Consider the following 72,089-nt stretch of genomic DNA (forward strand, 5'->3'; position numbering starts at 1 on the left):
AGATTTATTTTCCTGTGAGTTTAAGTCCAATACATTAACTGATGCTGACCATTCTGATGTACTGAAAATCTCAGCCTGATCCCTCTATTATAAATGCCATCCATTCTTAACATCTAAGGTATTGTAATTAATTACTTAGAGAAAGAGGAAGATAAAATACTTTGGCTTCTGGTTGTATTCAACAAAAAAACGAAAAGTTTTGGATGGATCGTTGGCATATGTGCAGCCATACAGAAAAACTCCTGAAAATAGGCTCCAGCRTGCAATTTTAATACTTCTGTCTAGCAGCCAAGCTAAAAAGAATAAGCTAACAATAGTTATTTTTCAGTGATTTTGACATCTTACTCCCATAGTACTATTTCTTTCCAAGGAAAACTTGAACAAGTTGTTTGCTTATGGGGATGTATGTAGTCCATATCTAGTTTTACCCCTCTAGCCTCTCTCTGAGGTTTGCATCCAGGCTAAAAGAGAAAAAAGTAAAAAGACAGGATGTTATATTAATTTCAAGGCTGCAATCATAGTTAATATTGTTATTTAAAAAGATTACATCTGCTGACAAATCTTAATAGAAATCCCATTGAAGAAAATCTGAATAACTGCAGTGCTTATTAACATCGTAGGCAAATCTTYAGTGGCGTAAACAATAATCAGGAGGTTGCTTGTATACAGAAATGACTCAAGTATTAAAATAGTAATTAAGCACTGTGTGTATAGAAAGAATTTGCCACCTAGGGGGATATCATGGGATTCAGGTTGGTTGACTGTAGAATAGTTCAAGACAGTTTAAAAGCTTTTCTTTTCCACAGGAAAATAGAGCTGAAACATGCCAGGCATGAACTGTGATCGTTTTAGTAGGGAATTCAATATCCAAGCTCCAGTGAGGTTCTGAACATTCTCACTTTAATTAGGGAAATACTAACTGTAACTTGCATATTGCACCATTATTTGGATACCTTCATCCATATTTTATTTAAAAAAAAAAAATGAATTCCACTTTAGGCTTTGGTAGCTTAATTTTAAATTCTAATCATTCAATGTAACATGAATACAAATATTAAAATCTGTGTCTGTCAGTGTGTAAAGTATTAAAAAATTAAAARCAAATATTCAGGAAGCTAAAAATGTCTTTTTTGGCACATTTCTATACATTAACATTTTCACTTTCCTCAAAGGCCTAGACATACTTATCTTTCATGAACCAACCACAGAAAAGATACAAATAAGCAAACCACAGCGTACTTTTCTGAGAAGAACTGTGAACTGTGTGATGTTGGAAACCATAATAAATATTAATGATAATTTGCTGGCCAGGGTCTTATAAAAAAAAAAAAGAAAGAAAGAAAGAAAGAAAAGAAAAGAAAAAAGTGTCCTGGCGTGCGTTTCCCAAGTTAAAACTTGAGTAACCAGAAAGCGGGTCAAATCTCCTCATGCTCTTATTGTCCTGTTAATGTCTTGTCAAGATTTTGCCAGCAATGCACAGAAGAGTATAATTTAGCAGGACATGTATAATTTAAAAAGAAATGCATTTTTTATTTGTGCTGCCATTATTGATCCAAATACCAGCTCTCCTGTCTGAATATATTTGGGGTTTATAAGGTAAGTTATAGTATAGTATGTATGTGGTGGATAATTCAGAAAATGAACAAGTGCTAAATAGAGCTCACTGGAAGTAAAATATTGGCAGAGTTTTTACATACTACTTTCAGCTGAATGTAATGTCATTACTTACCACAACCACATAAAGTACGCAAGTAGAGTAGATGAACAGGATTAATCTGTCCAGACGAAAATAATATAAATATCTGAAYTGGATCTAGTTGTTGTGGAATATCTTTACAGAATATAGAGGGAAATAACTTTCCAGGGTACAAGTCATCTATCCTGAAGCAGAAGTCTATAACAAGTAGGATGCATCAAAATCTGAAATTTTCTAGGAACAAAGTCAGCTACATGCTTACTGAATGTGTCTAAGGTAAGATGAGAAAACTCATGCCCACTCATACTTGTGGAGGAAAGTTGGGCTACTATGAATATGTTACAGCCACATGCATTAGTTCCTTAGCTACAATAAAAGTCTTTTATGTCTGGCAGAATGAAGAGAAATTGGGATGCGCAGAGTAGTTTATCTGTTCCATAGGATCACTGAAGCCTGCCAGAACTGGTGACTTCAGGTTCTGTGTTAAGTCCATGTAATAAATGCAATATGTAATAAGTCCATGTAATAAATGTAAATAAATCAAATAAATATGGAATTAACTCACTCATAGGAGTATTTCCTCGCTTCTTCCAGTGGAGGAATCAATCTGTTACTAATCTTGGCAGTAGCATTTTGATCTGGAATTAGGAGGTTCATAAAATATCACTGGAAGACAAAACACAGATAAATACAAATTGGCTCTTACAATGGAATATTAGGTCAGTAAATCAACACAGAAAATTGTTACTTATCTCATWTGAGAAAAAAAAAAAAGAATTATTGGSATATAGATAAAAAATAATGCAGATTTCCCTAGACAGAAACTCTGAAGCATTGCTCTACCTTCCCAGCCTGACGTTAGTCACCAAAATACTTAGCATTTTGCTAAATACTGTGATTTTTGTTTTGAGCATTAACATGAGCATATGCTGCATGTTAATTTGTGCATGCATTTGTTGTTGTATTTATGTATCTGTGTGCACATAGGCACAAGGCCCAGTTTTACAATTCTTTCATGCAGATTTTGCTAAGAATATCCCTTAAAGGAATTTTATTCCAGCAATCCCTCACAGAAAGGAAGAAAAGCATTCGTATAACAAAAGTAAAAAGAATTCTTGCTTGTTCCATTCATGTCTCGGGGTGATAGAAGTCACTTGTAACAAGGTAATATAGTCTCTGGATTGGAAAGATGATGTAATACTGCTAAGAATAGTAGTAGACCTGTGATTTAACTTTTATGTCACACTTGTTAGTGTGGTTGTTGCAAATATTGACATACAAGAGATATTCACCCTACAATCTGGAGTTAAGTGGCCAATGTATTTTAGTTTTGCTTCATATCTCTTAGCTTATTGCATTCAAGAGGTGAAGAGGTGAATGTATTACTATTACACATTGTAAAAACTTTTTTTTTTATGAAATAACAGCATTAAGCTCTCTCTTTTGGTCAGTAAGAGACAAATTTCTAGACTGCAGCCACATAAAAGTTTTCTGTTATGATAATCAGAAATATTGTGTGCAATGCGCAGAGCATGCCGTGAGAAATATGAAATTTGCATTCTCCCTCTCTATTGCAGAGATTGGAAAGAGATAAAAATCCATCTTCATTTAGAACCTGCTTCATTCTTCTCAACATTTTATACTTCATGTGTAACTCTTGCTTTAATGCCTATCAAGCCCATTTACAGAAACATCATCCTCCGAACTAGCTGAATAACCAGAGCTAACTAACTCAGACATCAGGAAAAATCTCAAATATAGGATGATGGCACTGTTCAGAGCTCTGGCCACTTTTCCTCTGATGCAGCACCTGGAGACCCTTCATCTCGCAGACAGACAGGGAAGTCTGAGTGACCTGAGTCCTTTAAAAGAAATTCTGCCACCTAAGTAGTGAATATACCAGTTAACCRTGGGACAATGTACAAAAATCATATAGAATCTGAGGACTTCATATAAGATCTAAGTACATACTTGGATTCTTTGATAGATTGACATTCTTATAAAGAGAGAAKGTTTTTAACATACTCCTTTTTTCCCTTTTTCTTCACTGCCAATAAAAAGTATTTGCTTGTCTACCTGTATACTTACCTTCTCCAGCTTCTCCACTCAAAAACATGAACAGTTCTCCTGAAAAACACAATCAGTAAAATCAAAGAAGGGAGAAAAAAAGAAGAAAATACAAGAAAATGGAACCCAACATATTCCACACTGTTCACTTCTGTTCAAATTTCTGTATTTTCTACATCCCTGGCTTCTCTAATGGCCTTGTGAGAGGCCAACTGTCTCCAAAAGAGTCTCAACCCCATCTGCCTCCTGCAGTCTCAGCCCTCACTTAGAGAGACGAAACACTTAATTACAAAGATATTCTGCAAACCTTTCACTTTGCATGTGCAGGAACTTTAAGGAAAATACTGTAGAATCTAACAGGCAATTACAACCTCAAAATAGAGCTTTGTCTGAAACATTCTACTTAATTTAATAAAATGTAATAGCAAATAGCATTTTTTTWAAAAAAGCTTCATAAGATGATATAAAAAAAATCAATAAAAATCTATTTCCCTAGCCCAGTCACATCATTAAAAAAGCTACACTTTTTGGAGCCATATCTATGAGACTTTATTAGTTTGACYCAATTCAATTTCACAGTATTCCTTCATGAGGAATGTAGGAAAASTGACAACRTGAAAAAGAAACATTGTCATAAAGTCCAAAGGTCCAAATTTCACATTCTACCACCAAAAAATTGAACTCAGAAGATATTGTTTAGTTTCACATTATTATAAATTGTCATTGTAAAGGTTATAAAATCTAGTAACAATAGACATTAATTTACAAAAGTTGTATATTTTCATAGTTAAATTACCCTAATCATTTTATCAGGTAAAACAACTTAAATGTTTATACTATTTATATGGATAATATATTTAAACTGCATTACTTTATTTAAACTCTAATGTTTAATAACTACTTCATGATACGAGGATGTGTGGTCATATCCTACATACATAAAATAAAATACAAAAAGGAAGATATTTCTTCTATCACAGTCCCCACCATGAGAATCCATAGATGATATAAAATATATAAAATGAACTTTCAAATAGGTTTCTAAACRGAGAAATATATACAGCCCTGTAAACACACTTATTTAAATTTTTCTCCAGGTCTCATGTCAGACAGAACAAATTGGCCACCCAGTGAACTCTGGGCAGATGTGCAAAGTCCCTGAGCTCTATCTAGTGGATGGAAAGGAGTATACGGTTTCTCATGGAAGAGATGCTTAGTGCTTAATGCTTTTCATATCTGAACACAATACAAAGATCTTTCTTTTTCCAGTTTGGCATAGTTATGCTTTATATAAACAAATTGCATGTGATAGCACAACTGACTATATTATTTCAGAGCAATACTGTATTTTCCTCTGCTTGCAGAGTGCCATAGCGGCTTTATAAATAATAGTGAGGTGAGTTTTTAGGGAGAGGCAGTATCTTTTATCAGGCAACTGATAGAGTTGGAAAAAAAGAAAAAAGACAAATTTCTAGTCACACTTGTTCTTCTTTAGAGCTACTCCCAGACTTGTTCATGTTTCAAACCAAATTAAATCTTCACCTATGAAGTATTCTTTTCTTCTTTTTTTTCCGTCTTTCTTGTAGTATTAGTATGTGGTCATGAATTTTCTTTATTGCTCATTTTTCTTTATTGCTCATTGCTCAGATATTGCTCATTTCCCTTGTATACACTGCCTTGCATAAATATTATGACTATACCAGTAATACCAATATAATGAATAATCATAATTTTTCACAATACAAAATTCTGTATTTTTATGGGGTTTTATTACCTCTTTACCACATTTAAATAGATCATCATCCTTATATGTGATTTGGCATATTTTACCTGAATGATAAAATAAAACAAAATAGGAGAGGAAAATGTTTATGAAAGTCTACTAGCTGCATACACTGTTCCTTATGGAAACTTGACTATAAATCTGTCCAAGAGAGYAGTCTACTCCTGGAAAGCCTTGGGTGGCCAAAGGCTTGGCACRTGTTTTTTCCAGTCAAGGTGCATGCAGCCTCTCACAGTCTGTGAGAGGTAAGAAGAGTTTGGTGTAAATAAGAGATTCCTTAGTGTTTAAAGGGAAAGCACCCCTTTTTGATGCCTTTGGGAAAGTGAGTGGCATGAATTGTCACCTCTGCTCACAAAGGCAAGAGGTGTTCAATGAGATTTCATATGAGGTCCTTACACTCTCCGAAGTGTGTAGACTCACCAGAGTGGGAGCTGGACTATTTTGGCACTGTTGTGTCCTTTCTTTGCTCATGTTTTACACTGTACAAGGATTTGGGATCTCCTGAATGAACTAATTTAGTGTTTGCCACGTGGGCTTCTTTTAAAGGCCTTCAATAAATCAGCTTTTATGGTGAATGTAGCTGCCAGCTTGATCACTGAAGTACAAAATAAAAGCCTTGCTCTTCTGAGGACTTTTTTTCCATTCTGCACAATGTTTGGGCTTCTATTTTGGTCTGTAAATCCCTGTAGAGCTGAAACTTTGTGCAGTGCAGAGCAGAGTGGCTTTGTGCAGTGCAGAGTGGCTGAATATTTTAACTAACTTTCTTTAACTTTCCTATAGAAAGRCTTTCAATCTAGGAAGCGTTTGTGAGAGAATCCATCAAATCCTTGACATATTGCAGTTGTAGCTAAGGACTAGAACTGCAAAATTCTTGCAAGTATAACCAYAGTGAGAGCTATTCATGTCTAAATAAACCAGAGCAATCTGGGGAACAGAAAAGAGAAGTAAAAGGAAATGAAAGATCATAGGTCTAGCTGACTTTAGAAAAAAATATATTATACAGCTGTATCTAGAAATACTTTGTTGAAGTTGGATACATACAAAATCTGTACCTAAGAAACATTTCTAGATACACCCTCTAGATACACCCTAAAATCCTTTGCTTTTACATTAAGATTTACATCCACAATCATTGTAAGTATCTGTAGTACGAACTGAGGAGGAGATCTTTTAGTAATAACTTTTTCAGACCAAATGATATAGCTTGCAAAAAAACCAGACAAATTTTATGTCAGAAAATGAATCTTTATTTTTAGTATAAAAGTTCATCTACTGACAATATTATTTCTCTTCCCAGGCTTCATACTATCACAGTTACAGCACTAGTACCTATATCAAAAAAAAAACTAGGATTGGAGTACTTGAATCTGTACTTTCAACCTTATTTAACATATACATACTTTGAAGGATTKTCTGGAACAAAATAAACAAAAAGGGTTTTCACAGAACAAATTTTACATTAATTTTAGCAGACCTTTGTTAGATCAAAGATCCCAAAGCTCCCATGGAACCACAAATTTAAAACAAAATGTATATATTTTAAAACAAAAGACATAGATACTATGATTTTAATAACAAGTAATTTTATATAGAATCAATCTGAGGAATTAGCAAAGATCAGAGAGCAAGTAACTGTCAGAGAAAAGAAAAGACAGCCTTGTTTAGCACTTAGCTCTACACCACGGAAGAGTTATCATTAATTATTGGTTTTGCCTGCTGAAGAGAATAAGTGTTAAGAGAAAGTCTGGTGGACACACAGAGGGGATGCTTAGAAAAGAACTGACTACAAAAAAAGAGATGCTATTATGCTGGGTATGGGAGTATCTCTGGTTTGTTTGGTGCAAGACATGGACTATAGTAAACATAGTAGCATTGTTAATAAATAATACGCAGCCTTCTAATTTTGTTCATGCACTCCAACATCACTGATCTGTTGGGGTTTTTTTCCTAAGGCAAAAGGTGTATATATATATATATATATATATATATATATATTCACACACTTGATATATAAGTAACAATATTAAGGACTAGAATGAAAAAAGAGTATTATCATAGCTTTGCAATTCCAAGATTTACAGCCAAAAGTATACAGCATGTAGAGAAGTTGTAAAAAGAGAAGCAGAAACTCACTTTGAGAGAAACTTCCACAACTCATAAAAGATGTTTTTGTCCATGGGTGAGGTTTTACCTATAATCTGAAAACTCTAAATACGTGTAGATATCACTAATTTATTCTACAYAGACTTCAATTTAATTGAATTATAACTAGCATGGTTGCTGCAACTGTACCCTCAGGTCCTCTCGGAAATGAGGAATGAACCAGTCAAAATGTTTCTTCTTGAATGGTAAAAGAAAAGCGYGTGAAAATCTTCTACAACTCCAGAATCCTTTTGTTGACAACAGCAAGTAGCTGTGCATAATGCATAGGTACTGATTTGACATTTATTTGATTTACAGAAACCCTGCTGCTAAGYTGTTCGCAATGTATCAACCTCCTGAATGGGATTCTCAGACTAAGATGTGTATGTGTGGAAAAGTTTTATGTTCAGTRTGAAAATTTGCATCAGGAAACTCCCAGAGAAATGAAATATTTTTGGTCTCCAGCTGTAATACTTCCGATTTTTTTTTTCAGATCTTTGTGTAACTATTTGTTATTTTGATGAAGAAATCCTATTCCACTCCCACCTTTTCAAATTAAATAGTTACATAGACTGTAAACCACACCTTTCTGTCTTGAGGTGCTTCCAGGCATAGAGCCTCAAACATAGTAAAAAAGAATTGCATTTCTTAATAACACTCCCCTGTATCTCCTACAATCACTCTTCTTTCAGTTGTAACTCTTAATTTGGCGACTACTACTGTAGGCAGTCCTGCAATACAAATGAGTCATGCAGAGCCATAAAAAGTGTCTATTTTAGGTGAAATAAGTTACATGCTGAGGAGTGCTGCATTCAGCGAGACAATATGTAGGCTTTAGACAGTCCCCATATATTTAAGATATACCAGAAGATATAAGCCCTTCCTCTCATTCCTGGTCAGATCACAGCTGGGGAGATGCAATTAACTTTGCAAGTTCAGGCAGTCCCTTGAGTCCAGGAGCAACTCCTGCTAATCACTGAGAAATGCTGCCAGAGTACACAGGGATGCMACACCTGGAGGAAGATCAAGGTCCATTAAATCTGGTAAGGGATGTCAAGGACAACAAAAAGAGCTTCTTCAAATACATCAGCAAAATGAAGAGTAGGAAAAATATTGGCCTGCTCCTGAATGCGATGAGTCCCTGGCTACGAAAGATCCAGAAAAGGCAGATTTACTGAATGCCTTCTTTGTTTCAGTCTTTATTGCTAAGGCCAGCCCTAAAGAATCCAAGACTCTAGAGACCATGGAGAAAGTCTGGATAAAGTCTAGAAAAAGGAAGACTTTCCTTTGGTCAAAAAGGATTGCGTTATAGATGATTTAGGCAAATGCACAAATCCATGGTTGCCAATGGGAGGCAGTCAAGAGTGCTGTAGAAGCTGGTGGACACAATCACTAGGAAAGTCTCCATCATCTTTGAAAGTACATGAAGAACAAGAGAGATACCTGAAGTCAGAAAGAAAGCCAGTTTCACTCCAGTCTTCCAAAAGGGCAAGAAGGAGGACCCAGGTAACTATAGGCCAGCCGACCTCACCTCTATCCCTGAGAGTGTGATGGAGCAGCTCATCCTGGATGTCATCTCCAAGCACGTCTATGAATAAAAAAGTGATCCGCAGTAGTCAACATTAATTCACCAACGGAAAATCACAGTTAACCAATCTATTAGCCCTCTGTGATGGGATGAGTTACTGGGTAGATACTGGGGAGAGCAGTGGATGTTGTTCACCTTGACTTCAGCAAGGCTTTCAACACTGTTTCCCATAACATCCTCTGATCACAAGACAGATGACCTGTAGCTAGCAGTGTTGTCCCTCAGGGTCGGGACTAGATCCAGTCTTGCTTAACGTACTGATCGCTGACCTGGATGAAGGGACAAAGACCCTCAGGAAGTTTGTTGAAAGACCCTCAGCAAGCTTGTTGAGGATACAAAACTGGGAAAGGTGGTTGAGATACCAGAGAGCTGTGCTGCTATACAGAGGACCTGGAGAGGCTAAAAAGATGGAGAGTGAGGAAACTTCTGWAGTTCAAAAACGGGAAGTGCAGGGTCCTGCACCTAGTGGGAAATAACTCTAAAAAACAGCACAGGCTGGGGACAGACCTGCAGGAGAGCAGCTCTGAAGAGGAGGATTTGGAACCTCCTCCTGTGAGGAGGTCCTGTGAGCCATGAGGCCACAATGTATCCTGTTGCCAAGAAGGCCAAGTATATACTTGGTTGTATTAGGAAGGGCATTGTTAGTAGGTTGAGGGAAGTGATCTTCCCCCTCTACTCAGTCCTGGAGAGGACACATCTGGATGACTGTGTCCAGTTCTGTCCCCAGAGGACAGTCCAGTACAGGGCTACAAAGATGATTAGGGGACTGGAGCATCTCTCACATGAGGAAAGGTTGAGACTGCTGGGCTTGATTTGCTTAGAGAAGGCTGAGAGAGGATCTTACCTGTGTACACAAATATCTGAAGGTGGGATGTCAAAGGATGGTGCCAGACTCTTTTCAGAGGTGCCCAGGAAGAAGACATGGGACAACAGCCACAGGCTGAAGCACAGAAAGGTCTGTCTGAACATAAGAAATATTTTCTTTACTGTGAGGATGACAGAGCCGTGGAACAGGCTGCCCAGAGAGKTTGTGAAGTCTCCTTCTCTGGAGATATATAAAAGCTGCCTGAATGTGGTCTTGTGTAACATGCAGGTGCCCCTGCTTATGCGAAGGGGATGGGAGAGTGTGGATCAAATGATTTCCAGTGGTCGCTTCCAACTTCAGTCATTCTGTGATTCTGTGAACAGCATGCCAAAGGGCAATCAGATGAGAAGTCCTTGTCTTTATAACATACTAATAGAAGTGAGCCAGTTTATGGTAAGGAACAAACTCATCAAATAGAACAGCAAAAGTGCAACAGTGATAAGGAAAAAAAAAAGAGAAAACATTCTTTCTTTTAGGCTCAGTATAAATATGAAAGATGCTGTATTGTATTGGTTAAGTTCTTAGTTTAGTTTATGTAGCAAAATTATATCCAATTTCATCTTTTCTAAGAGAAATGATCGTCTTTGAAAGGAATGATTATGTTGGAGCTAGCAATGCAGACTAGGCTAGCAATGCAGACTAGGCTTAGACATAAGTCTTAAGAGCTGTGTCTACAAGTGGTTATCACGTCAGTTCTCCGTGGCTCCCATGCCTAGGGCACATCCTATTTTATACTATACTGAGATAACATATACTAGCTACTTCTTATCCTATTTCCTCTTCTTTGGGAAGAAAACATGGGTATCCTTGCCAGAAAGGGACCAAAGCGTATTTTAACCATGTTCCCACTCTGAGTGATCAGAGGAAAGGACTCAAGTCTTGTAAGCTCATACATACAAGCAAGAGCCATCACTCATGTACTTTCTAAGGCAGAATATGTGATTTACTCTGTCAATAATTAGAAAAATCACTCCCCATCACACCTCTGACCCACATCACTAGGCCAGTTACACTCTGTAAGACTAAAGTATATATTTGCCCAGTGCCATTTCTGGAGATCCACAGCTACTTCTCAACAGTACAGTAGCWCAAAAGAGAGTGTCTGTATCAAAAAAGGACGTGCATACCACAATCTGTCCTTCTGAATAGTGGTCCTTTGCAGCAGACTCATCTGAAGATCTCTCCTTRTGCATCAGTTAACTATGTGGAATGAAACAAATACATAGACATTCTTTGAAGATGTAATAGAGGTCTGGGTTAAATTCTCTTATCAACGTGGTGTAAATTCTAAGTAGCTCTATTCAGATGAATGGATTTACACTAATATAAATAAAAACAAGCAGAATCAAAGGCATGCCTCCAATTACTTATATGGCTTCCCACTGAAGGGAAGCATTATTTGAAAAGAGGGATTTTGAAATAGAARAGGCAGAAAAAATGTACACAGAGCAGAGAGTTTTCAGAGTAAAACTTCTAACATGTAAAATGAGAAGAGATGGCTGAGAGGGGATCTGATTAATATGTATAAATACTTGAAGGGTGAATGTAGGGAGGAAGGGACCAAGCTCTTCTCAGTGGTGGCCAGTGAYAGGACAAGGGGTAATGGGTGTAAGTTGCAACATAGGAAGTTCCATCTCCATGTGAGGAGGAACTTCTTTCCTGTGAGGGTGACAGAGCCCTGGMACAGSCTGCCCAGGGAGGTTGTGGAGTCTCCTTCTCTGGAAAMCTTCAAAACCCGCCCGGACGCCACCCTGTACCCTGTGCCCTGGATGTCCTTAGAGATCCCTACGGGGGTTGGACTAGACAATCTCCAGAGGGCCCTTCCAATCTTAACCATTCTGTGATTCTGTGAAAATGATGAGACTAGAGCCTACCATACCAGGAAGTATGTTTAACGCATGAGATGATAAACTAGATTAAAGCTCCTTAAAGCTAATTTATTTCATTGTCATTAATTACACAACAAAATGTGGTACTGATTTTCAAAAAGCCTGTTTTTCTTTTTTCACATGTGTCTTTAAAACTGTAACACCCCACAGAACAATGGCCAAGTTTTTAAATGGGTAAAAAGAAAAAAAAAAAAAGAAATCAAACACTGTAATTATTTGGACTCATTGTACTTAACAAATTTCATATAATCTCACTGGAGTTAAGATTTGCTCTCTGTAAGAATCTTACATTTCTTTTACTGAAGTCTCTGCATTTAAATTCTTAATCATAGTGTCTGTTCAAACTATTTTTTAGAATTAAATATAGTTTGTGCCTGCACTATGACAGATGCAGAAAACATTTTTTAAAAAACAGTGTTTGTACCAGACAGAACCATGATATATCTCTGCCTGAATACTGCAGAGAGGAATGGCTAGACAGTAATTCATTCAAAATCCTGAGCAAAGATAAAAAATGTAGTAAGCTATTATGCRCTCAGTTGGCAGAACAGTGCTTAAAAGAAGAAAGAACAAGAGAGTATTGTGAAAAGAGGATTTAAAAAAATAATTTTACATAAGTGTTAACAGTATAATTAATGATAATTATGATAAAAATAAATAGCCTTGGATTTGATTGGTATAAAAGACACTGAATTAGAAATTGATATTCTTGTATGGGGAAATATCCATGCTTAAGAGCCAAAGGAAAAAGACTAATCTAAGAAGATCCTATTTTTATAAAAGRCAATCGATGAGAAAAAATACAATCCTGAAATTCCTTTATTTCTTAGGAAGTGGTAATTACATTTTATGATTGTTGTAGGCTTGGTACTATACTGCTTAATCACCAATGCTTCAAATTCGCATTTCTACTCATAACATTGCAGTAGAAAAAATATTTTTATGGCTTTGTTCTAAACATACTCACTTGAATAATTTGGCATTACTAAAAAAAGCTATATAGATATTAGTAATGCTTTAAGCTTTGCAAGTCTGTAAGAGACAGTGCAAGGTTAATACTTGGACTAATTTCTTCTATTACCCAACAACCTTTACAAAAAGGATATTTTTGCTTTCAAGAACTCTGGAGATACACATGTAGCAATTGTATACAGGGAKCTGTATAGGAAACTGAATGTTATCAAATATGTGCATCTCCCTTGATAGCTGAAAATCAGACCAATAAAAACAATGAAATGCTAATCTATATTGTCATTCTATTAGCTCTTTCACTTAAGAAATAAATGTCATGGGCACTTTGGGGAAACACTTTGTTGCTGCAGGTGGCGGCTCCTGACTTGACAGGACATGTACTCCTTGAAATTTCCTGGTCAAATTTCAATTAAATTATTTGCTGTCCTTAAAACAAGATTTGACTGGACAGAAGCAAACAATAATGATTCTTCTTCTACTTATTTTGCTCCAAGTTTGTGACTGTTTGTTCTGTGTGTTGCTCTGCAGGAAGAATCTCTCTAACTTGTTGTTAATACAAATGGTGTATACAGGGAGGTAGTGCTCACAGGAACTGGTTTTGCATGTAGTGAATCAACAGCCTCAGGAAGCACCAGACTGGAATAATCTGGAATTTCATTTCTGGAATAGTTTGCCCTTGGGAGCAGCGTAATCTATGATTGCAGAAATTTTTAGAGGTAGGTTAATAAATATCTGCCACAAGTTTATGAGTGCAGCCTCTCCAGCTCTGGGGCAAATTTCAAGACCTTTTTCAATGTAATGTCCATAAGTCTACATGATTTCTTGAATGCAGCTCACCTGCTGCATCTGAAGACACAGCAGTCCTTCCTATCACAGGAGATAGGAAGTTGAACTCGCTATAGTGCACAGTTGAACTCTCTATTCTGGAAGGACTTGTAAAAAAAAAAAAAAAAAAAAAAAAAAAAAAAAAAGTGGGTGAGGAGTTAAAATGCAGGGCAGATTTTGCACAGTGATTCAACAAAACAGGCTTGTTTTGCAGCTGCCTAGCTTGGAAATGCACTAAGTGGCATCTAGATGTATCTCATATAACTAGCATGAGCTGCATGGCCTATTCTGAGAGTATTAATTGAAAGACCTGTTATCCTTCTATCCTCAGGGGCAGATGGTGGAAACACTGCATTTTGCTCATTAAGGCAGCAAGGAGGCTGGTGCAGGCTTTAAAACTATATTTTCACTTCAGACAAGCAACCCAGATCCACAAAAACTATCCACTGTTACTTGGTGTCACCTCAAGGCTTGTTGGAAATGATGCAGGGTGACATTGTCATTTTCCTGGTCATTTCACAAAGCTGCTTCTGAAGTCAACACTGAGCATTTGTTTTGATTGGTTCAATATGAAAAATGAATATACAGAGATGCCACTGGCATCCAAAATGCTGGGCTTGCTGAAGATTATCTGTAGTCTCCAAAAAATGAATGCTGTGTATCATTATATCTGGATTTCTTTTGTGTACTCTAGGTTTTTAAAATGTATTAATTCCTTTCTCTTCTGCATAAGAGAGAAATAAAACTAAATTATTTAGAGACCAGTTGATATTGTGAGTGAATTTGCCTGGGCCCAGATCCAGCTGATTGGCTCATTCTGGGAGTCAGGCTCAGAGGCACAGGATGAAAGCATCATTTCAGCTGCAGGGCAACACCTGTGGGACAGAATAGGCAGGTTTTGGCTTCTCAGTTCCAGTAGGATGCAGCTGAAGCAACAGCTGACCAGATGGGTAAGTGGTATCTGGGTGTTTCCTTTCCAATGCCTGCCTTTATCAGCTGCTTGATGTGTTAGTACAGATCATACGCAGGTCCTGTATCACCCAGTGTTTCTTTCACGGCTTAAAAATAACTCCTTTTGTAGATGAGAGACTAAGTCATCATTTATGCTCAGGAGAGCTCCAGAGAAGACAAGGATCAAAATGAGTTTCAGTGCAACTCCTATAACTGATGTTTGGTTCAACGCAATGATATCTTTGGTGCTAACACTTATTTCAAGGTCAAAATTGTTCTCTGAGCAGGAAGCTCCATCAGGATGCAGAGCTTGAAGAAGCTTCATAAGATATCTCAAAAGGACCTCCCCGTTGGAAAGGAATTGTAGGTGCACCCATCCATTCCATTTCTTTGTTGCTTGGTCACAGGTCAATTCAGCTGGATGAAGGATGAATCCTTTTGCCTGAAGCAGCCATATGTCATAGATCGCTCTTCCTCCCCTTTTCCTGATCAGCATTAGTAATTCTTTCTAGACCTGTTGGTTTTAATGCTGACTGTTCCTCTGCATTAATTTCCTCTTTCCCCTTCCCATTCCCAGTGCACTGCTCTAGCAGTGCAAACACTTTTGTAAACAAATATCCTTAAGAATATTTCCACAGACTTTTATAAATGATCTTATGAAAAGAAAATAATTTTAGTGACTATTATCTGAAACTGTTCATCAAAATAACACCTAAGTTTTAGATTTTCACATAATTACTTTCAAATTACACTACAAATATTGTTTGACAGTGTCTAGTGAATTCTTCACTGAATGGCAAATTATCCAGAACACAGAGCCGAAAGACACTTTCAATTTTTCTTCTTAGTGAATGCTTGTGCTATTAAGACAACCTAGATAGTCCTGAAATTGGTTCATACTCGACAGTGATGGGGCAATATGCAGGATAACTGTACTACAGAGGCCACCTTATTGTCCTTGGACAGTTAAAAATCTTTTTGCTAGTAAGCCCTGGTGTGTTGYAAAACTACTTTGTTTCTTAGCAGCACCACGAGCATTCTAGTAGAAGCACAGCTTTGTCCAGTCCAGCTAAAGGTGGCCACTGTCTTGTAGTTCTCAAAGTCAAATTGATTTGCCATTTTTCATAACTGTACCTGACAATGACACATGTATCACTGTAGTAATAATAATAATAGTCCAGATAAAGCAAGGTGCTTGATGGGCATTGTTGGGTCTTAGTGATTTATCATATGATACACAGGAGCTTAAAGGTGAACCTTACTGTGAATCTCCATTGATTTAGCGTATAGCACAGAGAAGCTTAGCAGGAAATTGTATTRTAAAGGTCTGCTGATTTACTGTACAATATGTAGCAGCTTATGGTTTAGCCTCATTGTGAGACTCTTGCTTCTGTATAACTCTGATGTGAAGCACTGATTTACTGGGGGATGCTGAACATTTCATTGTGTGACTCTGTTGTGAACCTCCAATGCTGTGCTCACTGAGTCCTGCTGTAGAATGGGCTCAAYTTTAAGAAACTACTAATGCTGCCATGTGACAAAGGATATCTGCAAATAATAAATGCCTAAATATATACTACAGCCTGGAGATCACATTATTTGCATTAAATCATGTTCACTACTAATCTATGTGTTAATAAGGTTATATATATAAGATTATATATAAAAAAGTTCATTTTCTCCAAGATATTCTAGTGTTCAAGCATAGACAGTATATTCTGCAAACCTAATATCTTCCAGCTTTCAAAGCTCTCCGAATTCTCCACCTTTTACATAAAAAAAATAGTGTCACATAGTTATAAAAACCAAAAAAAAAAATTTTAACCTGGTGTTTTGCCTAGGGCCAGAGTCTGAAGCATTCCAAAAAAAAAATTTAAGTATTATAAAAGTTTTTTCTTGACGCTAATGTCACTGCAACAAAATATTAAAACTAGGGCATATAACCTCTCAAGTAACATGTAAAGCTTAGTAGAGGATAAATATGTTCTTGCATTTATTATTTAAGAAAAAAAGAGGGATTGGAATTCCATCATACATGTTTTTATGCTGTCATTACTTTAATATCTACTATTTTAAGAAAAGTCTCAGATTTATCTTACTTAACATTAATTACCTTAGTAAGTATAAGGAACATCTTGAACTACTTAGGAGGACTACCAAAGATTTCAATTTTACTTTGTCTATTGCTTGCCATCAACCAGTCAAGCGTCCTAGGGGAACTAAGCTCCTAACTGAGATGTATCAATTAAGTGTCTAATATTAGGTGGGTTTAGTCTGTGCCGAAAAGATTTGAGTTCAACTCAGTATTCTGCGGGTAGAACAGTGTGATGTGTTTATGTAAGAGGCCATAATATTGTCATGTATTGAATGCAATTTTGGTAATAAGTTTGGTGTCATGAATACTGTAGTCTTCTTAGCCAAATAAAAAGGCAATGAAGAAACCAGGACATTACATTTACCAAGATGGCCTGTCGCAGCCAGTCTGATATGGTAGAAAGCACAATTTTGTGGATGTTGCTTATGACGAGAGCTTAGTGTCAGCAGAGGAATCAACAAGTACTCTGAAATAAAAGATTAAATTGAACAATTGTTGTTGTCTACCTTCAATCAAAGAAGATTGCTCTGCAGTTGCAGGCTCTTCCAAGTGTTTTTCTCTATCAGCCAAGGTTTTAGCCAGAATCTTCAGCTGAAGATTCTTCATGCAAGAGCTGACCTCCTGGCCTCTGCCCTTTGGAGTTTTTCTCTGATGATGAGCTAGAGATTGAGAACTGCATTCACACCTGCTCAGCCCTCTCCACATCTTTCCTGCCTTGAAGTCTAGCATAGACAGTCAGTGATATTGCTTGTAAACAGTTCCACTCCTCTATTATTCTTTGTACTGCTATATGCTGGGACCACCTTTTCCTGCTTTCCACAGATAGTGTATAAAAATGCTTGGAAATAGTGCAATTTCACACCAGCTGAATTGATGTTCCGCAGCCAACATTGTAGGATCAATTTTTATTTCAAGTCTTATTATTTAAGAGTATCTCGTACGTATTTGAGCTCCTCTCCTTTAAAAAAAATCAAGGCTAGTTGTGAAAAATATTAAGATGAAGTGGGCTGAGAAGACATGATATTGCAGCTTTGTGAAGAGATTTAATATGTGAAAATGCAAGCTCTGAATGCTTGTAGAATGCTCTTGTAGAGCATAATTTTGGTTGGCCTTGTGTGTACAGAGGTAGTTGGTGCTACTTGAATGAATAAATGTAGTTGGTGCTACTGATTTTATCTAGACTGTTTAGATTTAAATCTAAAAACTTTAAATTCTGAGATATAGTTAGGTTTGTGTTCAGGTATAGAAAGTCAACTGAAATAGATGTGTCAAAGTATATGGTATTTACCATGTCTTTATGGTTTTCTTACAGCAATCAGGAACAAAATGGGCTGGAATGGCAGGAATCAGTGCAGGTAAAATGTCAATCCTATMAAAGAATCCTAACTGTGACTTTCTGAAAAGGGTTTTAAGAGCTCTTAAAAATACAGGTGAGCTGTCTCTAAGAAAATACCCAGGTTCTTTACAGCAGAAAAAGATGTCTTGGAGAAAACAATCTGGTCCTTCATAAAAGACGAAAAAAATTGCTTGCTGATTTGATTTAGATTTGATATTTACAACACTGAAAACAAGTGAAGTTACCATGAGGACATAAAGCTCCAACACACTATATGAGCATCATTGAATGAGTCAAATAAGTGCTTACAGTAGCTCTGACTGGAAGACCGTTTAGAACAAAGGTTTTCTGTGAGCTAATTCTCATGAGCAAGTAGATCTTCTACAGTATTTTTAACAAGATGAAAATATGAAATAACCCCTTGTGACAGCCTACATTCAGTTACAAACACTGAATATTGCTATAAAACGACATGTATTTGTGCTGCAATATTATTAAAGAATACATAGCAATGTTACGTATACACACGTGTATACACACATAGGCACACATTCCTTACTAGAGTGGGATTTATATAATGCTATTAAGGTCAGGATATTTTGAGAAATCTTAAAGTGCATCCTTTACCATATGCTGAAAAGGCTATACAAATCCAGCAAGCTAAGCTTAACTATCTAAATGACAAAGATATGCACTAGATTTGGGCTCTCTTCTAAAATATTGTGCGTACAGACACTCAAATGAAATATAGGCATGTTTTGATGCAGTATGCCCACAGCATGCAAGCTGAGACCCTGGCAGAGCTGTGCAGTGCATTGCTGCCCTCTGGTGCAGCTTGATGCAAAAAGACTGAATATTCAAGTGTATACTTGGTGATGCTTGCTTATTAGAGCAATGTTAGTTAACAAATCGCGTCCTGTTTTCATATCTCACAAATTCTGAAGCCTAGTTAGAAGGGTGGTGTTCCCAAAACCCAAATGAGCACTCACAAATGAGTCAGGAGAGCACTCCTTTTTTGACATTGTGTCACAAAATTGATCAAGGGGAGATGTAACATGGGGCGTGAGATACCTTCACAACACAAAATTTGCTTGAGCAGTCACAGCATAGTGATTCCCAATATTGTCACTTATGCTTCTTGTATAACCTTGTCTGGTATACCTAACTAACACAGAGGCACTGATTCTGGTAAGTCCTTGTTAGCGTTTATCTCCTGGTCTATCTTCTTCCTTGCATACATGTATTACTAGAACTCTCTCATTAAAAAATTAATGTGATTTAGCTATTCTTTTTTATCCTAAAAGGGAGCCAATAAAGGAAATATCTCCAAATAAAAACCAGGCAGGATTAAACATTAAACTGCAAGCTGATCTCCCTCTTTGACATCCTCCTAAATTCAACACCGTCACATGAGATACATACCACACATACACACTCCATTAAATTTCAATTTTAAATTGGAACGTCACTGGAGAGACATGAAAACAAAAACATTCAGAGTACAAAAACAGACTTCACATAATGCTTTCTGACTGAAACTCAGCTTTTTCTGTTATATTTAATCTGATTTATTTTATATGAATAATTTGTAAAACAGAAGCATGGATCTGAATTTGGACTTCAAGAGCTTCAGTGTGGGAATGTTTTTGCATTTCAAGATTGAGTTCTAGATAACCTTTACACCTCTTAAGATCATTATGCCTCCTGAAGCTTAATACATGTCCCTAAGCTATTTCTAGTATAGCTTTGATTACTCAGTGTATTTACTGCCATATGAAAGTAATATCACATTAATACATCTCTTACATGCAGTGATTTATGGAATCTGCCTATGCACATTTATGAATGCTGGCTTATAGCCTGATGTTGTACCTATACTGCATAAGTGAATGATTAGACACTTGTTCATGTGCTTTAGCATATCTCTCCCAGATGAAGAGCAATGAAGAGCTATTAACTTGTGTGAATGTTCTGACTAAACAGTGGTGCGATAAGAAAGCTGTCTGAGCCAGCAAAGTACCTTTCATGGTGTTCTCTGCCAAGAGCTAGTAAAGATGAGAGTGGGAAATAGCTAGCAGCAGAGGACAGAAGACAGGTGCTGATAAAGAAAGAGAGATTTACAAAGCCTCCAAAGAAGTATCAGGGCAGAAAAAGAGTATTTTTTCAGAAAGAGATTTTTTTTTTTTTTTTTTTTTTTAATGGGAGGTTCTGTGTAAATATAAGATTGGACCTATTCAGAACAGATCATCCTGGAACAAGGAAAACCAATCTCACGATCTGGAAGGCCCCCAAAATGGGCCAGAAGTGTAAAAGAGAAGCAAATGCAAATCTAGCAATCCACCAGCAGAGAAATGAGAATATTTTTACCATGTTCCTTTAGACCTATTTCTTTCTCCTATCACTTGAGTATGAAGCAATTTCTTCCCTGAAATCCTGCATAAGATTTTAGCCTTTGTCTCATATCCCTGAAAATTATACTGTAAGCTTTAAGCAGAAAGAAAAATCAAAATCTGAGGGGCTGTTCTAAATTAATGAAGATCATTTCTCTTTGGAACTAGTAAAATTGTGCTGCAGGGCCCCATTTCTGTGAAAGGATAATTGATAGAAAGCTGTGCTCAGGAGCAGCGGCACCAGGGAGATGGAGGCTCCAATACTTTGGGCCAAAAGAAGGTAAAGGGCATATGAGTTCAGCATATTAAGACACTCCATCAGCAGAAGCAATGACAGAGTCTTGTTTTCAACTCCAATAATGACCAAAAGCTTTCACTCAGGGATTCCTACGCAAAGACCAAAATACCGTGATTAAAACAAAGAATAAATTACTGTTAATGCAGAGTTTGGGTGTAAAAGAGTCTTTGTCTTTAATAACAAAGGATGATAGCAACAATAACACCAAAAACAGAGAGCAAAGCTAAAACCCTACTCCAGCCACTCCGAACACTTTCTTTATACCCTCTGCCATTTCTGTATTTAGGTTGAAATTTTTCTTTCTTTTTTTCTTTCCCTCTTTCCCTTTTTCTTTTCTTCTCTCTTTTTTTTTTTTTTTTTTTTTTTCCTTGCCTTTATTTGCCAACTTCTGCCTTCACATCCTTTCAGGTTTAATATGACTCTCTTCATTCATTTCTCTTTAGTCCTCCTTCTCATCTTCTCCCAAAGTAGTCCCATTTAGCTCTTTGTCCTTTCAYATTTATTCCCTTTTTGTTCATTCATCTTTCAAATCTGACTTATGTTGTTAATTCACCAAAACAGACACAGCATTAGCTTCTTTTTTATTACACAGTGGCTTGACACTCTTGGTTTTCTGTCAGTTATGCCTTCTTCTAGCTATCACTTGATTTCTTTGAGTGTGTTTTTCCYCTAGCATTTTTGCAGACTTCATCCAGTATCAGAATTCCTGTTGTATAGTTTATTTAAACCTCACTTCTCCCTTCCATATTTTTCTTTATATCTATTGATCTGGATACTGCTTCCTGTCACTTGGACTCAGTCTTTTGCCCCACTCTCTACAATATTCATCATTCTAGCCTAGGCTTCAAATTAAAGTCAGATTCTTCTGGTTTAGCAATCCCTAAGCTACTGGATAGACTGGGAGAAATTCCATAGTCATGAAGAAAGTAGAGTTTAAATAAAAATTAGAACAAGATTTTTTTCTATTCCTGGCATKCCATTACTCCATTTTTCTTCTCCAACTTTTATCATCCTATTACTGCTGTCAAATCACTCATTTCCAGATCAGCTTCTTTTTTCTGCTTTTTCCCAACAGGTTCATCCTCTTAAACTTTTTTTAAAAAAAAAAAAAAAAAAAACTTTTTTTTTAAACTATGTTAATGCAGTCATCATGTGTTATAGGCAGGAGGAGAAAAAAAAACAAACCATCAAAAATATTTTAAGTATGTTTACTAATTTCAAAATACTTAGTCATTCAATGCATGAATTTACACAGCATCACTACAAAAGTRTATTCTTTCTAAATAAAATATCCCAAACATTTATTCCTTTCACCATCCATCTCTTCAGTTTCTAATTCATAACGTTTCATGGCAACAAAGTATCGGACAAATGTTTCACCTAATGCTTCCTTAATGCATGAATCTTTCTCGAGTGCAACAAGAGCATCTTCTAGTTTCAGAGGGATTGATGAAGGTTTTGGATCAGAAATGTGGTTTTCTTCCTCCAAAGTATCATACCTAAGTCCTCTCTTTACTCCATCTAGACCTGCAGCAACAGTAGCAGCAAGCACCAAATAGGGGTTTGCTGTAGCAGAACTTAACCTATTCTCTATGTGAGTGCCTTTTCCATCATGACTTTTGACATTAAAGGCACAGCTGTTATCATTATATGCCCATTTTGCATTTACAGTCTCTTTGGATTCTTTACTGTATTTGGAAAAAGGCTTACGGCAGCTGGTGGTAGGAGCCATCAAGCAGCTGATAGCTGCCGTATGTGCCAAGAGACCTGACAACCAATATTTTCCAACATCACTGAGCTCCTCAGTTCCATAGCCGAGAGAAAACAAATTCTTCTGGCCACTCAGATCCCACAGGCTATGTGACAGAATCCCCGAATTGTAGAATCCTGACTCTGAGAAAAAGCTAGCCACATAGCTATACTTCTTAGCCACTTCTTTAATGCCTGTTCTGAAAGTGAAGGCACTGTCAGCAGCATCTGTGCCGAACTCTGGGTGAAAAGTGATCTCCATTTGTCCAGGTCCACTGGAAGAAGAAAAGCTTTCGATGTTGGCACCAGCATAATACATTCCTTCAATGAGCTCCTGAATGAAAGCCTGATCATGGTTATTTAGTATCGTTGCTGCAGGAAAAGATATTGTCTTTGAATTTACAACCTCAGTAATGCCATAAATGCAAAATTCATAAGTGAAAGCAGAGCGTAGAGAAAAACCATTGTCCTGAAGCTGGCTCAGCTGTTTCTTGGCAATGTGCCTGGGTGAGGTCATCAGAGGGTTGCCCTGTACGGTGAAGGAATCACATATCACTCGAGCAGTCTGTTCGGTCCAGGGTAGAACTCGAAAAGTTGATAAATCAGGGTTCAGAATTATATCACAATTAAAATTGGTTGCRTTTAAGTAATCTATTTCACTATCCTTAGGATTCAGAGTCAGTTCCAGATAACTTCTGGGCATGGAAACACCATGAATTACTTTTTCCTAAACACAGAACAAAAAGACAGATTAAGTGAGAGAGAAACACTGTATTATTTTTTTATATGTAAGGTATGTAWAACCCAAATTCTCTGTAGGAACAATAGAATTTCTCATAAAAGAACACTGAAAAAAACCATCCCTGAAGTCAGTGACAACAGTGAACATGTTATTATGGTGGGATAAGCTTGCACAAGAGTAGTGTGAAAATCCTCATCAAATATCACAATRACCATTTTATAATGTCCCTTAAAGATCAAAAAAATTTCTTCAGCACCTCATCTTACATGGTCTTCATGGTTATCAGCATCAAATGAATGCAAATTAAGCTATAAAAACCTTGTAAATCAAAATCATATCTCCCATATTTCTATCAGTCTTCCACATTCTCTGAGCATTTGTTTTATACTGATCCAAGTGACCATAGAAAMTCAAGGCAATTCAAAACTAGGCTTGACCTCTCTTTAGATTCCACAGCAGATACCTCAAACAGTTTTCAGATGCAAAGCGTAATCCAAAACTTTCACTTTCTGAATTTATTTAGTTCAGAAAAAAATAGAAGCACCTCTAAGTGCTAAAGTACACTAATATTTCAGTATTTCCTTTTTTAAAAAAATAGATAGCAAACTGGATTAACTCACAATTCTACCCTCATGTCCATTTGAAGAGATAGCTTCCACTCACATGAGTGAAATGTAGATAACATCCTAAGGATGGATCTTCCACCTTCAAGCAAGCATATTGTCTTCTCTTTAAACAAGCAAATTAAAAAGAAAAAAAACTGCCTTGCTTTAAGGATATTGTCAGTCTAGTGGTCACAATTCTCCCTATGTAACACGTTTTCATCCCCTAATAATAACTGCATGGTGAAGACTGATGTCTAAGCGGTAAACACAACACTGAAAGGGAGGTGAAGGTAGGTAGGTAGTACCACCTCCCCTCCCTATCTCTGTCTCCTTGAAAACGGTTATAGCATTTCTCTTAGAATGAAATAACAGAAATTACTCTCTCTCTCTCTCTATATATATATAAACAGCATAGGTATACATATAGATACATAGATATATATATACACATGTGTATTTTTCAGCGTCCAAAGATTCAGATTGTCATGCAAATCTTCAKTTTGTTCAACTGCTAAGGTAAACACGAAAGCTGACTTTGATCAACCTGAAAAAAAATATTTACAGTTGGATTTAGCAACTGAAAGAGCAGTTGCAATTAACCTATCACTCCTCACAAGCATGAAAATGACTGAGCAAAGGTTTATTTCTTATAAAATCCAACTAACATCAGAGAGATTAAATTCTGTCTTGATGATACAGTTGAAAGGTGTAGGAAAATCTAAAAGGAAAATAATGAAAACATGACTTATGCTTCAAAAGGAGCTTGAAATGAAAGTGTTCTCTGTCTTGTCATGTTGCTATCTCTTTTGTGATCACTCAGCAAAGTATGAAATATTCATAGTGATATGTGAGTGAAAATATAATACAGCTATGCACATGAAGTATCACAGCAACAGTGTACTAAAAAGGCTGATGGGTCAAGGATACAAATTCTGAGAATTGTTTTGCAATTTGGTTCTTATTTTCTGAGTCATCAATATGACAGATATTGCCATTAAGGCATCATGCAACCCAATGATGTTTTTTTATCTGATTGAGGACTATTGGATTTCTCATATCCAAAGTGATTTTCATGTCGTTTTGGTTTTTTTTTAGTGTTTGCTCTTTTCCTTTTGCTGATGCTCAGTAAAACAAAATCTTTAGAACTGTGGTTAGCCTTAAAAATAATTCTAAGGACAATATTTGAAGAAAGAATAGCAATTACTAGCCTTACTTAATTACATTACTATTTCTGTGGAAAAGAGGAATAGATGATTATGGTGATGAAAAAAACACCTATCCTTTAGAAACATTAACAAGGGGAAGGAACAGATGATTTGTTCTAAGTTTCAGTTTCTTTCTGCCTTATAAAAAATATATATCATATAAATTACAGATAGGAACAGGAAAACACACAAAGGTACATATAGAAGCCAAAAAACTTACATGAAAAAAGCGAGAAGGAATGTTCTTTGATCTTGACACACCATGGAGGTCTATTGACTCAAATCTGACAAACTGTACATTGTCCCTGGCCATCTGTTGCTTAATAAATTCAATATGAGAGAACTGGTGAAGACGAGTTGGACTTCCACGGCCGTTTTCATCAGGCTCCCTGCTGGACACTGTGAGTGAAGAGGAATGTCATGTCAAAAAAAAATTATGAATGTTGGAATACAAGCTGTTCTCCTAAAAAGTGAAGCAGTGCCAAACTGTGATAGAGTTTATAAAAATAAAAATAAGAAAAAGATAAGAGTCTCTCTTAGATCTAGCAACAATAACTTTCTTTCACAAATGTCTTGATCTTTATGCCTGAATTTATTTTGGGTATCTAAGCATCATTATTCAAATAAAACTGCATAAAGGATTAACTTCATTTTACTGCAATAAATCCAGCCAAGTGCAGATTTTGATACTAAAATATGAAAAAATGTTTTTAAAAAAAAGGCTTTCTGGCTTTTAGGAGTCCTTCATTCTTCCAAGGAGACTGAGAATGTAATCAATCAGATGAATTTTCGTAGATCTTGCAGATCCACAGCACAAGATTTACCAACAACAGCTGTTCATTGCCACGCTTCAGGTAGAAGTTACAAGCTTCCTCACTGAGACACCACCAAGGATGATGTGAGTGTTCCTCTTCTCTCCAATACCAAATCTTCCAAATCAGCAGACACAAAATGGATCTTTCTCATCTCCTCAAACAGGGAGCCGAGACTGCCAGCTGAGAGGCTGCAAGGAGTGCCTGAACACAGTAACCTGTCCAACCCACCCAGCACACAGTTGTTGGATTTTTCCTTGAGAAGGCAGCAAACTCCTTCACAGTCATAGACTGCTTGGAGCCTTTTAATAGAGATAATCACAAGTCAGCTTCCGATGGCAAGGAGCTGACAAAGATGCTGAAGGTTTTAAGTCAGTWAAGTAAGAATAGCTTCTCGCTTCTTGAGGAATGACAGATAAAAGAGCAAACAAGAGTTTACATACATATAAAAGTCTATAAAATCAGAATAAAAAGAAAAAAGTGCAGAACCAAGAAGTTTGTCACATCCACTTCTCATAATTCCTTTTTCTTTTGACTATCTCAGCTAAAAGCTGTTTATGGGAATAGTATTTTCACTGTGTCTTCTATAAACACCAGGGAAGTATGTCTTTAAAAATATGCCTGTGAATAAGGAAGTCCTGTTCAAACATTTTGTATAACACTCACTCTGCTACAAATGCTGCATCACTGCACCATTCAAGCAATAGCTATTCCATATCAATCATCTCTTAATTAATAGAACATTAATACTTATGGATATTTAGCAGACAACCTCCYTATGAATTGGATCATCAGTTAACAGCTTATTAACAGATAACATACCACACTTGTTTATTATAAGGATAGGATTAAAAAAAAATCTGAAAGCTTCCTTTAGATTATAGCCAACTTCATTTTCTTTAGCTCCAGGGACAGAAACATGATATTTTAGCTCTGAAAAATCTGTGTTCTATCCCGGGCTCTGCAGCTGTTTTCTTGTGTAAAAAATGGTAGACACTTCTTGTTTAGATTTTCATTTTAAAAATCAAATTTAAAAATCAGATTGACCAAATTTCTTAAAGCAAAGACATGCATATAGACCCTTGGATTTTTACATCRAATCAGTAGCATATAGATAAGCACGTAATGTTTGGTTTTTTATAGTTCTATCTCTAGCTCTCCTTTAAGTTACAACTGAGAAATAGCTAATATTATTTATGCTTGTTTTGCAATTACTACCTATAAACAAATAACAAATAATAAACAAAATAGCTATAAATATTATGAAAAAGCAAAAAAATACCTACAAATTATACTACCAGAACAGTGTTGTTGTTTTTAAATCATTAGTACTTGAAAGCATTCCTGAGGAATCTGATTCCTGAATGCACCTGATTTCTGTCTAAGGCAATTAGTTTATGTTACTTTACCTTTTCCTCAACAGAAAAACACCATGACACAATCAGATCAATCTGTCATTATCTGCCATCCAAAACACAGCGAACAATTTCTCTGTCCTCTTAGAGGTGACTGTGTCAATCTGATGAAATAAAAAGAACATGCTGTACTTTGCCAGGGGACTTAACCATGGCAGAAAAATGTTGACCCAGCAAATGCAGCAATACTGAAAAGTCTTTGTTGAGAGATATGAACACCAGGGCAAGGTAAAGCAATAACAGAAACCAGCGGGTACGTGCTAGATACTCATCAGGCACTAGTAAAGGAGATATGTTTCCATCAGTCCCCCACAGGCACCCCTGCCTGCTCCCATTCCAGCGGCACCAGCTGYGCCAGATGTGTCCCCTCCTGATACGACACTGCAGCAGTCATGCTGCCTAGCACCATTTTAGATGGGGGTTACACACATACGTTATGCACACRGTATATGTTATGGTCCTAATGCAGACCCTGGTGGTCTGTTCCATGTTGTGATATCCATTTCTGTCTCAGAGCTTTAGGCCAATAAAAACCCCAGCTATTGTGTGAATGACTAGACCTGTCAAGTCAGTGATTCATCAAAYTTGTTCTGTCTTTGTCACTGGCTACTACAAGAAAAAGCAAGACATCCTTTGTAAGATGGTTATAATCTGTCTATAGGAAAGTTATATCAAATCCTCACTAAAAATTGTCTTATGATAAGAAGCAGGAGGGCTTATTTTGAGAGATTTGTTTTGATTTTGAAATAATCTGCTTTTTCATCCTTAGAAATACTTTGAGAATGTTGGCTCATCTGTTTTTATAAAAACAGATACTTCRTAGTGATGATACTCAGTAGCAAAGAATTTTACTGAGCAATTATAAAAAAAAAATCCTTGTATACTCTATGGAAATAACTTTATCAACTAATTCAAATATGGCTGCTCTTCCTTGGACAGCTCCAGTTTGTGCATTTAAGACATTCTGCTTTGTTTATACAACATGCTGCACAGTGTGCTCACGTTTGTCCTTCATCTGCAACCTTTTTCYGTGTTATACGTTATTCTTCTTGCTAATATCTAAAGTTTGTCTTTCTATGCTCATCTTTTTTTAATACAGTAAATAACAACGACTACTGGTTTGCATGTGAATAGTACTATAGAATTGAATAGTTACCAGAAGAATTTATGGTTGAAAATATCACATAATCTGTCATTTAAATTCCTTTTCACCTAAAAGTAATTTCACCGAAAAAGTTTACTCGTTTGGTAAGGTATGCAGTCAGATGCATACTTTTTATTTTTGCTTTCCTGCAAGACCTCTGACAAGAGAAGAAATATGCAAAAATACCAGAAACTTGTTCCAGTGTGGGAGTAAAAATTTCCCTGAGCAGTTTGATATTTCCAATGATTTTTCAATCTGTTTGACTTTGAATTTCAATATTCTGTTTTCTTTTTTGCTCTTATATGTGAAGCAGACATTTTTGCTGATATGGTCACAAGGAAGATTAACAAATTTTCCTGAGTTTTATAGCTAATTTAGAGACCAGTGAATAGTTTAAATCAATCAAAAAATATTTTTTCCRAGCTATAAAACAGTAACGTAAAACAGTAACATGCTGCAACTTCTCAGAAATGCTAGCTCATGAAGACTTTTATCCCTCAGTAGATAAAAGATAAATTACCTATTTTTGCTATCTTGAATGTTGCTTTATAAAAATGGATCTTATGTATTGAATGAGAAAAATGTAATAGCTTTATAGCTTTAGAGTAGTACCTTGGCAGAAGGATATAAAATTAAAATATACCCGCTGGAACTACCTCTCTAATAATTCTAAATATGATGGATCGATAATGGTATTTCTGTCTTCAATCTTAGTCAGAAAATCTGGATATAGGGAAGGGATCACTAAGCAAAGTACTGAGTTATGCAGTAGTGCAAATTAGCTAGCCTCTTCTGGTCTAAAAGTGTTGAACTGACATTTAAAAAAAAAAAAAAAAAAGTTTGATTAATTAATTAAGCAGGAACTGAGATTATTTAGAAAAAAAGCTTTTCACAGTGTTGAAGGTAAGGACCAGAAACTCTCCTTGAATGTACTGTAGGAGGAAGATAGCTAGCAGGGCAATAGAGGAGAAGACTCATCTCACTTCTCTTTAATCTATACTAACTGGCTAGTTAGCCTTTCACTTTGCTTGAACATGTGATTTTAGGTGACTTGCTTATCATGGACACCAGAGTCAGGACTGGTATCTCATCCCAAAAAGGGACATCATAGATAGTGAGTTAGGATGGAAATGATATCTGAGCATTTTGGAGTGTTGTAGATTGAGGAAAAAWTTAAAAATTGTAAAGTCATTGAGCACGAATCGATCCCAGCCATTAATATCATATATAAAGAATGTAAGGAATTTTGGTTTGCTTTAAAGGAAAATATTGTTTTTATATAATTCAGAAGGAAAAATCAAAAGATATGAATGACAGAAAATATTATATGGCTGGTGTAAGAGAAAATAGGGGCAACTGAGAAGGTTGAGAAAGGAGCTGAGCTTGAGCCACATCGAATTTGTGTTGACTTCAAAATATACAAAGAGAAATATCAGGGAATTTTTCTTAAAATAGAGATTAGGCATAAGGAGGGAACATGAAGTAATATTATGGCTCTATATTTTTAAGAAAGCTACAAGAACACAGCAGATTATGTAAAAATTGAAGTACAGAGAGCTATAGGTCTCAAGTAATTTCCAAAACAGTCTCAAGTAATTTCCAGGCTAGGAGGTAGTTATTCTGCAGGTATGTTCACAGAGGCAATAAATACGGAATACTTGTAATAGTAACTGAACTACTTTTGCTAGGTCAGTAAATTGCCCACTTCTACCTCCTGGGATCTCTATTATTTTTTCCTGACTAGACTTACTAGGCAGAATCAGTTCAGTCAGAGATGCCTCTTCCAGGTGAGCACAGAGGACAGTAAACCAGAGAGTTGTTGCAAGTTTTGTTAAAGCATCTAGGAAAACTATTTTATTTCATTGGAGAAAAAAAGCTACTTAAAATAATCTTMTTTTCATATTTCTGTCCCTAAAAACTAGCTATTTTCCTTTATAACAACCCTATTACCTGCGGTTAGAGCTCTGAGCAAGTTAAGCATAGCACCATGAGGTTAATCTTTGCAGTGGAGATGGAAAGTGATGGAAAGGACAGATGAACTCCACTCTAAACAACAAACATACCCTGTTAGTAGCTCCTTGTATTCTCTTTAAAATGGGAGTTCGGCAAAGAAACTTACAGGTAATGTTTTTTGGGGTCTGCACCTAAATAATTTTTCATATGATTTCTGGAGGGACCATACCTGAAATACCTGTGCCCCTGAAGTTTTAACAGCCTCTGGGTAGGTACTGTTACTACAGCTGTTACTACAGCTACTACTACTGTTACTACAGCTGAAATAAATTTTCGCTCTTCAAAAACTTCCTTCTCCATGCTGCAGTCCCTGACCTGATGAYAGTCATATTTGGTCTTACTTATTGATGTGAGTTCAAGAATATCAGCCCTGTCAAGAGGACCAGCTCCTGGAGCTCCTCAGGTCATTGGGCCCAGCTCTGCAGCCTTATCTCATGCAGTTTACATAACAGTTTTTTTTCCCAGATAGAGACCAGGCATATAAGGGGGATATGAAGCCCCTGGTGAAAGTCCAATCTGAGGCTGTTACCCACCAACAGCTGCCTGGAAGTGTTGTGGACCCATGTGAACGAGAGGACATATTTCTGCTAAGGCTGGGCTGTGCACCAGTCTGTGCCGAAGAGTTTGGTGAGATCAAGAAACATTAGTACTGTATATATCTATAGCTCATGCATGCAGGTGCATATGCACATAYGTACATGCTATAAGTTGTGCTATGTAATGCTATGTTCATGCTATAACATGTTATACGGAATGCCATACATCTGAAGCATCACCTGAATTTTTGMTATTCAAAGCACTCTCTCTTGTTCTCTCAAGCACACAGACAGTGAACAGCATAGGATGCTCTTGATTTTTAAGGACTAGGTGGTAATTTACATAAATACATGCCATTACCATATCTGCGCACTTATGGAAATAAAATTCATAAATCCATGTGAGTGCAGTSAGTATATTTGCCTAATTAGCTGTACTTGTTGGCCATGTTGCCATGGTGACAAATGAACTTCAAAGAACTTTAGCTTCAGCCCTATTTTCACTGACATTGCCCAGGCATGATTTTCTCGCTGACCAGAATATGTTGCTTATCTTTCTTTTTTGATCTTTTTCCCATGTCCAAGCAATGATTTTGCAAAACATCTCACAAGCAATAGGAGAAATGCACACAAGACACAGAGAATTCCCACAGTATTTCTAAACAAATTTTTTTTTGTGGATTTATCATTTTTGGAGATATGCTAATAAAGTAACCGGTATGGCTGGGTTGAATCCTCTGTACTGATGCACTACCACTCAGCTACATATTGCAGTCCTTCTACTGCTGACCTCTAGGGATTCTCCTTTAATTGAAATGTATACATTTAGAACTAATCTATAGTCCTGCTTTTGCCATGACATTTCAAATGCACATGGTGCTCAGCTTAATGAGGAGGTAATTACACTAGGCACTACTTATATAATAATTACTTGCGTGCTATAGCCCTAGAATTTATATTCCATTGTATTTGGGATTCCATGTTAAAAAAAAAAAAAAAGAGAGAGAGAGCACAATTCTTTATGTGCTTTTTTAAATCCATTTTTCCTCCAAGTTTTGGATCAAGATTTCTGATTTGTGAAAGGTCAGGCATTTGAAGAATAGCAGAATACTAGAGGCTGTAGTTTAGATATATGCAATGTTAATATATGTTAAGATCCAAAACACTGATTCAGGCTTTTGGTAACTAAAATAGCTGAGATAATATTTTCCTCAAAAAATAAAATATTCAGGACTTTAATCAATCTTCATCTAATAAATCATCACTTATGGCAATGAAATACTGTTTATGCAAAGGCTCATTAAAGACTGCAGAATTTTATCTAAAACTTTTTTCTCTTCATTTAACTTATTGAATCTAGCTGATAAAAATTATATTTCAAAGTACATATATTTCTCATTAAGCAGAAAATATTTCTATAGAWTTTTTTTTTGCTTAAGGTAATCTTTTTTTTTTTAATTTACATATGTTAGGTCTACCATTAAAAAAAAAAAAAAGGTAAATTTATTTAGTACAAGCCGAATGGAGTTAAAACCTCAAGTTTCCACAACTCTTGTTTTTCATCTGTGTTTCAAATGAAACAAAACAATTTTCTCCCATCTTAGGTTTAATCTACTATTCTCTTACAGTCAATATTATTATAAATGATAAAAAAGGAAGATTAATCTGATGTAATTTTAAGCATTTCAGTGTTAGGTAAATATTCCAATCTAATTACATAGACTTCTTCCGCTTTGGATGTCTTTTAAAGAGATGCCTTTGCTTTTATAAGGTTAAAGTTAGATTACTTGAAATCTCTCAATGGAATCTACAGTTGATTTCATCAGTTCATAATGGCTTGTAAACAACRTTATGGCATTGCATAGTTATTCATACTATTTTAAAATATATTTGCTAGTTTTACAGACAATCAAAAAATGGCAGCAATCTAAATTCAACAATGCCACCAGTCACTCATCAAAATACTAACTTTTTGTACTAACTATTTTTTGTGCTAACAAGGTAATCTAAAAGGGGAAGAGCATTCAGTGAATGCTGAGGAATAATCCTCTGACTTGTTCATTATCTTAGATATGAGTGCTGAGAAATCTGAGTGCAAAATATCTTTGCAAAGTTTCATATATTTCAGTCAGTGAATTTTCACCAAGAATTTATATATAGATATAGATATAGATATAGATATAGATATAGATATAGATATAGATATAGATATAGATATAGATATAGATAGCTCGTTAACACTTGTTCAGACTGGGCAACACTATGGCTACTCCTGTATCTAATAAAAATTAGATATTGTCAAACTACCTGATTTTTCACAGTATTTATAGTAATGTTTCTGTCTGTGGGAAAGGAGACTTTTAAAAAGCTGGATAATAATTAAAGCTGAAGTAAATATTTTATCAACGAAAAGTTCTCTATGTCTTGTATCAGTAAGATAAATCAGAGAGCAACATATTTACCCTAGAAGATGATAATATGATCTGAATCTGATGGTGGATATTTATTAGTCTTGTATTTCTTCAGCTGGAAATTTGTTCTGTCTGTGCTTCCTAGAATAGACCCAAAACAACTAGCTGCTAAAGCCCATGATATTGTTATATCTAACAGTAACTTTCATTTTGCTGGTCCAGCTAACCCATAAGTTTATTTTTTACAGTTTCATAGAAAACATAGCCTATTAGTAGTAACTAATTGACTCTACAAACACTTTCAAAATGGACTTATTGAACAGCATGAAGATAAGTGGAAGTTCTCCGCTTCATTTGCTTTTCTTCCCTATAATTCTTAGTAGATGCTTTTGCATTCCAGTTCTCACAGGAATAATACTTGAAACCATCCTCTCTACATGGGAGTAATTTTATCTGCTGGAAATGYTAACAAAAAGGAAATTTCAAGAAGCCCAGATGCCTTCAAAGCTTTCCTGTGTCTAGTAAACTGCTAGAAAATGTTGCCTGTGTTTAGTTTAAATGAGAGAACATTTCAGTTTTAGTGAACAAAACATGACTGCTTGTGTGTGGCACTGTTTGCCAGGCAGCTGGGCTTTGCAAATGCTGTCCTAAAGAAAAAGCAGCAAAGACGTAGAGCACAATTTCTGATCCATTCCAGTAATACAGTAATTACAAATGTCAATTTTCTAATGCATTCATTCTGAATAAAATTTGCAACTTACAGATACCTCATAAAACAACATGAGCATTTTCATTAACAGTTCACTAGGTAATGCTTTAATATCCTTACCAGGCTCATCTGTGGAAGAGTCAAACTGACTTTCTGAAGTAGAGCTTTCTGCATTTTTAGAAGTTGAGGGTAATCTAAGAACAGGTTGATCCACGTCACTTCCTTCTGGTTGTTGCTGATCAGACCCAGCAGAGCTAAGAACTGAGAAGGGCTTGCTCTGCTGCCCGAATTCCTGGTTGTGGAAACTTTGGTGCTTTGGATTCCCCTCTCCAAAAYGGGCACTGAAAGTCTCGAAGGATCTCCCCTGCTTGTCGGCTTTCTCCTTTGGCTTCAGAATTTTTGGAAAAAAAGTGACTCCTGCCCTGCTATTATGTTTGGGTCTATGATTAAGCAGAGAACCTTCATTCAACAGGTTTCCCAATTCCTGCAAAGTTTGTTTAGAAATTCCTGTTGCCACCATGCAGAGCTCTCCAGGAGCACTACCCTGCACTGCATCCGTACTCTCAGGGGGACCGGACTGTGTCACACAAAACTTGGCTGCTTCTGTTCCCCAACATTCACCCTCTTCATTCTCTGTCCTCTCCGTGTTYCTTCCTTTACTCACTGTGTCCAAGCACCTCGATTCTTCTTCGTCGCTTGCAGGTTGTACTCGTATGGGCACATCCATTTTATCTGGAGTATCTATTTCCTTATGCAATTTTTCTGTCATTCTTTTCCCAGTGTCAGCAGACGCCTGGCTTTCTGCTGTTTCCTGTGGCATGCCTTCTTCCATGTTACTGCCAGTATGTCTTCTCTCCTTTTGTACTGGAGGAAAACTATCCAGGGCTTGAAGAGGCTGATCTGATTGTAGTTCTGAAAAACCAGTCGTTCCTTGAAGATCATACAGATCTGGGGGTTCTGAAGAGTTGGGCAACTGAATCTTCTCAGTTTCTACTGGAGAAACATATTTTGCAGCACCTTTGACTCCCTTTTTCTTTCTGAAACCACATATATTGTTGCCATCAGCTTCATCACTGCCACTTCCAGATATGTTCTGCAATCACCAACAAAATATATAACTAAATAATATGTATGAATGAAACAGAACAACAGGGGAAAGGAGAACCACCACCAGCTGCATTTACCATGTAGAACTTCCATTATTTCTTGCTGAAGGAGATCTCTGTGGAAATTACTTAATTCTGCTATTTTGATAATATTTTCCTGCAGGTTTCATTTTCTTAAGTTGTATAAAAGCATAATAAAAAAAAAATTCTAATAGAACATTGAGGCAGATTTGGTAGATTAAAATATAAGACATTGTACCTTGTATGATATCATTTGTCAAACAAATGCACATTTTAAATGCAGAAAAATATATCTGTGTAAATATATTTATGCATATTCATGTTATATGCATACTCATGTTATATTTATAGTATCAATATATTAATATCATTATAAAATATTATATAATATATTTCCATTGATTACAATTAATTATTAATATATTAATAGTATGATATAATTATAATTCTGTATTATATTACTAAGTATTATATTACTAAATAGATATTATTGTGATATATTTATAATATAATTTATGTTTATAAAAGAAACATCCTAAAAATACAGAACACTGGTGACCCTAATAGGCATTGCAACTGAAACCCAAAAAAAAAACCAGTTTTTGAGACAATTTCAGATTCTGATTTGGTCAAATRTCTACTCATGAACTCTCAAGGCAGTTCTCAAAAGGGTAAACCTGTTTTTGTGTGTGTAAACAGAAAAGAACCAGAAAGCAATGTTTATATACGACACTGATATATTTAGACTGAAGTGCTGGAGCCAGATTTTAAAACAGATGTAAAAAAAAAAAGGAACGCAGTTCAAAAACAAGGTACTAAAATGAATCCGTTTTCATTAATGATTACAATATCAAGAAATGTCTGGATGATCATCCCCCTCCGAGGGCCCTAGTGCTATGACAGGAATGGTTAAGCCATTGGTGATAAGGAAAAGGGGAATCAAACCCAGTCATATTCAAGTTTTTATTTTATGAAAATATTTTTGTTATTATATAAAAAGCACAGCGTTTATTTTATTTKWTTTGTTTTGTTTTGTTTATTATTTCACAAATTCATGAAGGTAGGGATTGAATTCTTCATCTCATGATGTTTTAATAAAGGCACTGTAATACGGTTTAAAAAAATTAAAATCATTCCGTAGCTGATCACAAGCATTTGTATTGCTCACAAATAGCTACAGAAGTATCCATTTAAGACTCCAGAAGATAAACAAAAGTCTCAGTTTCGTTGAGTCAGGCTGAAATTAATACCTATAAATTCACCGGGAAATCAAGGGATGTCCTTGGTATCAGCATCTTCAATATACTGACCATTCATTGACTTTCCTTCAGAGACATAATATGCACTTTCTCCAATTYCCAATTCCTTACAAAAGAAGCAAGAATATGAACAAAAGCAAGATGAATGGCAGTCTGGATAAGGGAAAAGAGATTCTCACTGGCGCACAAAAGAATTTAGAAGAAAAGGCAACAACATCTGAGACATACATGAAAAGTTGCAGCCACACGTAGTCCATTAAGATCATGAGCACTTTCCTTTTTCTATATTATTCCTCTATTTTCCTCATTATTTTCACCCATTATGCTCTTTTCCCTCATTATCTCATCAGAAAGGCATAGCAGTTCTCTCCTAACACAGAGCTTGCAATAACAGTTCCTAAATCTTTCTCCCTTGCTTTGAATTTCTGTAAAGTGCTATACTTAAAAATGCTTCAGAGGCTCATCTGTGAATTCCCACTTGTCTGGAAGGCAGCTGACTGCCAGCTCTCTARATAGAGGAAGCTCCACTGTGCCTAAAAGTCCTGTGCACATATCTCCGTATCATATCTCCTGGTTTATGATGTCCACTGGCAATCAATGCAGTTACTGAGTCATACATAATAGAAATCTTTGTTTGCCTCAGTTTTAATACTCACATTTTAACTAATATACTTCTTCATCAGAAAGTTTTGGTGTATTCTCATGCAATAATGGTTGGTGTACCCCTTAGCCCCTCCACATTCAGCTGTKCAGAGGAGGCCTAATTTCTACAGCTCTGCATTATTATAGGATATGAATATAATGAAGTAACACTTCTAAACAATGAAGTAGCCAAAGCATTTTCACACTTCCATTAGTAATACAAGAAATTGGATGAAACTGCAGGAAGAAGAGCTGGAGTGGAGGAGCCAGGGTTTGCCAAAAGGAAAATCACAAATCATGTTGAAATAAAGTAATAATAATAAAAAAAAGAGATTTTAAATTAAATTTCTATATCTATAAAGTAAAAAAAAAAGAAAGAGGGAGAGAAAGAAGCATAATCAATTTAAATATTGATTTTTCTTGTCTTCACAGGTATCGCATGTATCTCTTTGAGTACACAAGAGTCAGCGCCTGTGCAACTATTACCAGAGCAAAATCCTCAAGTTWCAGTCCTGGATAAGGGTAACACTAGAATGTCTTTCCTTTCAGCTCTCATATGTCACTGGCAGGCAAGAAGGCAAAAAGGAAGAAAGAATAGTATCATCAAACAAATATTTCAAAATTGTGCAGATAAAATTACTCTTAAGCTTTGTACAAGCTCTGGAGTGGAACATTAACTATATCATGAAATACAGCACTACTGAAAGGCATTTCATCTTTAAACCTGTCAATCCCAATGCTATAATAATCAGTCTGAGAACATCYGGATATGTGAAGTGTGGCCTTTGGGAGGAATAATAAATGCTGAGARTTCTAGTGTTTGAAAAGCAGGTGAAAATTCAAGGCAATTCTTAAACTTTTGCCTTAAAAGGATTCTACAGTTGGCTGAAAATATTATCTGTAATGTTCTACAAGATAAATTCAGAGGTTGCAGAGGGAAGTTTCTGCTTTTTTGCYTACTTTTTGTTTGTTTCATGACCTCAGACAAGACTGCAAATACTATAAAGTCTTTAAAAACTTCTCTCAGAAATGCATTGACAAAAAAAAATGAAGAAATGAGAAGAAAGCTCACATGATAATATTTGAAAGGAAAAATGAGAAAGATTTTAAGAGATGAGAAAGATTTAAAAGATTCCCTGAGTAATTGGGGATAAATAGCTGCAAAAGCAGTTCTATCATATTAAAAAAAAAAGAGTGAAAGAGACAATGGTGCATTGGTAGCAAGAGCTTTTGTACATCTAATCAACAAGAAAACCTATCCCTCTTGCTACTGACTATCCAAAACACAAAAACGCATCCACCTAGAAAAATGCACTGGCATCTCTATCATGTCCTTGTTTTCTCTTTTCTTTTTTCATATTATTAGCTAATTTTAGCTGAATAAAACAAGTCAAGATGTAAAAGTCTTGTGTTACTTAAAATAGAAAAAAACAGGAAACCAAAAATTACACATAAACAGAAGAGTCAAAAAATATAAATTATGATTCGCTGATTTTTTTGTTTATAGAAAGGTAAACTATTTCACTTGGGTTCGATTTTATATGCTAGAAAAACAAAGTCAATATGCTAGAAAAACAAAGTCACATCTTCAGGCTGGTATGGTCAAGTCAATCATTCTTGCAGCAAAAAATCTCAGAAAAATGGAAGCCAAATCTTGGCAAAAAAATGCTCTTTAAGTATCTCTTGCACAATAGTACTCATAAAACAAGTGCACTGGCACCCAATTTCTTTCTCTGTCTCTTCCTCTGACRCCTTGGAAAAAACTACTCAGTCACTTCATACCAGTATCTAGGCAGCAAAGGGGGAGAGGACATTGGACCAAGCTATCTGCTGCTGTGACTTTATGCTGCTTCACTGGAGTCACTAGAGCTACACAAATTTATATAAGGAGACAAGCTGGGCCAGTGAATCATACGGAGTGCCAGAGAACAACACAGATATTTCCAGGGGGTAATTCCAAGCACAAAGAGGGATTTTGGCTCTCACATGTGCTACTGGAATGTTATGTACTACTATAAACAGACACAGGTGGTTTGTAAGCTAGAGACATGAAGATCACAGCATGTTGTCAAGATACTGCTGTAACTAATTTCTCTCTCCATGACCTTGTTGGATGAAATGCATTTTTTAAAGAGTGATTTACTGCTTACTTCTCAGTGAAGAACCTACAAGTGGCATAAATATTAGGTATATACAACTATTTGCAGTTAGAAATGCTGAAGCACATACTTGCTATATGTCACAGGGATGTATGTGGTAACATTAGAAGCAGCAGCCTCCTTCCTTCTCTGAAACTTTAAAATATACTCAACATTATGTAATGCCCTTCACATGAAAATGAATGAATGAGCTTAACACAATACCTTGTCATTTATTTTTATAGCTGACATCTGCCTTTGTTGCTACCATCCAAAGCATCCATAATCTACATGCAATTATTAGATGAGGCTTCTCAAGGTCAATGATTCTCACTCTGCTTCAGAACAGCAGAGTTGTCCTTGTCATGTCGGGGAGATTATTTGCCAATACTCTCCCTTGGACTATGCCACCTGTACCATTCACAAAACACACTAAAATGAGATCCAGTCTCAAAAKGAAGAAGCTGATTTTAGACCAGGACAGTAGACTGATGGTACATCTCCAACTTGTGCAGCATAAATGAGATCTAAGAGCAGAATCCATTTAACACTTGATTAATCCTCTCTTCGAAAGACATTTGGAAAGGAAATAGACTTAATGATCTAAAACTCCTTTATATCTGATTTCTATGACTCATTTCACATACAAAGATGGTCTAGGAGGCAGTCAGTGACTCAGAGAAGGTGGGTCTTCAGCATATAAAGTATCCATTTGTTCACCTTGATAAAAATGTCTGGTAGCCTCAGGAAGTCTGCCTGCACCATTACTTCCAAATCACATTACATCTTTCTCATTATTTTTAATGAGACACTTAAAATTTATTTTATGTTTTCACAATGAGATGTCTTGCACTCTCTAACAAAATAACAAGTAAAAATATACTTTTACTGGATTAAAATAATATATTGCATTTTGAGGATCAGAATCTGCTTTAAAATACACACATACAGAATCTGGACAACTCTGCTTAGATCAGAAGACCTACTCAAGAGAGTTACTATATAATTCAGATCATATCATGGTCCACAAACTGTAGTTCCTTCATTTATATCAATGAAGACCAGCTAGTTTTCCACAAGTCTGAATGGGATCATACTTTTGATCTCTATTTTTATTACTTTTGATAAAAAAAAAAGAAAGACTTAAGAAGATAAATGGGTTAGAATTTCTTTCTAAATTACAAGTATTTTTAGGTTTATACAAGAAACTCTTCTTTGACTTTCTTCTGATTCAGAATAACAATTCAATTTRCATGAATGAAGAGCCCTATATGTAAACTACAATGAGGTATCAACTCAGCTGAAATCTTGAAGATTTAAAAAGTATTTTATATTAGTGTACCTGTTCGGAAATCATTCACAGTCTTACCTTCTGAGTGACATCTTTCTTTTGTTCCATGCCCACTTCATTCTAGTTCAAGTGACAATTAGAAATGGTCTGGTAAAAACCTAGTAAAAATACATCCCATATTTATAGACAGAGCTACAATAAACGTTAGTAAGGACAGAATTGCTGTAAAGTTCTTTTCCCAGAAGGCCATAGCAGATGATGACCCTAAATAAAGAGTAACCCTGATGTGTCATGGCCAGGAGCACAGTTTTCTGGAACAGTGTTAAAAGTAGTAAACTGACAAACACACATTATTAGCTGCCTGCCTGCCTGGAAACAAAGACAACCAAACATAAAACTGTTTTGCTCAACTTTTTTTTCCTCACAAAAGCGTTTTGTCCTGTAATGAGCCATTTTTATTCTGGAATAGAAACTATTGTTAGTCTCCTTAGAGGTAAAACCTATATTAGGCATTATAACAACAATATGTTATTGAGGCACATGGGCAGGAATTTGAAAGGCAACACACACTGCAAGGACAGCACATAGCACTGGCCTGTTATTCTAGGTGCTTATATGTTGCTAATCAATATTGGAGGATTTGGTTTTATTAGAATTTTGTATGTCTCTTTTTTTGCATCAAGCCTTTAACATTTTCATAGATTGGATAGCTAAGCTCGGGTTTTCTTGTAGCTTTGTATTTATTAGAATTTACATGAATTCAGAGGATTATGTTTAATTGGCATTTCATCTACTCAGGTCCCTTTAGTTAACATAAGATTAGAGGAGGCCTGTACTGTGTGTGTTTACAGTAGAACCCCTGAGAGTTGAACATTCAATAAGCTGATAAACATCTCATTAAGAATGGTATTTAACCTTAGCAAAACTGCAGCTTCATCAATTTCTTAGGTTTTTTAAAAATGAAAATTTAAAAAAATGAGTTTATTAAAGAGTAAATGATGATCAGGGGATAAGAGCTATAGCTCACAAAAATCATAAGCATCTTCAGCAAAATTTAGAAAGAGAAAAGCTCAAGTCCAAAATCATCATTCTGAAAACTCTTCTTCATCTTGAAGGTACTGAAAGGCCACAGCTCTAAATTTTGTGATTCCAGCTGCTTAAGTCCTGTGATTACCCCATTCTGAACTCTCTCCAGAGCAGAGTGAAGTTAAGCAGCTGGTTAACTCCAAAAGTGTGTCAGTATTCAAGAAATAGTCTTTCTTATAAGCACTTGACATTCTGTCAAACTGTTAAAAAAAGATCACAGTAAGACTGTGCTCCCAGAAAACAGACAGACTGAGAGTCAGACACATTTTGCACCTGKGAAGGAATAACTGCAGGAATAACCCTATCAATACAGAATAGGGGTCGACCTGCTGGAGAGCAGCTCCACGCAGAGGGACCTGGGAGTCCTGGTGGACACCAAGTTAACCATGAGGCAGCAGTGTGACCTCATGGCCAAGGAGGCCAATGGGATCCTGGCCTGCATCAGCAGGAGTGTGGCCAGCAAGTCGAGGGAGSGGGTCCTGCCCCTSTCCTCARCTCTGGTGAGGCCRCACCTGGAGTATTGRGTGCAGTTCTGGGCTCCCCAGTATAAGAGGAGGGAGTAGCTGCTAGAGAGGGTCCAGTGTAGAGTGACAAAGATGATTAAGGGACTGGAGCATATGAGGAAAGACTAAGCGAGCTGGGCCTGTTTAGCCTGGCGAAGAGAAAACTGAGAGRGGATCTGATTAATATGCATAAGTACATGAAGGAGGAATGCAGGGAGGAAGGGGCCAAACTCTTCTCYTTGGTGGCCAGTGACAGGACAACGGGCAATAGGTGTAAGTTGAAACACAGAAAGTTCCACCTGCCTGTGAGGAAGAACTTCTTGTCTGTGATGTTGCCAGAGCCCTGGAACAGGCTGCCCAGGGAGGTTGTGGAGTSTCCTTCTCTGGAGATCTTCCMAACCCACCTGGATGCCRCCCTGTGCCACATGCTCTAGGTTTCCCTGCTTGAGCRGGAAGGTTGGACTAGATGATCTCTAGAGGTCCCTTCCAACCATAACCATTCTGTGATTCTGTGATTTTGTTTACAAAATACTTCTGACAGTGAAGCCTCCATTCAGAATTTTTTTTTCTAAAAAAATCACCCTCAGATCACAAAGGTAMTACACATACAGATCCTTTTCTCAGGCAATGTATAGATGCTGCAGAACTATAGTTTGCCATGATGCATTCCAGATCCCTGGAAACTCATTGTATAGGAACTTCTTTAGTCKGTCAGTCTGAATTAATGAGTACTTTTAGATCAGGAAAAGAGTGGTGAGAAGCATCCTTACCATTCCTGTGACACTGACATAGATTCCTCATGATTGGAGCTGTCAAGCAGACCTGTTGCTTCAGCTTATCCAGCTGCYTCTCCCATCTTCCTACCCTTCCCTTTTTTCACTTCTTAGGATTATGGAAGCACCCTTGCCAGGCTTGAATCCCTTTAAGATGGGGTAAAAAAGTTCAATTCATGCTCTTTGCTAAGCAACTTTGAGATAGTTTCAATCATAATATTAACATGACATTGTGCTAAAAMAAATGGTTTTCCAGCTTTAACAATTTTACCAGTAAATCCAGCCCCTCAAAAATRTATACCAGGTAGCCTAAGATTTTCATAGATGTATTTTCTTCGTAGCATCACAGGAAAAGTCAAAAGATCTGTCTGTAAAGGATGTTCTCAAGATGAGGAGCAGAGATGTACACAYAATGTTCCTTTTCATTTTAGGAAGTACTACAGATATCATAAATTTGCATAATTCTTTAATTTAAATATACTGGGCTTCAGTTGCACTTTATCAAATCTTKATCTAAAAACATAGACATTTCAGAGAATAAATATAACATCAACCATTACAGAAGTGAACAGTTAATACTTAACTACAGATATTTTGTATGCACTGTCTGTGATGAATAAGCTGTAATGAGAAAGTGGAAACTGCTCATTATCCCATTAGTAGCTCTTCAGTAGCTAAAAAAGACATAAAGCTTCTCTGCTGACAGCTATTGCAGAAAATARCTACAGATCCTGGGGATTTCTCCACTGGCTAGCTGCCAAAAACTTTTATGCATGTAATTTGCCATCATTATTGTTTAGAACTATTTCTGAGGGCATCTGATGATGTCAAGTTTTTTGCACATGTTCTCTAAACAAGACATAAAAATTATCACAGCTTGTAATCTCTACCCATTCAAACTAGTTTTCCAAAAGTTTCTAACGTTTGTACTTAAGAAGGTTTAAATAGGAAAGAATCAAGCCTCAGGCCTCCACAAGGAAACTTTTTTTCCCCATTTGTAGAGGCTATCTCCAATTTTTAACTTCACACACTCTCCTGAAATGCCTAAATTTTTCAAAGGAAAGAGAATTTGTTTCTGAGAAAGCTCTCAAATATTGCCTGTGGCTTGCCAGGTTGTAGGAAAGGAAGATTACATCCTGTGTTCTGCTTATGAGCCTAGAAAATAATCTCAAATTAATTTTATCACTTCTTTTTATGATCAAACTTCTATGGGAAGCAACCATGCCCATTTCTAATCCTGGCAGACATACCAAAATATGTCTATACATTAGTCAGCTTCAAAGTAATCCTTTCCCTAGAGGCAGCTAAAAAAGGTAACTAAAGATTAACAGAGAAAATTGTCAGATGTAAATTTGTTTCTTCTACTTTCCTTCTTTCTTTTTTCTTTTAAATGCCCTTTTACAGCATTACACTTGATAGTATAACATGCATTTCCAAACTGTTGCTAAGSAGTCAGTATTAACTAACCTCCATACTATACTACAATGTACAGATATACAAGCTAAGAAGGATTTTGTACAGTCCTATCTCAAGAGCTTTTTAGTATAAACATTCTTGAGCTTCCARTTCCTAGACTGGCAATTATATACAGCAAAAAGAGATATTCACTAAGTCTCTTCCTCACCACCATAAATCTATAAAATTCTGTCCTAATACCTAAGAGCTGGCATTACAAAGTTAAAGGAGAAATCTGACTGTCAAAATCCCTTTTGGAAAATCTTACAAAATATGTTCTTTCGCCAACAGGATGTATTTTTTGGTTTTTAGYCAAACCCAGTGTCTTGCTACATTATAAAATAACTGTATTTTTGTCATGCAAGTATTTTTTTTATTCACCTGTTCTTCACAATCAACACGTTTTTCAGCATAAAGACAGAAGACTTCAGTCAGTTAAGTTCCATTTTTTATTGACCCCTAGTAAAATCTAGTAACAGAAAAATGATTAGAGCTTGTTATTCATACTGTTATTCATACTGATCCTCACTCAGTTATTGGAATATTTCAAATGGTTTCTGTTTCAGCACTCTCACAAGAATGTTTTCACTCCATATGATTGCAGTTATCCACTATCCTCTAATTAATAGCCCATTGCCTCTTTCTTGATTTACACACTAGTTATGTTGCTAGACACAATACTCGAAGAGCTTCTCACTCCACTATTTGTAGATGCCAAAAGATAGGTATAAAGAGTATTCACAGAAAGGAGAGGAGAGGACAGGAAAAATGTGGCCAAGTGTATTTAATGAAGTTAAGRGACTTTTTATATTAATGCCATAATGCCATAAGAAACCTTATCAACAGTTATCTTGTGCTCATAAGGATTGAAATTTTTGGAAATTGTAACATTATTTGTACTTGAATTGGTGCTCAGTGTATGTTCTCCATCATTTAATTATTAAAGTGCAATGACAGACATTTTTATATCTTTCCCAGTTCTTGTTCTTTCATAAGTAATATGGGGGCCTGCTGTTCATTTTATTCCTGAGATCACAATCCTGAGATCACTGAAATTTTAAAATCACTTATTCAATACGAAATAACCCCTGATTAGGAGATYATGAATATATTGTCATTCTATGAGTTGAAGAGGCTGTCGTTCTGTGACTTTTACACAAACAGACAAGCCATTATGAGTTCATATCAGTCCTAATATAAAGGAATCAAATACTTTTTCATCCTTTCATTGCTTCTTCTATCTTATAAAGTGACTGGAAATATTTCTCCTTCTTCCATCTATTGCTTTAGTTTTTACTCTCTTTGCTAAATATAWAATTTCCATAATTTCCAGTCTAGATTGTTGTTTTCATATATTAAAGGTTGTTATTCATATATTAAATAGAGCTTTGGGTCAAAAGTCTTCTTGTTGGCCAGCTTGTACTTATACCGCATTTTACTTAACACTCTACTGCATGCAGCTGTCACTAAGATAAAATGTAAAAAACAAATCATAGATTACCTCTACAGGTTTAAGACAGAGGAAAAAGAATATTAGGYTGCAAGAAGAAGCGAAACATCTCTAGAAAAAGAATTCTTGTCCCACCTATCCTGACTTGATGCACCTTTCTCCATCTCCTTCATCGGCATTGGGTCACCGCATACTGCCCTGGCAGATCTTACAGAAGCCAAGCAGCTGCAGAGCTGTGCAGCAATTAAAAAATTGTGTCTCTCACTCTACTTGCCTCTTCCTGCACAGTTTCAACACCCATCTCACACCCATCTCACAGTGTGAGCCCATGCACAGCTCATCACACAACGCGGTGCTGAGGCAGGACTGCATCCTGCAACGGGGTCTGGGGAAGGCAGCTGGCAAGCAAGGCAGGAGACACTCCTCCTAGGGAACATGCAGGGGTATCTGTAGACTATACCTAGCAGCTTTATGATTAAATTGAGACAATAATGATTGAATTTCTAATACCATAAAAAAGTCATACAAACATTAGTAACGATAGCCAGTTTTAGAGTTTTCTATATAATGCTGTCTAGCTATGGCACATTCTCTGAGACAAATAGGAAGAAACAGCACAGCAGAAGCACCAATGCTGTCTCCCACAGCAGCTGGGATTTTTCACACTGATCTACCATCCAAATTCCTGGCAGATGTAACAGATCTCACTTGACTCMTGAACGCAAGTGTCACAAGCTGAGATGCTGTAACTACAGATCACTCTATCCTCTGTAAAAGTCCTGCCAATTCATCCCAGAATCCTGCTAATTTGAGATGGCCGTGAACCTGTGCTGGAGGAAGGTTAGACCCTTCCTACTGGATGTCAAATGGACCATGACCAGTGCAACATGCCTTGGCTCTTGCTAGCTAGCATATCTACCTGCAGCTTTTTTTCTTTTTTTGGACTCTATCTTCAAGAGTTAATTCATTTTTTTTGCCACCCAAACACATTTTATCTGAAGGATGGGATAAATTCATTATGCTTCAATTACCTTCAAGATTCTATGCGTCTTGTTTTTCTTCATACCTCTTCTATGCCCTCTTGATTTTCACAATAAGACATCTATTGAGCCTCATTTATTTAAATTCTCCCTTGGTAACTTGGGCACATAGTCCTGTCTGGTGCAGAGAAAGGAGCAAGATGACATTCACGATCTTGATCTTCGACTTAGAATTTGAATGAGTTCAACAAGTGTCATAGGCATAGTTTCCAAGTTCTTCCAGGTCAAAGCAAACAGCAGACTTCAAGATGCCACTGAAATGCATTAAGACTACAAGAGGTGCTCCAGGGTAGTGCAGTGGTGAAAATAGACAGATCTTTCAGGTATAAGAGAAACAGAATGATCCGGCCTACATGTATTTTAGCCTACATGATAGATGACTTGTMAAGTATTTTTGATGAGGGGATAGTGATTGTTTCATAGTGCATAGTAAATAGTACATAATCATGTAAATCTCTGAAAATAATGATATATTCCACAGGAAAATTAGAAATCTTAGTATCTATTCTGAGAATACTATCAGCATTTTGAGAGTACTATCAGTATTCATGCCCGTGACTCTCCATTTCTGAATTTTCTAATTGCCTGCTCAAAGATTATATGTACATGATCAATACTCAGAAATAATGAGTTCTACTATTGAGATTTTTGCTTATAAATTCACACAAAATTAAAAAAAAAAATAAAAAACAAATAAAAAGGACATATTTGCCCACATTATACACTTGCTTGTAAAAAATGTCCTTAGTATTTACTAGCTTTAGGGTCTTCCTCAGGTCATATCTGGAATCTTAATATAAACATAGGGGAAATTATCTTTAAGATCACCTCTAGGGCAATTTTTAGCACTTAATAGACAAAAAGCGATTCTGCACTGGTTACTTACTTTAAAGTTTTATGATTGTGCTGATTAAAATTTCAGCTCGGCTTTATTCATCTGATTTGCTAGATGCTTTTGGTGTGTTTGCGCTATTGCACTCTAACCACAGCCTTCTTTTATCTCCTCAGTAAATGTKTCCACTTTAAAAATCAATTCTTCCTTACACTATTTGTATACAAACAACACTCTGGTCTTCCAGTGCTTTTCATCTATGCTTATATTCATTATATTAATATTTATTATATTCATATATGTTTATTTCCATTTCATTTTTAGGTAATTTATGCTGTTCAAAGAGAAGGACTTACTTTTCATTTGTTTAAAAATATAATCTTCCAGGATACTATAGATAGGGTTCAGTTTAACCTGTGCCTGAACAGATTTAAACTTACAGTTCCTCTCTCCAAAACTAATTCTCCCAACAATCAGGCCAACAACTGCTGCTACAAAAGGAATAGATGTAAAAGGTGCTTAACCTTTCTTAAAGTTGTTCCACTTGGTGTGAACTGTTGCAAATTCATAGCATCAAATAAAGAAATGTATAAGCATAATTCTGTTTATGACTGGTGAGGGACTCATCTAGATAGACGTGCTAAGTTTAATCTCTGCCTCTATGAAAATGATACATTTTTGTTTAAATTCTTTTCTGTCTCAAATTTATACCAAGTATATTTTGAACTCTATTAGCATGAATAATGTAGGGTCCCTTCTTTTTATTCCTTCTTTCAATTAGAGAGTGTTACACAGTGGCAACCAGTAATTGCCTACACATGAGGGAAAAGTTTCCTTGGTAGTTTGGTTGCTCGGGGGCAACATTTGTTTTGCTTCTTATGTAAAACCATGCGTTATCATCTAAGCCAGCCTTAATACATAAAGAAAACTTTGCATGTTATATGTGAATTGACTTATAACTTTATTTCACGGTACTGTATTTCAGATTCAGTGGCACGCAGCTTTGCTACTGACATTAATGGGTCTGCCTCATTGATTTCAGTGGCTCAGTCTTCAGTCCTCTCTAAAGTGATGTGCACCCTGGTCTATGGAGTGTAGGCCTGACCACTTACTGCACTGCTGCATTAGTTCCTTGGCTACCTACACACTTGAGTTTGCTTCCACATGATCAAGGTTGTATGGGGAATGACGTACACCTGCTTCYTGTCCTGATGTGAAGTTAGTTAGCACACTACCTGGAGCTCACACAGAAACCAGGACTAACAGGCCCTAAGAGCATGCTTTTCCAATGACTAGTTTCAGTCAAAAAAAAGTGAAGGTTTCTGCCCCAAACCCATCAGTATGATAGAAAGTGAGACGAAAATATGTCGTATGTTACATATAGAAAGAAGTACTTCTTTTGGATTCCACAGACCAGCACCCAGCACTCTCTGTCCCACCGTAATCAAGCAAATACAGAATGCCTTATGCATTTTAAGCAACATATTGGTCAAGTTTGCTGGTTACGCAGTAAAAATGTTTTTTTTTTCCTCTCAGTGAATGAAAGGGATACTTACAATACATATCAATGAATGATAAAAATAAAAGGATCATAAAACTTCTTTCATCTAGTAACTTATATGTATAGATGATACTGCACCTCTTTTATCTGCAAGCAGTATGATGACCGAATTTTTATTCATATAAATTCTTTCCCAGTGATCCAATATTTTGCTTTTATATCTTTCTTCATGCTTTTTTTTTTCTATAATGAGAGACACTCTCAAAAGACCTAAAAAAAAACCATAATAAGCAATGCTGTATGTTTAATATAATTCTATTCCTGTAAAGAGAATTTTTAGCTTGTGAAGCAATGTTTGTTCCTATGCTGGTTTAAAGTGCTCAAGCTCTTAGAGACAGGGATAAACGATAACCTTTCTGTTTTCAAGGTTGAGCTCAGGGAATTAACTGTCTATTTTCAATAGCTTTAATGAAAGTTCTGAACTAGAACATTATTCAGCTCTGTAAAGTCATCACACATGGGGAAAGAAAGAGCTAGGGGATCTGTGAAAAGAAGATGTGGCTTTCAACTTAATTAAAACATTCATCCATAGTCATAATGTCTATTTTTTTTTATTCATAGCTGTGGTTTTTTGGTTTTTTTTTTTTTGTTTTTAACCTGGGAAATTTAGAATAATTTTAGAAACTAGTTCCAGAAAACCACCCTAAGTGATACAGACTCTCATCTTCATCCCAACTACTTACAATATTTGCATGAAATTTTTTGATTACACTGAAAAAGGTGACTATATGACCCATTTATACCAAGCAAATGACAAGGGCATCACTTCTTGTGAAGTGCTGTAGCAAACAGTTCAGCTTAAATCAGAACCATAGTTTCTATACTGATCGTCCCAAAATGGCCTAAGAAATAGAGCATCTGAAAGTAGGCCTCAGTAGTGTTTTTCAAGGTAGGTATGTAACCTTTCCTTGTCATTATACAATTTAGAATCCCTCTTCCCTAGTGAAAATGATTCTTTAAAACACACTTTTGACCATGCTTAGCCAGAAATGAAACAGAATACCTGAAATTATGTCAGTATAGAAAAGGTAAATTGATGCAACGCATAACACATACTCTAATCTTAGCTAAATTCTGCTGTCTTTACTCCAGTAGCATTTTTACAGGCTCTCAGGTAGCAGGCGAATCCCAGTGAATATGCATTCAGGTAAATCTAAGACATTTTCTAGATCTTATATATTTTAACATTTTGAAATAGTTCAAAATGTATCTATGAAAGAAAGGCCAGCATACAGGCTAATCCTGAAGGCCTTTACAAACATTAAATTGAAATCTGCAATCAAAAAGTCTTCTAGACAATTACGCAAAAGGGATATCAAAAAAGAGTACGAAATACCTAACCTTTCAATCTCAGCTGATAAACTAAATATACAGAAAAAAAAAAAAAAAAAAAAAAAAGCTGCTATGTTCTCTGTTTACGTTAGGTGGCACTATCTGCACAAATTTATATTTTATGTCAAAAAGAGCGGCAAAACAATCTTTTCTTAAGCAAAATACCGTCATACAAAAGGTACTTAATTTGCAGTGAATATAAATATCTTAAAGTAAAATCTGCAATCAAAAAGTCTTCTAGACAATTACGCAAAAGGGATATCAAAAAAAAATAAGAAAAACCTAAACTTTCAAGAAAAACTGAAAAAAAAAAAATAAATAAAAAAAAAAAAAAAAAAAAAAAAGCTGCTATGTTCTCTGTTTACGTTAGGTGGCACTATCTGCACAAATTTATATTTTATGTCAAAAAGAGCGGCAAAACAATCTTTTCTTAAGCAAAATACCGTCATACAAAAGGTACTTAATTTGCAGTGAATATAAATATCTTAAAGTATTTAGATGCGCAAAAGTAATTAGCTTCAGCATAAAAGAAACGTTGCAAGGAATAACTATCAGGAAATAAGAAACGACATGGGGCTTATTAGAAAACCTTGTTCTCCAAAAGGCTTATTATTAAATATACATTGCACACCCTACCTCTAAACAGGATTCTGTTTTAAGAAAAACAGAAGTCAAAACTCATCTATGACTCATCTTATTTAGCTACATTATAGCAACTTGCCAGGACTCTGACATACTTCAGTTGTTAGTGAAGAAATTTCTCAGAAAAAAAGTTGACTGAGACAGAACTTCCATTTTGGAACATTTGTGAAGATTTCAGTGTGGTTCATCTTGTGTTAAAATGAAGTCAGTCCTGTTACATTCGTTGTAGAAAAGGAATGAAGGAGGGAGTAAACTGCTGCCTACACGTCAGGCCAAACACAGACGTGAGAATCCAGTGTCTCTAGGCAGTACCCAAAAACAATGATGAGAGCATAAGAAGGTTCTCTGATTCTGAAGAAAACTTTTCATACATCCACCCTCTCCTGCCAAATGTTTTCTCTGTTGAAATACCATAGTTTGGCAACGGAGTTCCAATTCACTATAGTCTTAGCTATCTGTATGCCAATAGTGAGCAATCACAGTTGAAAATATCATCAGAAAGGATTTCTCATAAGACTTAGGACAGTCATGCTTCTGGTCCCAGGGAAAACAGCACTCTGATCTTCTGAGTTTAGTCAGACTTGGAAAAAAAAATACAGTCAAGTGGAGAAGAACGGTTTGATGTGACATATCTAAATATTTCATAAACATGGAAAAGAAATGACTCTCTATTTTGTTGTTGTGTCTCTAACTTAATAACCGTGGAGTTCAAACAATCACACTGGATAACCTAAGGAGTTAGGGTCAGATTTGTAAAGGCAGACAGATGCTATCTGAAATTTTTACCTACGTGCCTTGCTCCTTTGGCTGGTAATTCTATCAGATCAGATTTTTATTCAGTGCAAGCTCATGGAATTTGTCTGTACTCACAGAGAATGATTACCCAAACAGTCTGTGACTTAGATGGGAGTAGATATCAAAGTCTTTTAAAAATCATCAAAGGACTCAAAAGGCAACTTTATGTATCAGGTAAAAAATAGCCTCCTAAGCCTACTAAACCTGACAGAGATTTTTAGTAAATTTAAAGATTCAAACAAGTAATGTTGAATTAATGTTCTTCTGCTCTGCTTATGCCCAGATGAAAAGCTATATTCATTTGGAATTATGGTTGATTCTCTGTGATTTAATGTGCATGATTTGGGATGTGATAGGGATATGATAGGGATGTTGCAAACAGCACCAGAAAAAATTTGGGCTCCTCAGCATCAAGGTTAAATATAAAAGAAAACAAAGCATGCATTTAACATACAGACTTAGCTGTGCCTTGAGAAAACATCATGCAATAATTATGCAGCTATTGCTAAATGTGCCACAGAACTGCAGTCCCAGATAAGATAGAAACGATTACCAAAGACTCTTACTTTCTATTTCCTTGCTAATATTGCTGTTTCAGAGATTAATTAAGGATGACCAATCTGTTTACTAGAAAAATGTCTCCCTCAACAGCAAAAATCAGAAAATACGGAAAAGGAAATCAGTATAATTTTTCTGTTGCTTCTAGGGAAACTACCTTGTTATCAGTATCAAAGATTGTGAAGAAATATAGCAAAATCTTGCTGAAAAAACTTTTTGACAGCAAAGATTACAAGGTCAACGCACAATGTCTTTCCAGAATTACTGGTGTGTACAGGAAGATGAAATGGGGCTTTCAGCATCTAATAAGCTAGCTGGAGAATGAAAACATGTAAGTGACATTTATGGCATTTATAAAAGTTCCAAGTGCAGTGCTGATATGGATATGTTTAAGATACAGCAGAACACAGTATCCTCAGAAAGTGGCTTTGCTTCCATTTATTTGTATATGAAACTGCTTACATCTGAAGGAAAGAGGAGATAATTTTGTATTCTGCTTTTACTGGAACTGTATCCATGATTATAAAAAGAGAGGTCTGGGCATAAAAAGCAAGCACTTCAGTTAAAGTAGTTAATATGTACAGCAGCACATACTGCAACAGAGAATATTGTGCATTTTTATTATCTTTCTGCTATTTTGCATTTACTTGAGTAAGGAAGTATCAGTGGATCCAATGACAGTCATTTATCACTTGTCCTCCTTGAAGCAAACATCCTTGAAGTTGAACCACTGAAATATACATATAATATATATATAAACACTCATTGTCTATATTAGGAGATGAACTGGACAGAACGAACTCAAGTGTGCTGCCTCTGGTGCCTTGTAACATTCATACTTAATGTTATCTACCTTGTCCATTGAAACAGTACTGGGTCAAGGCTGCACAAAAGGATTAATACATTCTCATCATTGTGCTTTTGATAGAGTCCATGCGGATGATTCATACCCCGATAGATTTCCAGACAATGGTATGGAAGMGTCAATGAGCGTAGCAGATGAACAGATTGAAGGCAGAACATGACATTGTCTTGTGATACCCCCTTAATTGGATTACTATTGGTCATCCTCTGCCCATAATGGACTATTACAAATTTTCCTTCCACCAGCAAGATTGATGTGATTTTGGCACTTGCCCACATGCCAGGCAGCATTCTATTAAGCAATGCCTGGACAGCTCAGGGCTTAGCACAGGCCAGGGACCATTTCTAATAGGTGGCTCAGATGTGCCAAACTCATTACGGAAGTTAAAGAGATATCAGACATATGGACATGAGTCATAGAATCAAAGAACCATAGAATCATGATGGTTGGAAAAGAGCTTCAAGATCATAAAGTCCAATCATAAGTCATGCCATTCCAGTTAACTTCAGGGCACAAAAACCATGCTGGGCCCTATTTATGTTTACATATAGGCTGACAGTTCAATGTGGGAAAAGAAGGTAGTGAGAGCATACAACAGAGCAGGCTGTCAACTGTGATCCCTGTGCTATGAGTCTTTGACAGATTTCAGGTGCCAAATCATTGCCTGCAACTCCAGTAAGAACTGCAAGGGATTGATCCCTCTGTGTCTAGTTCATCATAGGTCATGATTTACCATATCTTGAGCCTCTATAAGCTGTTTTTGTCAGTCCAACCTAACCAGCACACATTGATAAATGTTGTGCAGATGGAATTTCTGACTCACTCCCTTCACTGCCTTTACAAGCCTACCTGTAAAGTAGTTCACTGTTTAAAGTAGAACACTGTTCACACCTACCATTTCTCCACATTGATCGGTTATTTGTTTCATAATCAGACTCTACCTTCCAGTATCCGACACAGAAGTTAAAACTCCCCCTCACAAATAACTCTCTCTACCCTCTAAGTGCCTTTAGTAACGACTGACTACCCCAGAGACACATCCTCAGTAACTATCTGACTGTCCTCGTGAATAGGATCTTGAGAGGGTATAAGGAGAGGCTCTGTATCCACTTATATGTTTAAGAGGCAGTATCAAAACCATGCATCTCTGCTGCTATTTCAATATAACTTTAAAAAGTGTGTTGCTGTCAAGCTACACTTGCCTAGAAATAGGATTAGCAGAAAGAGTGGAACAGGTCTGTAAGCACTTCATTAATGCGATGAGGGTCAGCAGTGTGACTATTCACTTCCTCCAAGGTGTGGGAGCAAGAGAATAAATTTCTGTTCAACAGGGAGAGTTGCTCCCAAAGCAAGACAAATCTGTTCTTATTAAATCTCTGCTTCCATTCACAGAAAAGTGCCAAAGCCTGATACTCCTCTCTGCCTGCTGCCCCAGGATCTGTCAGTGTAGGTTGCTGTGTATGGAAGAGCTATTGAGAGCAAATGTTACCTCCTTATTTGTTATAGGAGAGAAAAAAATACAGAGCAAAATGGCAGTTTACCTCAGAGCAGCGACTGGAGTAATAGGTTTCATGAATTATTTGTTAGCAGCCAGAAAACAATGTTCAAAGACATTACTCATGATCAACATTGTTGGTCACTACCTGAATGTGCTGGACTTATAAGTATGAATTTTAGGCAGAAAACTCTTCATGATAGCCCATCCCTAGGCTAGCCAAATCTTCCACCTCTCCCAAGAGATACATGCCACTATATAAATAACAGTAATTAGCAAAAATATATTTTCCTGATGCTCTTCATTTTCAAGTAATAGCTGGGCATTTTGTATGGAACCATGCAAAAATATCATATAAAACTCTAGCAGAAAAACCAATACAGGTACAGTGAAACTACAAGCAGTGCAAGTAAAACTGTGTTCATGAAAGAAAGAGAAATCTGTTACGTATCTCCTACAGATGCTATGGATCATTGCAAACTTCACTATGGAAAATTAATGTCCTCCGGTTTGCCTTTTCCAGTGTAGATACAAAAAGAAGGAAGGTCTATCAAAACAAAACACTATTCAAAATGTCTCCCTGACAAGATAAGCCAAGAAGAATGAACCACATGCAAAAGAGGGTATCACGCTGCCTGATGGCTTGGTGTTTATTGCAATGCTAGGTCAATAAAATGGTCTTTATTCAGTTACTTAGAAGACAGAAACACATGAAGGGTACCGAATAACCCTTTTGAAGGGTTTTGAAGTCAGGAAACAAGAAGTTAAATACACCCAGTTAAAGATTCTTACCCTTCCCACAATCAGTTTCCAGGAGGTCCTTAAGCTTTGTCTTGTTCTTGTTCTTGTTCATACAGCTTTATCTTGTTCTTCGCTTTCTTCCCCATGAGTCCTACACCACCAGTGTCTCCTTTTCTGCAATTCTCTTTTCTTAGCCCAGTTGTATTCTATATTGATTCCCTGTCTGTGTGATAGGAAGTCAAAACAGAGTTGTTAGTGATCTGGAGCAAGAAAAGTTTTCCTGAGTTCCCTTCATGCCGCCTCCTGAAAGCATGTTTACTCCATTGGTAAAGTGCACACATGCATGTGGTCATTTCGGGGCGCTTTCTCACTTCTGTCCCAAATCTATATTAATAGTTATCACCATAATTGTAAGTCTTTAACAAAACTGGGGGGATTTTCACAAGGTTTACAGAAGGCTTGTTCTTGGCACAAGAACTATCTCCCTGTCAAACTTTAAATCTCTGCTTCAAAGCAGAGTGGTGCAGGAGCATTTCAAAGATATCACCTCTAGTATCAACATGAGTGACACTCCACATTGTTCCTAGTCTTGTTCACAGAAAGGGCTGAAATATTTGCTTGAAATATTACAGAATTCAGCAAGGGAACAGGCTGGATATGAAAGAGTTGGGCTTAAACTCAGTGTCATAAAAAGGTATAAACAAATAAAAATAGTATTGTATAATTGGAGTGAAGCCTTTAGTAGTTCATAGTAAGTGGCACTGCTAGCCCCATGGGTAACAGACAAACAGGGTTCTGAATATGTTTTTTTATTTTCTATTGCATCAGGCAACAGGATCTTTTCATACAAATACCAGAAGAGTTTAAAAGGTCACTATTGCTATATAATATTCATTCCTTCTCAAGCTGTCACTCAATTTTAATTAGGGGCTCAAGTAACAACCAGGAAACAAACATCACCCCAGCATTTCGTAGCATTACTCTAGTGTCCCTAGCTCCCTAGCATTACTGTCTAGCACATCTCCAGTTCAGACCACAGTCCTCCCAACCTGTGAGAGACAAGGAGACACATGGGGAATTAGAGGCATGCCAGTCCTGATATGCCAGGTGATGTTAACAAGCTGTAGGTGCCACTATGACTCAGCAGTAACAAATCTGCGATTTCCTATGGCTCCAGGCATTTGACATCAGAATGACTCAGCATCCATACAAAGAGTCAAGGAGTCCTTTGCACAGTTGCACTTGAACATCTTTAGAAGCATTTAGCAAAAATAATTGTACTTTTCAAGGTCTTCTTTTGCTTATAACATTTTAGATAGTACAGCAACCTTCCTGTGATTGCTTCAGCAATGAGATATTGCCCCATAGACCTGGCTGTGGCCCCACAACTCTGTCATAAAGTGGTCTTGTGTCTCCTTTTCTGAGAATCTCTTAGCACACCACTGTTTCAACCAAATCTTTGGTCTTTGGTGATAGAGACAGCAGGAACAAATTAATTGTGCCTGAATTTCATTACATTTTATTCATCTTCTGTTCATAGAATCATAGAATTCTTAAGGTTGGAAGGAACCTTTAGAGATGATCTAGTCCAACCCCTCTGCACACGCAGGGTCACCTAGAGCACGTGGCACAGGGCTGCGTCCAAGCGAGTTTGGAAGATCTCCAGAGAAGGAGACTACACAACCTCCACGGGCCACCTGTTGATATATAAACCTTCAAGAACCACCTTTTTATTCCCTCAGTTCAACTTAGATTTTTTTTTTTGGCAGCCTACTAAGCTAACTAAACACAAAAATATTCTAGGACTGAAGTTGACACTGCATTCTGATGAAAAGGAGCTGAGCAGCATCATACAGGCTTAAGCATTTTTCCTGCTCAAGAATAAAGTAAATCATATTTCAAGCATCAAACAGCCTGCCTTTAGCACCTAAAGAACCCTACACTTCCTAGTATAATCACAGAGGGAGCTGGAGCACCTCCAACTCTTCGGGTTGGAAAGCATATGTTAGAATAAACAAGATGCCTTCACTCATGCCTTGAAAGAAGGCTACCCATGCTGAAGAAGTGCTGTGTGCAGTAAAAATTCTTCAGAAGAATTAATGCATTTGCTATCATTTCTAGTTGATAGGGGCATCTAGCTTTAGCACATAAACTCTTTTCCCAGGAAGAAGGTCTCCTATTGTACAATTGTCAGTCCTTAGGTTTTAGTATTTTTGACATGGTCACAACCCATTCACATTTAAATTATCGCAATGAAGATGGTTAGCGCTAAGTAATGGAAGTTGTTTCAGCCACCTTTTTTAAAAAATGAAAAACAGCTAATTAATACACAAAGCCAATACTTTACTTGGGTTGCAAATTCCTTGCTTTCACTACTTTTCCTGGTGCTACCACTCCTGAGAAAGCTCTGCTTGTGCTCTTAAAGAGGTTTTGGATAGCTTCAGTCCAGATGCTGAAGAATTAACAGCAGGACATCCTGCTAAAGTTAAAAAGCACAAATTAGTACTTCAATAATCTAACTGGGCACCACATTACACTAACATAGCTATGCAACTTTGAGACTGCAGCTGGTGCATCCATCTGGCAGGGAATGCAGGTTCAAGAACTTAAGTTTGATACTAAGAGTTAGAAAACATCAGATAAATCATTTCTTGGCAGCCTTAATTCTCTTTCCTTTTGCAATTACATTTCATTTGAGTCTTTAATTATGTAATCACATCCCATTCTTCCCCTCATATTGCCCCTTACATTTAATACAGATAATGGCTTCCCATGACAGCTAAATTAAGGTTTCAGAGGCAATTGTGGATGTAGTGATCTCTTGGTTTGAAGTGCTTGACCCTGTGTCCTAAATGATCCTTTTAGAATAATTTTTCATATGTGGGCAGGTAACATCAAAGTAAACTGAACTTCAAATGCTTTTTTCCACAATTTTGCAAGTAGCTTGTATAGACAAGTCTTTGCTTCATATAATGTCATATATATAATACATATTGTGTTGTAAACAGTTTTGATGTTTGTTTGGTTGGTTTGTTTTCAGTCATAAAGCTGTCCTGATAAACACTAATGAAAATGTCCTTGTTTTCCTCAGGAGATGTTGCATTGTCACTGAAAATAGTGAGATTCTGAAAAGCAGGAAACAAAATGAGATACAAGGGACTGATATCAATTCCGATAAGGCACCAAAGTAGCATTTACATAAATAAATAAATAAAATAGTCTGAACTGTAAAAGTTTGTGGTTGAAAAATGATGAGGTCATGTATTGGACTTTCAGCATTCTTTTTTTTTTCCACCAAAAAGCTAAAATTTTCTTTGAGAGAAGAAATTCAATCCTCTTACTAATTCTGCTTCCAAATGGTACCCAGTACTGCTTAGTGCTGCTTAAAAATATTATTAGGAAATGGCAGAACAGCAGAGTGCAAAGTTAATAAAATTCTTCCCTCAATATACTTCCATTTGAAATTTAAGGGAAAAAAAAGGGAAAAAAAGATTATTCTACTTTTGTTTTGTTAGCGTGTTTCAGCTCCGTTGTTTATAGCTTTAATGAAATTCTAGGGGCATGATGAACCACCCCCAAGAACACTAAGTACTTTTGTCCCTACTAGCCAAATGCTCCAAGGATTAAGTAAATAACATTATGTTTACTTCTTGGCAATTTAAGAAGTTTTGATCTTTGTTCTATATGTCCAATGTCTGTTTAAAAGCATCTTTTCCAACACAACACTGATCAGACATTTCAGTGGTTTGAACTGCTCTGAAGGGCTTATTTATTCTGTTTTAATCTACAGAGAGCTAATATGGTCTACATCTCAGATTCCTTCTTTTTCTGAAGTAGCTGACTACTCTGTCATGGTTAGTTACACTCCAGTGTCTCCATGTTCTTCAGGTTTATTTTCAGAGTTGCCTGGAGTTTGCGCTAGGCTGTCTTCAGGCAGATGTTCTTCATTTTGACTCTGCTTTCCTGTCTCATAACTAAGCCTAAAGTGAGAACAGAAGACAAACCAAATACCCCAGGAATGTCATGAAAAATGAAACTTTCTTAGAGGTCGTTAACCTGTGAAGCTATTTAATCAATCAAGGGGATTCTATGTTGCCATGGAGCAAGGGAAATACTTGAGATTTACAAAGAAGTTTTATCATAATACAACCTTCTGGCTGACGGACTTTTGTTTTAAATTCTTTTGTGAATATTTAAGAAAACAGATTTTTACTGCATAACCCTAGACTTTATTATGGCTTGCACCAGACATCTTGTGCCTCAGGCTAATAAATAGCCATGATATCAAAGTTTAGAAGGCAATACTGTGGATTCCTGTGAGAGGTCTCCTTTCCAAAAGCCTTTCATGCTATTGAAATACCTTTACCCTAGTAAGAATGGGAGTTTTATCAGAATTAACTCAAAGCAGAGCCGTTCCTCATTTACTAATGTATTACTTTACAGAGCAGGGGATCCATCACACAGAAAAAGCACCCATAAATAAACTGTTCAAGCAATGATAATTACTATTTTTTCCTTATCTGAATCAAATCCACTACTGTTCACTGAAAAAATCTCTGAAAAAATTCTCCGAAAAATTATCACTATTGTCTTGTGGAAACACTTTTTGTGGAAGGCTTTTTCTTTCTATGGTTAGTTACAAGGGATATTTTTACTATGGCTTTCTTATCTTTATTATTATGAAAATTGATATTTTCRGGAAAACAGACTTATTTTTCTGTAAAGTTTTTGTATAGTAAAGCTACTTTTTAACATTCATTTAATGCTTCTCATCTTTGAACACCAAAGAGTTACTAAAACAGTAGAGCATATATGAAATATTATTCTTTTTCCAAGGAAAGTGCTGTTCCTCCGTTTTGCCACTCGACATCATAAGGGCATATGTGACATCACAGTAGCCACAGTAGTATAAAAATACTATTTTCACACACATACTTATGATAATTTTCCACAGAAGATAAATGAGTTCCAGAAGTAGAACTTTCTACAACTGCTTCTAATAAAATGAGAAACAAACAGCACAGAATAAAAACTTTCCTGCTTTCGTACTAGTGTAGCTTTCTAAAGTGCTGGTATGGGATCTTGATGCTATGTACAAATGAATCAAGGATGCAGGAGCTTGGATATTGCTTGCAGAAGACACTGAAGAAAATAAATTTCATTTTACTGGAATAATTTTTCAAATTTTGAGTTGCATTTTAGTTGGCGCTCCAGTAGCAAAAACTGCCTCTAGGAAATAAAAATGTTAGAAATTAAATTTCTGCTGCTTTTAAAACATATTGTCATGTTTAATGAATAAAAAAAAAAAAGGCTCTATATTTGGCATTTTTGTGCCTAATGAAATTTCATACAATAATTATTAATTTACAGAGCCATAATGCTTTAACCAACAGTTACTGTCAATTTAACCTTAGCTTTCTCACACTTGAAGTCTTGAATGTGGTCTTTAGTTTCAAGTCAGGGCTTTTCTTTTTAATGAATACAGACTAACTACTGCCCCAGACATAAGAAGGTAGCACAGGCTCTATCATATGTCCATATTTTATATCTTATCACATGGATATTATAACTACAACTTAGTAACCAAAAATCTTCAAATAGTTATTGGCAGTGGAACTCCAAAAGAAAAATGTATTACCTGTTATAAGGTGATAATGTTATGCAGTTCTTGGTGCAACATACTCCAGATAAGTCTGCTTGAGCAGGGGGATTGGACTAGATGATCTCCAGAGGTCCCTTCCAACCTCAACCATTCTGTGATTCTGTGATATAAAGCACATATTTTATCATCCGTGTTCTTCCTTTTTTTCTTCAGTAAGATAGAACTTATATTTGAAGGATTCCCATACAACTTAGAAGATTTTTTAAACTTTTCAAATGATCCATCAAAGGCTTGCAAAATTTGATGTCCATAATCTACTTGCACAGTCGACAACAAGGTCTTCTGGTTAGTTCTTCATTCCAAAAAAATGATTGTTTTGCCTGAAGAATGGAAATCCTTTCACTATAAACTTGCTTCTTCTTCACATATTGAGGGTCTGAAATTCACCTACCTAACAATTCTGTCTATCAGTTTTTTGGAGTATATGAGACATTCCACAAAAAATGCACTTGCTAATGAAATAAATAAATATGTATAGTTCAACATGAATTAAAAGGGAGTCTGTTTCTGATATTTTTTAGTGTAATGTAAATTATGCTTCTAGACCTATTTATGACCAGTGTACCTTCCCTATAAAATCTTTTCTATAGTTATAAGTTTGCAAATGTAATCTGTCTTCTATCTTTGCAATTGATAGTCAGGTCACCAGCTGGTGCTTTCTGGCTATTTTTAAGCCATGGGCAGCTTTCCAGTAACCAAATCTGAAAACACAGATTGACCTTTTTCAAACTGAAATCAAGATGAGATCTGGGAATGCCCCAGAATCTCCATGCAAAGTTTCCTTCTGGGCACCTCATCCCTAATAAACCAAGACCTGAACCTGGAAATCCTGAACCTCCAGGAAATGCTGCTGTGCTGTTGTCTAGAGCATAAGATTAATATAAACATATCTCATAGGTAGGAATTTTGTTTAAGTGATTTTTCACAGAAAATAGAGTTTCCTCAAAATGAGTATGTCATGATGAGTGCGCCAAAGAAAAAAATATATTTTTTTCATGAAAAAGATGATATTATGKTTAAACATGAATGTGAAAATGTTCAATGCTATATAACGAACAATAACTAATGCTTCTAGACACTTGTGATTTAGAGGAATTTATCCCCCACTTCTCCTATGAGTCTTCTTGGACAGACTCTGTTTCACTTGATCAACTGGAGTCACTGCTTACTGCAGTGAACAAAAGCATTTCTTTCTCTGTCAGTTAATACGTATCATCTGATGAGGTCTAGGTTCTTCTCCTGTTTTCCTCTCTTCTTAGAATCTATTCCTTATGTAAAGGAGTGAGATATTTAGGGCTAAAATATATTCACTTTGTGAAGACCTCATGGCAATCTCTGTACCTCTTCATTTCCATGCTGTTCCATGCCACTCAGTTCCTCTGTGGTGAATCCTGGACTCAACAGCCACCAAAAGCCAGAAAAAAAGAATTAATCTGAGGTTAGGATACTTGAACAGAGTCCACTTGCAGAGAAGTTTTAAAAGCTTAATAGGAGGAATAGAGAGAAAAGTATTACATTAAGATCCTTTCCTTATTTTGTCATGCTAATCATCAATCCCTAATATGCATTTATCTTGTTGATGAGTGATTTGCATTCAGAGCTGAAGTGCCACATATTTCAGGGTTGACTCATCACTGTTTACGTTCTGAATTGTTCTGTCTCGCTTTATTTTCAGTTTTGCTGCTAATCTTTGCTTATCCACATTAATAGCTTTGTTCTGGCCCCACATCTCCCTCCCTAGTATCCTCCCAGCATCTGTGTGCACAAGCTAATGTTTGCAGTCTGAGTCAGGGAGAAGAYTGCCTGCCTCATCCCAAAAGTGGAATCCTCTCTCTTCTGAAAAAAACAGACATAGCTTTAACATTTCTTGCTGCTGAACTACATTATAGTTGATCTAAAAAACCCTTGCAAGGTGCTTGAGAACTGGAGTAGCTGGCAAGGCAAATAAGTGGCAGTCGCTCCCCACCCCCATCAAGAATTCACATTCTGCAAAGGGGATTTTCCTCTTGTTTAAGGCTAAAAACATTCCTGAGAGGAACAGTTTGTCCTCAAGTTGGCATAATGTTGCACTAAACATTTGCCACTTACTGTTCTGCAAGCTGTTAAGCTTCCTGTGAAAGTAGTAAGATACCATAGAACCACTCTTTTGTAAACAGAGTCCTACATCATTTTATTAAAGTGCTGTGGCAATACTTATCTGGGAACAAAACAAGGAGAAATTGCATCAGTATGTGGGCTGCCAATGGGTCAAAGGGAGCTATTATCGTAAATTAACACAGAAAACCAAATTATATTTAACCAAGTTGCATTTTTTTTTATGAGGAGCAGCTTTAGAAAGAAAAAATACAGCTCTCTAATGCTAAGCGTAGGATATAAAATAAACGAGAATCAGAGAATGGATGTAATGTGGGAGTAGTCAGTACATGAATGGGGCAAAGGAAACTATTATCGTAAATTAACACAGAAAAACAAATTATATTTAACCGGGTTGCTTTTTTTATGAGGAACAGCACTGGAAAAAAAATACAGCTCTCTAATGCTAAGCATAGGATATAAAATAAACAGAGAATCAGAGAAAGGGCGTAATGTGGGAGTAGTCAGCACATACAAAACAATAGGAAATTAAGAGGAAAAGAAAAAATGATGGAAAAGCTTTCAATAAGGACTCCATGAGGTTCAATAAAAAGACAGAAATAAAAGAGATACTTGCTCATGAAGATTCTGGACAGCGGGTTCAAGTGAGCAAAAAGTTGCTCTTTTCTCACTGTATAAGAACAGTGGAACACCATGGGGCAACACAGCCAACTAAGGTTATTATTATTTACTTTTTTTGCAGGATCATAGAGCTTATTTTCAGTCTTAAATCATAACTTTTCTTGATATGTGCTTTACAAGCCCCTAAAACTACCAATCTCATTACAAGAGTTAACAGACAGCATGCAGATGAACAACACACAGTGGAACTAGGTGATCCTTTTCATGCTAACATCACCACAGAAATGGGAAACATAGTTGTTCAGTACGATAGACATTGGTTAAAGAATTTCTCCAGCCAACACAATTTTTATGTGTTACTGCTTTTCTGAACAGATACCAAGAAATGTAACAGTTCTTGTCTGTCTCTCTGTCTGGAGAAAGGAATCATGCTGAACCTGCTCAAGAGATGTCAGGTACGCAACTTACTAGGAAAAAAAAGGTAAAATACTACAGCTAAAACTATACTATAGTTTACAGAAAATTGAATATGTCAAGAACTATTATTTAACATTGAAGCCAGATAGACTAGAATGGCCTATGTCTGCACTACTGAATACTTTTTCTTCCCAAAGTATTGTAGCTGTTTCCAAAATGCCTAGCAGAAATAATCTTAATCCTATACTTGTCCTAATTTGTGCCCAAGAACTTCTCGGGGCAGCCCAAGCTTATCCAGTCCAAACCATAGACAATATTAATGATCCAGCAGTAGAGATGATTGAGTTCATCACTTTGGAAGATTTAGAAGAAAAAAAAAAAGAAAAAAAATTCCACCACCTGTGGTATATATGGAAGTCCTGAACAAGAATTGACTAGAGGTGAAATAGTTCTTTCAATAACTTTCTACAAGTGCACATTAATTGGATTGAAAATCTGTATGTATCAGAGGCAGAAAATAAATTGATATTTCAAATAAGCTCCTAAGAATGAATTACTGTTCAGCAAAATGCTGCATAGAAGGGCAAACTGAGGGCTCTAAGCACTGAAACTGTTTTCTTTTGTTTGCTTCTCCTTCAAGGCAATGGCATATGGAGTACTTGATGGGGATAGTGAGTTGAGTCATGGGACAGGGACAGGACAAGGACAAGGACATGCCTATTTACAAACAGGCAAGATTGCACTAAAAATACCTGAGTCATACATGCAATTTGTCTTCCTAGTGCAAACAATCCAGCTAGATCACAAATATTGGTTAAGTACTCAGGTGAAAAGAGATGGCAAGTCATTATTTCTGGGAAAATGCTCTGAAACACAGAGGGCCCAAGGCTGTGCCATCAACCTGCAGACTTCTGCAAACGAAAAGCAGACATCAGTGAGTCACACAATGCATACACAAACCAGCACAATTTGAGAAGCTCCTTCATGACTGAGTCCAATTAATTTGCAATTAACTAAGATTACATTGACATAATTGGGAGAATCTGACTTGTAGCTTTTTCATAAATACGCATTTTATGTCTTAACTAAAAATAAATATATTGTCATTTTTTAGAATGACATAAATCAGCATTACTTTGTCGGCAAAAGAATTAATGCTGATTTTCACCCAGTAAAGGAGCCAGACACAGTTTATTAATAGTTGCTCTGTGTCTGGGCTGAGAAAGCAACCAGTCCCCTTAAATCCAGCCCCAAATGAACTGCTGTGCAAGTTAGTGAAGAAAGTATTTGAACTTTTTAAACATTTGTGCCACATTTGTCTTCTTAGGCAGTGGAGGACTTGTATTGAGCAAATTGGAGGCTGCTATTGAGCTGCAATCAGGTTTGTGTTGCTAGAAGACAGAGCAGAACTGAGATTTCCCGCTGCCCCTCTCAGCTGGCCTTTCTTCCTCTTTTTCAGCTAAACCCACCAATTGCTATTCTAATCTCCTGGACTGCAGGATAAATCCAAAACAACTTGTTCTGTGTCAAGGGAGTTATTCTGGATTTACAATGGGGTGACCGCTGAATTTGGCCAGCTACGCAGAACGTGGCAGGAACAGGAACATTCCCGCTGGATGAAGAAGGTGTTGCTAGGCAGCCGAAGTAGCTATGGTTACCTGCATCTGAAGGGAGCTGCAGATTTGTGCGATTAGGCATTCATCTGGAAAACCCTTTTTTAATGAAGGTATCACAATATAACACTGCCTCCGTACAAACACTGCTGTAAGGACAGGAAGGTACTATTCAGGGGATTTTCCTTTCCCAGGAGCTGCCTGCCCAGCCACAGCCTCTGCCAGCTCTAGGTTGTCCACTCGCGGCTTGTTTTGGGCTTCAGCACCAGTGACACAGCCACAACTTTGGCCAGGGGTCAAGGGCTTTTAAAGTTTTCCTTCGGGAAACATCCTGAAGAAGGTTTCAACACTACAAGAAAAGCAGCAGTGTTTCCTTACGTAAAAACTGCCCTATAAGACTATTTTATCCCCAGAAAGACTGAAAATTAATACTGATCTCAGTCAGTGCTTATTATGTAACATTGCTCATAGATTAAGAGCTAAAGGTGCTGGTAATCACGTGTCTGTACCAATGCTCTCACACTTGTCATCTCGTGTGTCCTCAGGGTGCTGGAGACTTTCACAGAGCAGAGAGGCTCGGAGAGAGCAGTGCTCCCAGGGCCAGGGTCCAGCCTCAGCATCTCACCCATATTGTCTTAAGAAAGCCAAGAAACCCCCAAACCCTGGGCAGTACCCAGCCTCTGCACTCTGCAGCAAATTTTCTCCCCGTTTGTCAATCTGAAGATCTGTTTAACCTGATTTGGGGAGCCAGGATACTTTGAGTCATAGTAGTCCCATCTCTACCACCTCCTTCACCGAATGCCAAATGGTTGAGTCAGTAGAAATCAATCTGTAGTCTGCACAGTGGTTGACAGGAGCATGGATTTGGCCTTACAGAAGGGATATATTCCAAGTGATTAGCTTAGTCACTCTCGATTGGGGCCTTTACACTAATCATTGATTCCTGGGTGCTTGGGGGATGCTAACTAGAACTACTGCCCTTCTTACTTAACCTGAAGAAATATTCAGAGAGCTCAACAGGTAATTGGAAAGTAATCTTTCTCATCATCGCTTATACATTGGATACTTTAATATGAATGTAAAGCAATAAGCAAATGAATTAATGACAAACCACATACTCTACATAGCCTATCTTACTTTGAATAAAGCAGTGTACTTTGTTTACTTTTGGAATGAGCTGGCACCTACATCTTGCTTTAATCTCCTTATTCAACTTCTTTATTAAAATCATGCTTTTCAGCTGTGATCACTAAACCAAATAATACATGATGTGAGCAAAAAGCTTATGAAAATCTGTATAAAATATTTTGATCACTCTTATCCAAAAGATGAATTGGATTTGAAACAATGAGCCTTTCTTTTTATGAAGGCTTTTAGGAAATCCCATTGCAAATATTCTTAAGCTTAAACGGTAGCTACTGAAGCCAGCATTCGCAGAAATGTTAGATTTCATTTACTGTGCGTAAGAGAAAAAGAGGGAGATTCAACAGTAACACTGACACAGACATAAACTAGAGTAATTTGGATCTTATGGCTGGACTGCTGCAATGTGCCTTCCTTGAAGGCACTCCTTCCTTATGCCTCCATTGTTACGTTAAGTTTTAAATGCATACACACATTTATACAATTTCCTTGCAGATACTCTCTCACATAATTGTACAGTTAAAAGAGGAAAAAGCTTTATTTCAGGAAAAAAAAGCTTTATTTTTTGTAACAGAAATATGAAGAACAAGAGGAAGAAAGAAAAAGATTTAGACCGAGCAATGAGTTTCTTGTGGAAGTGATGCATCGAGGAAAGAGAGTACCCTTGGACTGGATGAATAAAATTAATATTTATTATACTAAGGTGATAGCCATCTAGAAACAACCCAGAGAAAGACTGAAATAAGTCGTACTATAAATAATGGATTCTTATTATCAAAACCTCTTTGATTTAGAAGCTGGACTACAAATCTCATAATAATATTTTTCACATGACTGCCCAGACTTTCTGCTTTAGACCAGTTAGAAGTCTTTTTGCCTTTCTCACAGTTTCCTGCATTTCTATTCCCAAACCCAGCCAAGACCAGAGGTACAGCAGACTGCAAAATGAAGGAATAAATTATTTACTAAATAAAACAGCTCCCTGAACACTGGAGCTAATAAAGCTTGATTTCTTACAAATTTGTACCTTGCAGTTGATTGACTTGGGCCAAATGTGATCACTTGAAGTACCCCTTTTCACAAACCATGCATGCTGGCTGAATGAAGTTTTTTTATTCTGGGTTCCAGGTTTCTTTTTCATGCACATTCTAATAGAATATAAATTCCCACTGCAAGCTTTAATTAGTAGAGTTTCTCTCCTCTAACTGCCCATTTATTTGCATAAAACTTGGAGATTAATTATTTTTGAGATCATCACCACTTCCCCTAATACAGAAATCAGACACTACTTTTCAATTATCAGAAGGACTTTGGAGACCATCATATACGCAGGAATAGTCTCAGCACATACAATTGCATAAGCCTCATTTCTGTCGAACACAAAAACCTTAAAAAAATACGGATTTTAAGACTTGTTTGGCTCTCTCAGACTGAACTTTGCTATATGAATCCAAATCTATACAAAAATTCAGATCTGGATTTCAAATGCAAAGAGATCTTGGATTTTAGGACCCAGAGGAGTTCAATGGACCCTAAAAAAATCCATTTAAACTTAGCTTTGTGTCATTTTCATCTGGGATGTTTCTGAAGCTAGAGTCCTGATTCAGGTCATCCTGTGCCTGTTTTTAGTCCCCTAAATCTAACCAGTCTCTGAAGGGAGGGAGAGCTACTTTCTACTGTCTTCTCTTTATTAGCAGTCTATAAGCTGAAATGTCACAGTTGTTTCTGAATGCTCAGGTGCACRCCTTAGTTTGCTAATGAAGTCAAACACAACATAAATATTTTTCAAAATCCTAAAAATTAAAATTTTAGGATTTTCTGAGGTAGTAACATCACTTCTCTATAAAAAAGGGTGCTGAACTTTCTCAAAGAGAACCACATACAAAGCACTTTGTATGCGTTTCTTGCAAAACACTGCATCATTTTTGAATGTACTGAAGTGAATAGTTAAAACACGCAGTTCATACAACACAGCCTGGTATAAGTGCTTTTACATTTTAACCTGCATTAAATGGAGCGTATCTCAACATTACTGAGCTTGTGGCTGAACAAACAATGGATTTTCCCCAGGAGAATGCCTATGATAGTCTGTTAAATTATTAAGAAAAATCAAAATTATTTCGCCACTTAATGTCCTTCAATTTAATAAGCCCATGTCTATAATAAATTGCATTTTTTCCCATCTGTTTTCAAAACATTTCCCCCATGGGCTTAAACAAAATTCCTCAACATTACACACAGCTTGTGAAATAAGCCAGTTTGTGGAAAAAGTCAAGTGGAGCAGAGTCACAGTGACTAAAAAAATCCACCTCACCTACTTATGATCTGGATATTTGGAATGAAAGTGCCTAGACTTTCTTCCCTCTCATACTGCTGAGATTCCATCATCTGCAAGAAGTTTCACAGCTGCTGGGATGGAATGGGACCCTCGGGCCTATACCTAGTTTGTCCATATTTGTCCTTACAGATCTTAAAGATACAGATCTTACAGGTACAGTTTAGCAGCCTGTACTAGTCTGTACAGGTTAGTACAGATTGCATTAACCTGAGAGGACTGGAATTTCTCTGAAGCCCTTTTGAAAGAGCATTCCTGATTCTGGCTCCTGATCTGAACTCTGCCTGTGCATTTAAGACACAGGGGATAAAAAATAGACAGCAGACATTTCCCCCATGACTTTACCTCTTCCTGGTTCCATGAATCCTGCAGTTCTTTCTGCACAGTGGTCCATCACCATCCCCACTCCAGATTATCCATCAGCCAGATGCTCCTCACACTCGGAGATGTGGAAGGAGTGGTTTCAACATTTCCCTGAGCCAGGAAGGCCAAGGTCTGCAATTTCCTGGGCAAGGGCTCTAATTTCCAGGCCACTGAGTAAAGGAAGGTAAATGTTTAAAGTGARCTGAGTGCTGTGAAGCCACAAGGGGATGTTCTTGCCTGCTGTGAACCCGAGGACACTCCTTGCACAAGCACCTCTGCGCTGGTTTCAGGCTCTAGGCAACTGCATGCCCAAACTCCCAACTCTACAAACTCCACCTAAACTCCTGTCCATAATACTTCTTGCTGACTGAATACCCCTTATGGCCTGCAGGTAGTCAAAACCAGACATTAGACAGAAGTACCTGCTGGAATTTATCCCATATATAAACAACCCTTACAAGAAAACAAGTTGCTTTATGAACACAGTTGTCCCTTTGTAGCATCTCATAAGATTATCCATATGTCTTGAGCATGTGACCTTTCCCTACTGATCTCTGCAGTCTCTGCATGGAACCAGCATGCAGGTAACTTGCATGTGCTCACCAGGATGGTGAGCAAGAGTTTCAGCCATTTAAAAAAGCCTGCACCAGGCTGTGCTCAGCGCCCATGTAGGTGAAAACAAACAAACAAGCAACAACAACAAACAATAAAAAAAGCAACAATAAAAACCCTTTTTTAAATCTTTTGAAAGCTCTCCTTTCTCTTCAGAGGTCAAGAGCAACTTTGCCTCGCAACAGAAAATTTCACCAGATTGGATCCTGTGTGACAAGGCTTCTACTAATGAAAACTAACAACTACCAATCTAATATATTTAGAACCTAAAATCTTGCTTGTCCTTTTTTTTTTTTTTTTTTTTTTTTTTTTGTGGGGTACTTAACTTAGAATGTAGTGTTGTGGTTTCTTTTGTGGGCTCAGTCTGTGCAGTTTGTGTTGGTTGCTGTCCTTTGCAGGAATGTGTACGGCATCTTGCAAGAGTGCTATGTGATTTACTTAGCTCTGACTTGATCTTTCCTTTCTATGTGAAATGCCAAGCAAAAACAATAAATGAGTCAAATATAGACTTAAATGCTTTATTTTTTCTAGTTCCCTGTATTTAATTAACTTTCTGAAATTCTTTTTCTCTGTGTAATCTTCTTGATGCTTTTAGAGTCACTAAAAATAATGCAGCATCAGAGACTCTATCCACCCCAAAGTAATCTATGCTGTCTGTACCACCTCAAACTGTATTGCTTTATGATACCTCCAATGTACTGTAAGTGAAAATGTATTTTAATTGAAGGAAGATATTTTTATAATTTGATAAATCAGATTAAAATATTGAGATAGATATCAGATCTTCCATGCAATTCATTGAAGCCTCAATGATAATTTATTCTTTGTAAATGTGAATAGCATACAACAGAGACAAATAAAACAGCAGTTTTATATATGTAGTATATGCATATGCATATATGTATATATATATGTGTAGTGTATATAAGTGTATATCTGATGTGTATTTTTATATTTGGAATATTAAGATATGCAAAAGGATATAAAAAAAATCAAAGATGTCAGTTATGCCAATCTAGCCATTTTAAGACAGAGAACAGGCTTACAGAGATGTTGAGAAACAACCTCTGAGATGTTGATAAATCTGGAAGGAGAACAATTGAGAGATGAAATTTATTTTAACCAAACTGTAAGATAATTCTTACTTAATATCTTGCTTTGGCTTCTCATTTTCTGCTTGATACATCTTTGGGCTGTATTTCAGAACTGTTCTTGGTGAAAACATGAAAGCATGGCTTACTTACCATCACCATGATTTTTCTAATGCCCAGAACAAAGCAAATTTCCACTATATTTGCACTACATGAAAACTAACGTAACTCAGGTCACTAAGTATGCGAAAGTGGAAAGGTAGCATTATGAAACCACCAAGTTAGGCAATACAGAACTTTCTTTTTGCTGGTTGG

At 36.6% G+C, this 72,089-nt stretch overlaps 1 protein-coding gene across 1 annotated transcript; it reads right to left on the bottom strand.

Moving 5' to 3' along the window:
• Positions 1–22,176: 22,176 nt before the first annotated feature.
• Positions 22,177–40,803, bottom strand: LGSN (lengsin, lens protein with glutamine synthetase domain). The gene is made up of 4 exons (XM_026036674.1): positions 40,774–40,803; positions 34,359–35,331; positions 25,419–25,597; positions 22,177–23,373 (listed from the first exon to the last, which is right to left on the bottom strand). Exons 1-4 carry the CDS (start codon positions 40,801–40,803, stop codon positions 22,177–22,179), a joined length of 2,379 nt encoding a protein of 792 aa, XP_025892459.1.
• Between the last annotated feature and the right edge of the window lie 31,286 nt (positions 40,804–72,089).

This window comes from Nothoprocta perdicaria, unplaced genomic scaffold (assembly GCF_003342845.1).
Source record: "Nothoprocta perdicaria isolate Ctin4 unplaced genomic scaffold, notPer1 scaffold_184, whole genome shotgun sequence".
In the NCBI taxonomy this organism is placed as follows: Eukaryota; Metazoa; Chordata; class Aves; order Tinamiformes; family Tinamidae; genus Nothoprocta; species Nothoprocta perdicaria.